Here is a 71,351-nt window from a genome sequence, read left to right as displayed (position 1 = left end):
GGTGAAGAGAAGCAGCTCAATAACGACACAATTACAGATGAACCAATATATTTTGTGGTCCCATCTTCCTGGGGTAATGGTGATATTTAGAGTTATGGGCTAATGGGGACTTTAGCAAACTGATTTAACTTCACTAGTCTTTAACAGTAAAACATTCGTTTTTGTAAATACGACTGTTAAAGTAATACACCTTTAAAACTCTGTTAAGATGATGAATCATAATTGAACAATGCAGGAACTGAATAATAGTAATACTAAACACCTACCATATACCCATCCAATACAAATAGTATGAAATATGGCAATAAACAAAATGCAGGTCCCATTGCAAGCATAGTAATCAACCAACTGGAAGATGTATATTCCACCCTGGAAAGACAGAGACAATATTATTATATACGGTAAATGTGAGGTGACAACTGTGATTTTTACATACAGAGGAGCAGCTTTGCATATCTTTTTCTTGGCATGATGCAGTGGAACAACTTACTGAAGCTCTTGTTTCTAAATTCTGCTCAGGAGTTTTGTTAACCCTGTGAGCTGTTAAGGTGAATCTGCTGATCACTTAATTCAAACCAGCCAATTCAGGTTGACTATCAGGCCCCTCAGCCCTTCAGTTCTCACCTCAGTGACCATGACAAGTCCGAGCAGGAAGCAGACCACACAGAAGAGGAGCAGGAAGAGCTCTCGCCGGTATCCTCTCAGGAACACCGCAGGGAACAAATCCATAATGGCCGTCATCACGGTTTCAATGCCCACAAACTGCAGAGAGCAAGACAACAGAGAGCACAGACACCTGGATCACTGAGTCAACTCACTCCCAGAACACACAGTCCACAAAGGATGCAAACACAGGTTACCCCTTTGGATATAAATTATTGTATCGACTCACAAGACCGTCTCACCTCTGTGTCCATTCCCAGCAGGAGGACCATGATGAAGAAACAGACAGCCCAGAGCTGGGGTAGAGGCATCATGGCCACTGCCCTCGGGTACGTGATGAACGCCAGGCCAGGACCTGTACAACCAGATACAGGCGGAGTCAGAAGGTGACACCAAACACTGGAAATAATTTCAATTATCTAAATCTAAGGCTTCAGAATAGATAACTACAATCATTATGATCTGGTTATGTATCATTTACAGTCTTAAGCCTGGATGAATCTCATCCTTGGGGTAAATGAAATTATTTTCACTGGACAGCCCTCTAAGATTTGCTTTTACAAAGCACACTCCAGTCAGAGAACAGCCAGGAGTGACAGATAGCAGATGTGGACAGACTACAGCTCACCAGACTCAGCCACCAGCGAGATGTCCACTCCCTGCTCGTACGCCATGAAGCCCAACACAGAGAAGACGGCAAATCCAGCCACAAAGCTGGTAGCGCTGTTGAGGAGGCACAAGCAGAAGGTGTCCCTGTATGAAGAGAGACCATGGTTTCAATTATTTCATCACAATCATCACCCACCCTAGTGTGGAAACAGAGAGACACTTGCAGTACAGACTATACCTGTAGGTTCTGCTGTTAGCAAGTACAGCTCTCTGATTCTGCTCATTAGGGATAAGAGGTTCTACACAAAAATTGCAAAAATAAACACTATGAGAATAAACTTCTTGTTAAATGACAGGCAACAGTATGGATTAGAAATGGCTTTCAATTTGTTTCTCCTTGAATTCTACAGGACTTTTATGTATTTTCCTCTTACCTGTAGCAGTTATTGTTGTATTTGTTGTAACTGCTGAGTGCTATTAGCATTCCTTCACAAATACTATAAGAGAAGAAAATCTGTGTGGCTGCATCCATCCATACCTAGGATAGACAGGAGCACAGGTATACAAAACTGTATGGTAACTTATTAGAATACTATGATTACATGAGTGTGGAGGATGCACAACTTCATTGTAATAAAATGATGTTATTGAAATTATCACAATGGTGCAATCATTGGTGCTTGATTTTTATCATCAAGCTACAGGTAAACAGTACAAGACTTTGTTTCAGCCTCTGAGCCTTTACTTTTACAAGCAAAGAAAGAGGAGATATTACAGCTTTGAGCTGAATAAAATCAATTTAAAATAAAAGAAAAACATTACATCTCACTCGCTAGGAAAAGACTTCATAGTAGTCTTATTTCAGGTTAATCTCATGGTATACATACAGTATTATTAAGTGTTGAAGTCCTATGTGTCACCTGTGGGTCAGTGAGCCGTGTTACATCAGGGTAGAGGTAGAAGACCAGTCCATGAGCAGCTCCAGGCAGGGTGAGTCCTCGGACCAGCAGCACCACCAGCATCACATAGGGGAAAGTGGCTGTGAAGTACACCACCTGAGGGGGCAGGGAAACCATTGATATATGGATGGTTAATTTCAAATCTGCAACTAATTCATTGTAATACCATAGAGAAAATCAACAATGCGTTTTACACCTCAAACAACAATGTTGAGAAAGTATCTGATGAAACTAAGAATTTTTGCAGCTCAAAGGCACAAGCCTCACCTTCCCTGTGGACCTCACTCCCTTCCAGACAGAGAAGTAACAGATGATCCAGGCCAGCAGGAGACACAGTGCCAGTTCCCATCTCAGACTGCCCACCTCATCGATCCCACCAGAGATACCCAGCACCCTCCTGCTGCAGGGATGACAATGCACATTCAATATTATCGTAAAAAAGTGCCTATAATATAACGTTAGTGATGGGTATGCCTAACATACTTCCAGAACTCCATTACAGCTGAGGTGGTCTTTTCTGCCTCTGTCCAGTTGGAAGTGAGATTCTGCTTGTCAAACTCAACACAGGCATCTGTCAGAAGACCAACAGAATGGAAGAAGTGTGTGATCTTGTGTGAAAGACAGCAAGTACTGGTGAAAGAGCAGAGACAATAAAAGATTCTGCTCTATGGGAACTTCTAACTTTCAGCTTCAACACTTGGTGACAGTTTCACTAATACCAGGCCACTCTGCGTATCTCAGGAGTCTTCATTTTCAATGCACTGTTTCATTTGGGCTGCTAGTGAACTCCTGTGCTCCAGTACCTGTGTTCCAGGTGTTTCTGCAGCTGGTCCAGGGCAACTCAGAGCTGAAGGAGGAGAACAGGTAGAAGAAGGCCCAGGCCTGGATGATGATGTAAACGATACTGCTGTAAGTCATTAGCACCACAGTACAACAGCCAATACCTGCAAGGAATCATGAGTGGAGATGCACTCTTAAAAGTCTGCAATTAAGCATTCAACTGTTTATAATGTTATTCTGTCTGATGTTAGCTAATAATGCTGTTGAGCACATCATTTGGACAATTGGTCTGTTGAAGGAAGGTTTATAATTTCCTGTTTGCTTATAGTGCTGCTCAACACATTTTATATGTACATTTGATAAAACGCTGCAAAAATTCCATATTAAAATAGTATGTCACAGTGCTATAGGGTACATGGCTTTTTTTCCTGGACTCTTGCTTGTATTTTTGTATTTTACTAATATGTCAGTAAAGGAGTAAGCTGTCTTCAAGAGGTCTTTTTGTGGTAACAAAGAAAAGGGGGATGCCCAGGCCAGATTTGTTCTCTTGCAGAGCTCTGAGGAGATGGATGGGCTGTTACTCTTGCATTGTCTCTTTCCTGGGAGCTTAGACTAGTGCTGAGTTTGAAGTGACTTCAGGTTTCTTGCTGTCACAAAACCCTACTCAAAAGGAATTGCTGAGACAACCATCTGGCTCAGTAATAAAACTGCTCCTGACTTCCAAAAGAAGACCTATGCCCTCTGGTATTTTTTATACCAGGCCCAGTAACTCCACTTGTGAGAAGGAACACACTTGGTGCAATGTGAAAATGACATACTACCTGAGACGCTGTTCTCAGCACAAAAGTCTGATTTACCACAGTTAGTTTAAATGTTAAAAAGGTTTAAATCTTATTTCAAATGTGTTCTGTGCATGAACATTGCAATTATATAAAAATCTGGACTGGATATTTCCAAGCTCAGGACTCAGACAGACTGTTGTTGATCTGGATTCTCTGTGAATGGCTTCCTTTCTTCTGGATAGAGTACTCTGTTTTATACTTTAATTGAGTCAGTTAATAATTGTTTCCTTTGTCATTCTGGGGAGGAATGACTTTCTTGTTTAGGCTTTCAGAATCCTGATGAAATTCAGATTAAGTAACTTCTTACAAATTAACTCTAATGATTGTGCAGGAGAGTGATATGGAAAAGTGATTCAATGTATGAACACAATTAGTTCACCTTCAAACAGGGGGCAGATCTTCCTCCAGCAGGTGATGCCCCCCTGGCTGGTGTACTGCCCCAGAGCCGTCTCCAGCAGGAACAGGGGGAGCCCACAGGTCAATAGGAACAGGACGTAGGGGATGAGGAAGACACCTTTTACAAAGAAGAAGTATTGCAACAAAAAAATCTCAAACCATATTAAGTTTGATTTTTCCACTGTTAAATTCCTATCAGTCATGGTCACATTGGTGTATTGTAAGAGCTAGGATACGGTTATTTGTTCACTGAGGCAAATATATACAGTGCTGTTAAGGATTTAAGATGAAAAGATATGTTTTCTACCAGCTACTGACAAAAATAATAATTTGATTTAAATGTAAACTTTGATTGAAATACACTTGTTGACTTACTATTTATGATTTTATCTATGACAGTCAGTTTTACTCTGTGATAGTACAGTATGTCACCCATATAACATCAAGATCAAAGCCCCCAATCCCTATAGTTCAACTGCCTCACTCACCTCCCCCGTTTTTGTAGCACAGGTAGGGGAACCTCCACATGTTGCCCAAACCAACAATCTGTCCAGCAACAGCCAAGATGAACTCCCTCTTGTTTGCCCACTGGCCCCTCTCCTGGATCTTCTGTCCTTTCTGCTCCAGCCTGCTCCCCTGGACTGGGGGCTCACACTGGGCACCTGTCTGCAGATTCCCAGCCATCCCAACTGTAGCCCAGTACAATGATTCTTTCAAGAGGGATCTGTCCGGATTGGAAAGGGAATAAAAGGAAAGTCAAGGAAGAATCTTTATCCTCCAACACAAACATACAAGAACCAAAAATAATTGCAAAATTAACCACAAAAGGTGCTACTTTCCTAATTTATGTGAAGTCCAGTAAAGAGACTTTAATCTCTTTAATGCGCTTTTGTATACTGAGCATACATGACATTCAAATTCAGCGGGATTTGAATAAAACCACTTTTAGCTTGTTCTGTGAATTAGTGGTCATGACCGCATTACCTTTCACAAGAGTGGGAATCTTATTTATGTAAATTGTAACTGCAGTGCTGCCTGCTGAGCTCTAGAAACTCCCTGAACTGAGGCAGGTATGAAGCTTATATATAGCTCTGACACACATGTGGCATTCAAGCAAACCAATGTTAGAACAACACTGGGTTTTATGGGTGTCACGATCGTAAACCCCTCCTCTTAAGGACGCTCCAGCCCTTCCTAGTTTACTCTTGATATCCTGCACCTGCCTTCAGTTCCTGCCCCAATCCTATAAAAGCCAGATGTTCCTGCCAATCTGGGCTAAGCTTTGGAACATGGACGCCCGGAAGCCTACCAGTCCTGGAACGACTCGACGGCAAAGGCTTCACAACGGCATCCTGACCATCTGGGTCCGGGACTGGGAGTGCCTGGCCCCATAACCCCCTTTTATTCCCCCGACCCTTTGCCGGATCCCGCTCCGGCTTTTTAACTTCGTTTGTCTGTGTCAGGATGGATCACCCAGCTTTGGACATTGGCTTTCTCTGGACACTCTCACGGACTCCCTTGGACCAGTTTGCCTAGGACAACTCCCCCCCGAACACCAGTGCACCTTGGACACGCCCCCTGTTCTTCTTCCAGCCCCTATCCTAGTCTTTTTCCCTGTGTTTTCTCACTCCTCTCCAGATTGTGCTGTCTGCATAGGGTCCTGAAAGACGCTTCGTGACAATGGACAGAGAAACCTTTCAAGGAGAAAAGAGACAGGTAATATGAGAGGCGCCAGGAGATAATGTGTGCTCGGCTCAGAATAAAAACTTTACAGCAACAATAATACAGAAGGACAAGACCATATAGCCGCAAAGCAGAAAATACAAATTAAAACAAACACACCACTGGCCTTTTTCCCAACATAAGCTTCCATTTTTTATCAATACAGTAATTTCATCACTTATACTCATTCTTGGAAATGTTGTTAAGGGTGTAGTGTTTGAATAGGACACCTGTTGGCGTATTTTAGTACACCAGGCTCAATCACCTAATAATCCTCCTGCATTGCTGCCAGCTCATGAGAGAGCCAGGTCTGCTCAAACTTTTAATATAAGCAAAGATCTCCCCACAGGTTCTGAATAGTATTATCACACTGTTCTGATAATATAAAACTCATCTTAAAAAGCAAATTTGTATCTTGTGAATTAGGAACTAAATGTATTGCCATTGAGCTTTCAGAAATGGGGAAGCCTAGATATATTTCTATGTGTCAGACGAATCAGCAGTTTCAAGGAGTCTTCGAGAAAATGTTAGGTCCAGCCAGTGAAGAGCCTCCTATTCCAGATAAACATACCAGAGTCAATTTTCCAATTAATCGTGCTGACAGCACCCTGGGAAGCAGAAAACTGGCTCAATGTGGTTTCATTTAACGTGACAGGTATTGTAGGAATCTGAAATTGCTACAGTACATGTCTTCAAAGGTGCAAGCAGTCAAATGCAATTTGGTCAAATGTATGTTTAATTTCCTTATCTTGTGAATGAGATTGAAAACAGTAGGGCATTAAACTGAACAGTAAACTGGCTGAAATGACCATGCATAGATGGAATGAGGCAGAACCAGCAGTATCTGATCAGACCTAAGGGCAATAGCCACCCCCCACCCCGGTCTTTCACATGACCAAAGGAATGGTCAGCTCTTAAAGATCCAGCACATACATGACCGACTAGAGCAAGATATTGTTACAGGTTAAGTGACTGAGAAGTGTTTCTTAGATTTTAGATAAAGTTTGTGACACTTGGAAAACAATTGTAAAATTTACCTTAGTATACCTAGGTAAGTTGTGCGTTAATTATTGTCAAGGGGCAGTACAGACACACACACAATACAAGATCACTTTAAGAGCGCAGAGGGGACAAGGAGGGAAAGAGAAACAAGAAGCAGGGAAGAGGGAGAAGAGAGAAGATAGCTCCAGAGGAGCTAGGGCTTGAAGCTTGTGCCATGCAAGAGCCCCTACTTCATGATCATCCAAACCAAACACGACTGGAGCTAAGTATTTGAACCCTGTTAGAGAGAATGTGCTATTCTGTGCCTTAAGAAACTTGGGTTTCATGGGTAAAAGATACCACAGAAATGTCTTTCCCACTTAAGGTGCATTTATATGGATAGGGATATAGGCTCTCATTTATTTTGTGGCACAGAGATAGATTTAACTGCAGGTTGCATTGTATTTAGTTAGAAGGCATCTTATCTCTTATGTGGCCCCTGTAGGCACTAAGAGTTTAATGCTTAGTAGCAGTCTGGGGTTCTCTGGGTGACCAGAAGGTTAGGTCTCTGAAACACCTTGTTTGTAAATACTGTACATAGAGTAACTTGTGTGTTGTTGTACGTTTTGTTGTGTGCAGTGTAGTTTGTTTCTCGTCATTGTAATAAATATTTGTATAACCAAGTGTGCCTGGATTTTTGCTCTTCTCAACAAAGCTGTGCCAGGGAATAAAGAATTCATGTGCCTCTAGCTATACCAGCCGCTCAGGTATATGGTTAGAAAGTTGGAGGCTATGAATAATTATTTCACTGATTGACTAAACCCCTCGGTCAAATCCTTATTTTCACCATTTTTGTAACCCCCATTTGTAACAATATGAACAATTTTTACTGTTAATTTCTTCATGACTGCAAAGATTTGAAGAAGAGAAAGTTGATGAGAACTGTTGCTGAGAGCAGGCAGCCATGGGCGACTCAATGCAAGCAGTCATAATTGGCTAGTGACATGCTCTAGGCTGTCACTATATTTCCACACATCCTGCCTTTCACTCTTCATGCTTTCTAATCTGACATAGGAACAAAGGAAATCACAGTCCCCTGAAAAACATAGAATAGCTAGCTCTCTTAATCAGGTTGAAATAATTAGCTCCAGTCTGGTCTTTTTGGGTAATCAGAACAAGGAGCTCTTGGCTTCAATATCTTCTTGTGGTCTTGTCTGTTGTCCCCCCACTCTTGTCCCTTGTTTTCCTCTTATATACTGTTGATTTACAGTTAATCTTTCACCCAGCACTTAATTAACCAAGGTAAATGTTCTGGACTTATACTGTATTTTTATGTCTCTCTCTAGTGGCAGTTTCTTGTTATTATCCCTAGTTCTGGAGATGAATTCTAATATTAGGCTTTATTACAGTATTGTAGAGTTCTCGTAGGAAGTTTGTTTAACATTAAGCTAGTGTAAAGTGTGGTATTCCAAATAAGTATTCATTCTACGTAAGACATTATTTTGGTATTGTTTTAGAAGAAGAAAGTACATTATTTTACGGCATTTATTAATATTGCGGAGAAAAGTGACTAGCAAATTGCCTAGCAATACAGGACTAGCGTCTTAGTTATTATTATTATTGTTGTTAGGTATTGTCTGTATTGATCACAATATTCATAAATATTCATGTTGTTTACATTAAACTTTCTATTCAAATCAATTATTTGAACAAGGGTTCAGCCTACTTTCTCCAAGAGTTATTTGGATGAGTGTTTAGCAGAATAGAAGTTACATTCAGTGAGGCCAGTACAATAAATGTTATGATTCCTTTGATCACTTTTCCGGACCCCCTACATCTCAGCCAAACATCACTTTTTTTTAAAAGTGATTCTTGTTTGAAGTTTCTTGTTTGAAGCTGGAAATGTTGACATAAGCCAGGTGTTAACCTTTGTATCTAGATTCTTGAGATACTTCTGTAGTCACCTATAGCTGTTACAATATGATACGATTTCACACTGATGGCGATGTGGTCATCTTTCTGTCTTCTTTGAACACTTGTTCTCAGCATGGATATTACTGTATGTTCAAGCTCAGAAATGTTTTACTGTAAATCATTTTTAACAAAAGACAGTGTGAGTTTGTTGAACTTTCCACTTGGCCTTAGTAGGCCTTTAGATAAGCAAATCTGAAAAATATTCAGTTTTCTAACAACATGAATAAAATAAAATAACTTTAGCAATTATAACTGTGAGCTCTTTCTTGTAAGTTACAATGCGTAGATTATCAAGTCAAGGTGTGTGAAGTGTCACAGGAGCAGAAGGCACAAGAGCAGGGGATCATACCTGGGACTGAAACCTGATTGCTGGACACCGATGTCAGGCAGCCCTGCCAGTGACACCCCTCACCCTGCAGCAATAAGTACATCTTACCCTACACTGCACCCCATACAACCTGAGCTCCTGAGCTTAGGAACAAGCAACACATTAATACATCCTGTCCTTATTTTATTAATCAATTTGATTAATTTTAGGTCATTAATTGTAAATTTATTTAAAAATAATTGTATTATTAGCCTTTAAAAATCAGTCTGCTTTAATAGAATCACAATTAGGATTGACCATGTTAGCAGAAGCAGTAAAGAAGTGTCCAGTGTTGTGATTAAATGTGTGTTGAGTTATTTTTTTCAAGGTGTTCTCTTGGCAGGAACATTACACTCAGGTGTCTAGTAGTTCTGTGAGAAAAAAAAATGACTGATTTGCAAACCAAATGGCAATTTGAAAATAAAATACCTTGTCTTCTCCTGCCAGATGTGTATTACGCTAAATTGAAGGGGAAAAACTTTGACTCTCAGGGAAAGCTTCTGATGAGCTTGAAAATGTCTTTCTCAACAGGTGGCTCTGAAGAGATACCATATGCTGACATATATAAGAAAAGAATTACATGGTTTTGCTGTAAAAAACAAATATCAGATCAGGAGCATATTCCTGGAATAGTTTGATTAATTTGTTCAAGATATGAAAACTGCATTCACTACACTTCACCTTTATTACCATGAATGAACTTGTCTTGCCCAGACACCACAGGCATCCATATTGAATTACTTTCTACAGAGGCTGCTGGGGTTGGGTTTCCTTCAATCTTTAGCTGTCTCTCTTCACAGCTCAACAGAGTGCTGGAGGCCACATTGAGAGGATCATAGATCTGTTTCTGCTTCTGTTTGAGAGGCAGGTCTTGGGCATGGTGACACAGCTGGGGCAAATACTGAAGAGACACCAAGAACAGGTGAATTTGTTACAGACCGTGGCTCAGGAGGAGGAACAAACTGACACAGGTCTGGATAGAACTCTCTAGTCACTAAAGAGGGGTATATACATTTTATTTGACTAAATTAAACAGCAAGATTACAATGTGACTTAAAAAATCAGTTATACTCATCTAAAAGTAATAATCATTTTACTTTAATTTTATGTCCACTAAAGAAAATGTTTGACTAAAATGTGACTATTTCATAGATATTTTAGTCGACTTGACTAAGGATAAGACTAAATCAAAAACTGGTGACTAAATGAACACTGCAGAAATGTCATGGAGTCTGTTAGAAATCCTGCCATCTTGCATGATATTAGTCTCCCCAGTGAAGAGCCTCCTATTCCATATATCATACCAGGGTCCATTTTCTAATTAATCATGCATGTTTGCAGGACCCTGGCAAACAAGAAACTGGCTCAATGTGGTTTCTTGACAGGTATCCCTGGAATGTCACATTTCTAAATGCCTTCAAATGAACAAGGACACAACCATAAATTGGTCATTTTTATCTTCACATTTCCAGACATGTGAATGGGTGAAGTGACCATGCACAAGTGAGATGAGCCAGAACTAGCAGTATCTGATCAGAGCCCAAGGACAGTGACCACCCGTTTTTCACATGGCCAAAGATATGGTCAGTCCTTGAAGATCAAGAACATATATCCATAAAGATGGATAGACTGGAGCATGACATGAATAATTTTACTTTTCATTTTCCCTGACAGCCAAGCAAAGATGCTGAAAACAGATAAAAAACAGTCTAGAGTCATCCATAATGTCAATTGAGACAAGGTCAATCCAGACAGGTTTATTTAAAGTGATTAGAACTGCTCTTTCTTTTTTCTACTGGAATGTTCTGTTACTGTATTTTAACACATCCTGTCAGTCTTAGTGTTTTCTAATTTGTCACAAACCTTTGTGAGGCTGAAAAACACTCTGACACTATTCCATGCTATTAGAAGTGGATATACCTACATGTACTGTATTTAAACTGCAGTTACACTGTCATACCTCACCTCACTTGCTTTTATAGCACAGCCACAAGAAACCTTGGAGAACTTTCAACGATGGATTCAACCATAGCCAAGATGAATACCACATGTTTGTCCACTGGCCGCTCTTCTGGATCTTCCGCCCCTTCTGCACCAGCCTGCTCCCCTGGACTGGGGGCTCATGCTGGGCTCCTGCCTGCAGGTCCCTGCCTGTACCAACCTCAGCTCCATGGAAAGACACATATAACTCCTGTAAAGGACAAGGGCTTTGGTAGGAGAAAACAGGAAATATAAAGGAGGACTATCTGTAGACAGGAAAGTGAGAAACTTTGGGTTCTCCAGCTCTCTGTGAAGCCCTTTGAGTAGAATTCTTAATAGACACCTATTTTGCTTTCCTGGAGGCTCTTTCTGTTTTGTACTGAGAACAAGATGCAAATAAAAACAACATTTGATTAATACAGTGACCCCCAAAAATGTGGTGTTTGTGTCATTTCCAAATGCTCTATAATTTTATAAAACTCATTCCTGAATTATTTCTTTCTCCAATATATGTCTGAATCACACTGAGGTAAAGAGAAACATGAAAATAGTTATCATTAGTGCAGAAGAAGGGTCTATGAGACAATAATCATCACAGGAGACCTAATAGAGAAATGTATGTTGAAAGATACATTTTTAAATTGACTGTTTAACAACCAGAAATTTGATATTAAGATCAGATTTCTGCAACAAAAGCACAATAAGACTTTGACCACATCAGCAGTGAGGAAAGGGTGTTCTTCTGCTATTTTATTACGTTTTCTGTTGGCAGGCATATTACGTGTCTGTTAGTCAAGGGAGAATAAAGGACTAATTTACAAACCAAATAAAGTAAAAAGTTTTAATTCTTGCAAACAAGGAAAGCTTCAACTCAATGTGTAATATTATAATATTTTGCAATATATACAGTATATATAGCAAAACAAACTCCAGTCAGAGAAGAACCAGGGTGACCGATTGCAGATATGGACAGACTGTGGCTCACCAGACTCGGCCACCAGCAAGATGTCCACTCCTTGCTCGAACGCCATGAAGCCCAACACAGAGAAGATGGCAAATCCAGCTGGTAGCGCTGTTGAGGAGGCACAAGTAGAAGAAGTCCCTGCATGAAGAGACACCATGGTGTCAATCATTTCAACATAATCTTCATCCACACTAGTGTGGAGACAGAGAGACACTAGCCGACAGCAGGGCCTGTGGGGGCAGGTGGTATTGTACATACTGCTCACCATTTCTGATCATAGGATAGATAACATATTTAGTTTTTAACTTTAAAGTCTACTGTTATTTTACATTTAATATTATTTTCTAGGGCTACCTTTCCTCTTACCCGTAGAAGTTATTGTTGTATTTGTTGTAACTGCTGAGTGCTATTAGCAGTCCTATGCAAACACTGTAAGAGAAGAAAATCCGTGTGGCTGCATCCATCCATACCTATGACACACAGAAAAACATGCTGAACAAAACTACTGTATATGGTAACTTTTTAATTTAGTGGGAAGAGATTACACTGTCAGTATATCAGTCTGTGATTTTATTAAAATATTCAAAGTGTTTCTAATTTTCATTAAGCTACAGGTTAACAGTATGAGGCTCTGCTACAGCATGCTGAACCTGTACATTTACAGAGAACAACAGAGCTGAGTATAATATAAGTAATGTAAAATAAAATAAAAAACTAAACTACACTAGATTATAGATGTTTTGTTCCACAAGGATCTCATGGTAGAGATACATATTAATGTTGAAGGCCTGTAAATCACCTGTGGGTCAGTGCGCCGTGTTACATCAGGGTAGAGGTAGAAGACCAGTCCATCAGCAGCTCCAGGAAGGGTGAGTCCTCCACCAGCAACACATAGGGGAAAGTGGCCGTGAAGTACACCACCTGAGGAGGCAGGAAACCATTGATATATGGAGGGTTGATTTCAGATCTGCATCTAATTCATTGTAATACCATAGGAGGATATCATCATTTTTTTGCTGTAGAGATGACAATTACATTCAATTTTATTCTAAAAACGTTTGTACTGTATGTTCCTTTAATGTAATTTTAGTGATGGTATGCCTAACGTACTACCAGAACTCCATTACAGCAGATGTGGCCCTTTCTGCATCTGTCCATCTGGAAGTGAGATTCTGCTTGTCAAACTCCACACAGGCATCTGTCAGTAGACCAACAGAATGGAAGATGTGTGTGACCTTGTGTGGAAGACAGCAAGTACTGTTGAGAGTGCAGAGAGAACAGGATCACAATTCTGCTAATACACAAACTTCTGAATGATCAACTTCATGACTGGATGACTGCTTCACTAACACCAGGGCACCTAGCCAGGGAAAGACTGTCTGGAGTCTTCATTTTCAATGCATTGAGATTTCAGTGGGTCTCGTAATGACCTTCCGTGCTCAAGTACCTGTGTTCCAGGTGTTTCCACAGCTCGCCCAGGGCAGCTCAAGGAGGAGAACAAGTAGAAAAAGGCCAGGATGATGATGTAAACAGTGCTGCTGTAGGTCACGATTACCACAGAACAATAGCCAATACCTGCACAGACAGAATCAGAACCAGATATGCACTTTTGAAAGTTGGCAGTTTAACTTTGAACAGTCTGTTGAGGTGTAACATTATATCTGCTCAACACATTTTTAGTTACAAAATTTAAAAATAGAATATAACAGGGTGTTTTTTATATGTTGTTATTCTACTAATATGTCTCTTTAAAACACTGTAAAAACACCATGTCTTTCGGATGTCTTTGTGTGCTAAAAAGAGAGGAGCGTCCACAATAAAAGGGTGATGTCCAGGTCAGGTTTGTTCTGTTACAGAGCTCTGAGGAGATGGATGGTCTGCTACTCCTGCATTGTCTGTTTTGTGGGAACTTGGACTAGTGCTGAGTTTGGTTTAGTGTTTCTGCTGTCACAAAATTCTGTTCAAAATAAATTGTTGAGACAACCCTGTGGCTCAGTCATAAAGCTGCTCCTGATTTCCAAAGATGACCTGTGTCTTCTGGTATTTATTTTATAGTGGATGCAGTAACTCCAATTCTCAGAGGACACACTTATTGAAGAATGTTACTTTGTGAATTGTATGCTACAGATGCAGCCACTTAGAATGCTCGAGGTGCCATATGGCATACTGCAAGAGCACGCTGAAAGGTACTGCCCAATAACTTTTTAATTTTTTCAGATAATTTGATGCAGGGCCACACTACTCTGTAAAACCGCCAGGTGGCGTAATGGATCCTTGATGTACCATGTGTCTGTTATGTACAAAATTAGCTATTATGTATAAATAGTAATTAGAAAACAATTTTTGTTTAATGTTTAGCGTTTTTGATTGTAAAATATGTTATACATAATGGCTTTGAAAAAAAATATTTAAAAGCAAATATGTAAAAAAATAAGGGTCAGTAGTTTCAAATGAATCAAAGAATTACTTATGGTTAGGTAGTGTATTGTAACCACTTTGGTGTGATGCTTTAGTACCAATGTAATTAGTGTACTATATTGATATTATTATTATTTATATATCATGGTATGTTAAATATTAAATTAATATTAAAAATAGAAGTAGGGTTGTTTCACAAATAAAAATTATTCAGATAGATATATAAAACATAGTTCATCACTATGTATGTATTTTTCCAGCTTACATATGCATTTCACGAGGGATGACAGCAGCCGAAAGCTTGGCAGAAATTAGAATAGTTTATTGGGATGTGGAGATTTCGCGTAACCCGCTTGGCTGAGGGCCAACCTCCCGGTGTGGAGGAGGGATGCAGAAAACGAACGAGGAAGAGGAGAGGGTGATGTTTGATATATATGGAGACCGGTTGCTTACATCACGATTAGTGAGAATTCCAGCAGCTGTGTCGAATGAGCGCAGCTGCCTTCATTCCTCCCGAACTTTCATTAAAACTCCATTAAAATATTATACAAATCTATATTTGTCTTAATTCTAATTCAAGCTAACAAGTAATTAGGAAATTGATTATTATATTTTATATGTTGAAAATAAAAATATACACCAGCTTTCAAAATGCACACCAAAATTCAAGCCATAAAATATCATACTGTATTTAAGAGCAAATAAGCAAACAGATTTTGTTTCTCAATTGCTGCTGTCATGGAGCTGAATGAGGTCACGATCTCCCTAAAATAAAGTTGCTTTATCTTGGGAACAAAAGCAGCACAAATGCTACTCTTTGAAGCACAAAAGGAGCACATTATTAATACTGCTTATCATACTGTAACTCAGCGTTAAAAGAATTTCAAACTCTTCATAGATAGGGCTGTGATTTCCTGTGACTAGTGCAGTTTTTTAAAGATGACTTAGAGGGGCACTTCAGTGAATTCTTGCAATTAGGAAAATGGCTTATGTGAATTGTTACATTCACCAACCGGTGACATGTCTGTAAAAAAATTACTTAAACCAAACATTTACTATAGCTGCGTGTCATTCCCTACATCTGTTTTGAATAATTTTAGCCAATTCTTCTTTACATAACTGCTTTAACATGGTGACATTTAAGGCCTATTGATTAGGGTTTTGTGCTGGAGTTCCTACTCTTGCAATGCCTGGGTCTCATCTCTGATAAATTAGCCCGTTTTAGTAAGGGTCTCCAGAAAAAATCATTCAGCATAATAAATTAAATAAGAAAAACCTGTTGATAAACTCTGGGAATCAACTATTAGTCTAGTAATATTGACTCACCTAATCCACATGTGAGTTTGACAGATTACTGAAAAAATATTTAGATTAATGCTTTGTTCGGTTTACCAATTGTTTTCTGTAGTGGCTTCGTCAAAGCCTACTAAGTTAGCAACAGTATCTAAGGAGGGGGCAGGGTTATGGGTAGGTCAATTGCAATTTTATTCACTTTCGTGGTTTATATTGCATTTAAAACAGAGAGCGCTAAATCTTTCAGGTTCAACTTCTTGTAAGAGTGTAAAAAATGTGAATACTGCTATAGGGGGATTAAAACTATACCAGTCATATACCATCAAAGGAATTTAAAGATAAACAGAAATCAAAACTGAGATGTTTATGTGTATATTTATTTTTAATACTATTCTTAAAGCCACTATGAATAATATATTTTCTTCATTACAATATTAAATATGTTCATAAATTTTGTTTTGTTTTTTCTGTAGCTGCACTTTTTCATTACCATTCATTTGAATGAAATTGTCCCATACTGTAAGGTGTATTTGTAACCAGGTAATAAGGTGCTGAAGCTGGAATAGTGTAGGCTGGTAATATTATAATTTTAATTCATATTTAATTTACCACCAGATTCCACTGTTTTTACTGTTTTATTTATTGAACTACTTGTAGTTAATCCTGCTCTTGTAGCGGAGCTAGTGTGGTGACGTCAGCGCCCTCACTGCGCATAGCAGGGTCCTCAGCTGCCTGGGCTGAGGGAGGTCTCCTTTAGCTCACGCGGTTGGTGCCCTGTTGCGTTACGCCGGAGACCCGGGTTTGCGCCCCAGGTGTGAGGGACGAAACGGGCGGCAGGGGGCACGACCCGCGCGGAACTGCGACGAGCACACTCTTCAAGTTGTATATCTGCAAATGTATATTCATGCTTAAGAACATGATGGTCAGGTAAAATATAACTCCTACTACAGTGTGACCTGTCTCACTAAGTTCCTCATGTTGCATTCCTCCTCCACTTTTTGCATTTCTCACTCTGCAGGGAGTTTCAGCTTCCTCATCCTTAAAGGGAGAAAGGGGGAGGATGAAGATGCAAACACCTTGTTTAATGACGTCACTAATCCTAAATGTTTGTTGTTTATTGTGTTTTAATTCCACTTTATTTTAGATTAGAATTATAAATAATAAATTATATTTAGTGTATTTAAAAAATAGTATTTAAAACCAAATATACACATAAAAACAGATGTGATTTCTGTTTAAGGGCATCTTTAAATTCCCTTACTCTCTCTGAGCATACTGGAGATTGTTAGTTTGATTGGTAAAACCGTTGTTTACTCCCACCATTGGCAGTAGTCACATTTGCAAACTCATTTGCATTTATTCGTATAATTCATTTATTATTAATGTTACTTCAATATTTAATATAACATAATAAAAATGTCAATATACTATAGAATACAACCATTAATTATATTTTATCATTAGTAAAAGAGTCTTTATTTTTTTAAAGTACAACTTGGGCTACAAGCATTACTTTTTCCATTTTCTACAAGCATTGAAAAGTCATTCAAATAAATTCAAATAAAAAGCTCACCTTCAAACAAGGGGCAGATCTTCCTCCAGCAGGTGATGCCCCCCTGGCTGGTGTACTGCCCCAGAGACGTCTCCAGCAGGAACAGGGGGAGCCCACAGGTCAACAGGAACAGGACATAGGGGATGAGGAAGGCACCTTTAACAAAGTAATGGTTAAATAATGCAAAAGATACTGTTGCACCTGGCTATTGTCAACATTTCCAGATTCAAAGCAAAGAGATGTTTGCTGAGATGACATGGTCCCAAGTTAAGTGACCAAAGCAATTGCAAACTTTAACTTTACTTACCTTAGTTAATTAAGTTCTGGGTAAAAGATTAAGTGTCAACAGTCCAAAGAGACACTAGAAAACAGGCAGGTACAAGAGAAGATGGAGGTGAGGGTACAGCAAGGGAGAGAGGAAGACAAGAAAGAAGAGAGAGGGTATAACAAGAGGAAAAGGAAGTGGACGATATTGAAGCCAAGAGCTCCTTGTTCCAGATCTCATGTAAAGCCCAGGCTGCAGCTAAGTGTTTGAAACTTAAGAGAACTTATTAGTCTGTTGTTTTTAGGGTTTCTTATTTCCTATGTAAAGAATCTCAATTAAAAATGGCCTATCCTGGTTGGTTTGTAGGTGCATGTTTGAAATAGGGAGTAGGTTCCCATTCATTTGGTGGTATCAAGGTTTACTGAGAAAGATATTTTAACAGCGGGGTTGTATTATATTTCATTTAGAAGGCAGCTTATCTCCTTTTAAATGAATAAGGCCTTTTAGGCATTATTTAATAGTTTAATACTTGGTAGCACCCTGGGGTTTTTCATGTTGGTTAGGATGTTGGTTGGGATGCCTTTTTTGAAAAATTGTACTTGGGGTGACTTGTGTTCTTTATGTTAATGTATGTTGTTTTGTGTGTGTATTGTCACTGTTAATAAATATTATTATCCTTGGCAAAATATCTTTTCAAGTTGGAGATTATGATTATTTTACTTATTGATTTATCTGCTTAGCTTATTTCTGATTTTCTCAATTTTTGTGACAATATTACAATATCCCAAACTATATTAAGTCTTTGATTTCTCCACTGTTAATTAACTATTAGATCAAGTAAATAGTGACAAGTAAGAGCTAGGATGTGGCTAATTCACTAAAGCAGATGGTTATATGATTAGGGATTTACAATTAAATTAAATGTTTTCTACACATCCAGTGATTACAATATTAATTTCCTTTCATTTAAACTTAAATATATTCCCTTGTAACTCCTGCACTTCAACTGCCTCACTCACCTACCCCGTTTTTGTAGCACAGGTGGGGGAACCTCCACACGTTGCCCAAACCAACAATCTCTCCAGCAACAGCAAAGATGAACTCCCACTTGTTTGCCCACTGGCCCCTCTCCTGGATCTTCTGCCCCTTCTGCTCCAGCCTGTTCCCTGGACTGGGGGCTCATGCTGGGCTCCTGTCTGCAGATCCCAGGCCATCCCAGCTGCAGCACAGTGAAATGATTCTGTCCAGAGGGATATGTCAAATTGGTGGTTGAGAAAATAGAAAACAGACCAGGATAAACAATAATCAAAATAAATAAATATAACCTCCAAATGTCAAAGATATACAGAAGTGCTTGGTATAGTTTGAGATACCCGAGCATAATAAATGAGAGGCAAACAGGATAAGCAAATAATTATGAACAATAACCCAACTAGTTGGCTCCCAACATACAAGATATGCCAGTTACAAAACAGGACATCTCAAAGACCCTGGAGGCTCCAAACTGAATAGGAAGCAGAGACTAAAATGAACTCAAGAAATGAAGTTCAAGATATTCAAATTAGATGAGATTTGATTTAAATCCTATCAGACTAAAATACTTGATATATCTTGTTTGATTTTTATCCTAGAATCTCAGGTGACAAGGTGGGCTTACAACCTAGAAGGGATGCCAGATGCCAGGCTCACAGACACTGGATGTGGAGACAGCTAACCCAGCCAGCAGGACGTCAGGTGGTGTGAGGAAGCCACTGTGTGAGAGCAAGTGTAGGACCTCAGGCTCATCTTTATCACTGTGGCACCACTGTGTTATCTTTACTTAGCAGGTTAGTGTGTGGTGTGGAATCAACTTATATACCAAGATATACAGGAAAAATTAAAATTTAAACTTATTTTTTCTTTCTAAATAGTTTTTCAATCATGTTTATCAAAATGACAAGAATAAATAAAAACGAATGTGAAATGTTTTGGTGGATTTAAATACATTTTCCCCAGATTTTGTAAGAATATTTGATTAATCATAGACTATCCTTGGAAAAACTAAACAAAGACACAGGGAAGAAAGCACCTCTGTACCCCATTCTGGGAACTTGAAAGTAATAAAAAAGGACGTCAACAAACTGTTTTTCATTTTAGTCAATAATGACAATCACTCACAAAAACAATCCACAATGATGATGAAGAAAACTCAATTGCTTTGCAATGTTGAGTAAATTAAGACAAGACAAAATCACCTGTTTGACTAAAAGTTAGAAAATTAATTTTGTCACATGAGGTTCACCATTCGTACATTTACCTTCTGTCTTTGGAAGAAAATCCAAAGAGACCTTATTTACATTCTTGAAGAGCTTCAGCAAACGAGCTGGAAGTGATCACTTTTGTTCATCTTTTCCTGGTACAAACCAGTTGTGTTAAATGGACTTCATTTAAGGGGTAATAGGATCCAGGAGAGTAAAATCTTTTTGTTTATTGGTATTGGCTTTATGAGGCTTTAACGATCAAGTTTGTGATCTATATCAACACTATTTTTAGCTTTAAATTCGGTCAGTGATTTTATTCTCTAGTAGTAAGCTACAGTACCTTGTTACAGAGGATCTGTTGATAAAACAATCAAATGGATAAGATAGTGAAATCTTTTGTAGAACAAGGCTCTGACAGTCAACCATGCTTTCAGCTGGAAGAAATAGATCTGGAGTCTAGCACTGGCAATACTTCATATATGATTAACATATACTGTATATATAAGATATTGAACAAATTCAGTGACTACATTTAAGTGACTAAAAGTAAGAGTGATTTTAATATAATTTTAGCCAGCTCATACAAACACAAATATGTGATTCTATAATAGATACTTTAGTCAACCTGACATAACATATTACTAAAACAATGACTAAATCAGAACTGATGACTACAGTAAATGAACTCTGCAGAACTGTCATGGAGCCTGTCAGACATCCTACTACAACATGCAACAATACAACATGCGAGGGCTCTGATCTATCCAGCAAAGAGCGTCCTATTTCACATAGTCATTTCAGGGTCCATTTTCACATTAATCATACATATTCACAGCACCCTGGGAAACAAAGAACTGGCTCAATGTGATTTTATAGAAGGTATCATTGGAATGTGAAATACAAAAAATGTCTTTAAAGGAACCAGAAGACAACTCTAAAGAACAGCAAACAAGTGAATTGAGACAACTGGACTGATCAGAGCCCAAGACAGTGGTAAACCCTATCTTTCATATTGCCAAAGCAATGGTCAGTTCTTACAGATTCAAGACATGCAATGGATAGCAGACTAGAGCAAAACATAAACACTTTTTGCTGTTAATTGTTCCCGACAGCCAAGCAACATTGACTGAAACATACTGCTGAAAACAAAGCAGACAGTGTAGATTCAGCCTTAAAATATGTTGCCTGGTTCATTAAGGTTGCCTAAAATGATCAGATTAGATGTGAATATTCCTATTTAAACTCCAGATCTACTGTCATAACTCACCTCACTTGTTTTTATAGCACAGCTCGGAGAACCTCCACCCAGCAATGCATCCACTGACAGCCAAGATGAACTTGTTTGCCCACTGGCCCCTCTCCTGGACCTTCTGCCCCTTCTGAACCAGCCTGCTGCCCTGGACTGGGGCCTCACACTGGACTCCTGCCTGCAGATTCCAAACTGTTAAACCTTTACACCTTGGAAAAGCTCGGATCTTTCTTCTGTAAAGGGCAAGGGGCTGGGAAAGAGACAACAGGACAAGCAAAGGATACCCGTCTTATCTAAAGACAGGAAAGTGAGTAACCTCCTGTTCTCCAGCTCTCTGTTAAATCATTTGTATACAATTCTTAATATCTGCCTGTTTTGCTTTCCTGGATGCTCTTTTGAAGTATTGACAGAAAGATATGCAAATAAACAATCGTAACTCATAACTGTCTCATTTCCAAATTTTAATAATCTACAAATTTCTGAAACTCATCCCCAAATTATTTCTTTGTCCAAAACAAGTCTGAAGAAAACTTGTAAACAGTAAGCATTAGTGCAGAAGGAAGGGTCAGTGAAACAACGGTCATCATAGGTGACTTAATAGAGAAATGTATCTTGAAAGATACATTTTCAGAGTATTTAGACTGACTAAGACCCAAGTGTTTGACATGATCTCCAATGATCTCATGTGGTTGTTTTTTGTTCTTCTTTAACCACTGTTGTTATTGATACTATACTTTGTTGAATGTTTTATTGCAAATTATTGTTTTAACCAAACACGTCAGTCTGTTTAATTTATCAGCTAGATCTAACAGCCCTTTAGAATAGTACATTTGAAATCACTTCAGATTGCTCAGAACATTAATGTATTAAAAGCTCTTTTTCAACTATAATGGTAGGATCTTCCTTGTAAGATTCCATTAATAATCTCAGACAATATCAGAGTGACTGGTAGACAATGGACACTGTAGCTTGTAACTCCATGCCTTCCTCCCATTGCTACTAAACTGGACTCTGTGTGTGAATGGACAACGGATACAATCAAAACAATGATAAAACATTTCATTATTACTCTCTCAAAATATTAAGATCAGACTGCTGCAACAGAGACATAATAATATTTTGAGCACAACAACAGCAGCAACATAGTAAGTGTTGCATAGTGAAGCAGAAATAGAGTTTGAAACTCTGTGTGTGTTAAGACAAAGCAACAAGAAAATTGACCTTTTTCAACACTGTAGTCATCACCTTATTAAGCTTAATTTGAAATCTTGGGACAAAGATATTCCTGATGAAAAATATAATTTAAAAATATTCTAGGGTGACCAATATGTTGGCATAATTATTATTATTGTTGTTGTTATTATTTCTTACACTTATATAGCATTTTCAGGACACTCCACTCAAAGCTCTTTACAGGTAATGGGGATCCCCTCCACCACCACCAATGTGCAGCCCCACCTGGATGATGCGACGGCAGCCATAGTGCGCCATAACGCTCACCACACATCAGCTAACATTGGGGAGGAGAACAGAGTGATGAAGCCAGTTCATAGATGGGGATGATTAGGAGGCCAAGATTGGTAAAGGCCAATGGGAAATTTGTCCAGGACCTTGGGGTAACACCTCAACCATTTTCAAGAAGCTCCCTGGATTTTTAATGATCACAGAGAGTCAGATCGTTGGTTTTATGTCTCATCCAAACTATGGTGCCTTTTTGGTTATAGTGACAGGGACAGGGGCATTAGGACCCACATAGACCATAGGATGAGTGTCCCCTACTGGTCCCTCTAATACCTCTTCCAGCAGGAACCTTAGTTTTTTCCAGGAGGTCTCCCATCCAGGTACTGACCAGGCTCACGCTTGTTTAGCTTCAGTGGGTTGTCAGTTGTTAATTGCAGAGTGATATGTGCTGCAACTGTATGCTAATTGCAAGTGAATCATAGGGCTACTTCTGTGTTATAATTGGAAAGTATCGGAGTTTGATGATCCCATGTGACCCTGAATTGGAGACGGCAGTTAGGAAATTAATGGATTTAGTTCAATGGATTTAATTTAATTTAATTCTTTGCTATCAGAGTGAATATTCATACTTCAATTAAAGTTCTACTGTCCAAATTCACCTCCACCCATCGGCCGATCCAGCAACAGCCTGCTTCCCTGGACTGGGGCCTCACACTGGACACATGCCTGCACATCCCTGGCTGTTCCAACTTCAGCCCCTGTAAATAAGAGGTAGGAACGGAGAAAATAGGAAAGGTAAAAGAGAGCTATCTTATCAGAAGACAGGAAAGTGAGAAACGTCTTGTTCTCTGTGTGACAAAGTTTAAGTTAGTGAAGGCCTAAAAATTGTAGCACAATCATTTCCAAATGTTTATGATCCATTATTTTCGAAAATTCATCCCTGAATGATTTCCTTCTTCAAAACATGACTGAAGAGAAACATCAGAATAGTGAGCATTACTGCAGAAGGGAGTTTCTCTGAAACAGTGGTTGTGCATGAAGCATGAAGAAATAATGGTCACCACATCATAATAGAGAAAAGAGAAACTTAATACTTAAAGAAACTTAAAACTTAATAAAACTTAACTTAAAGTGAATAAGACCCAAGAGTCTGACACAATTTCACACCAATGACCAGAAAAGAAACTGATTTACAGAATAAGAATAAGAACACAGTCTACCTTAGGCAGCCCTACCAGTGATACACCTCACCCTTCAGCTACTCATACATCTCACCACACACTTCACCACTGACGGAGGTAATGCATCAACATGTTTCCTTTCAATTCATTATTGTCCTCTCAAAAAAGAAGGTCAGACTGCACTAACAGAAGCACAATAACACTTTGATCATCATCAGCAGCAACACAGGAATATCCAGTTTTGCATAGTGAGGAACAGCTGTTCTTCTGTAATTTAAATATGTGTTCTCTTGACAAGGACATTATTTGACTATGAGTCATGAAAGAAGAAATGACTGATTTTTAAACCAAATAGAAATTAGAGAGTAAAATGCAGACAAGAATCACCATTGTACTCCCATGAGAATCTTCTAAAAATATGTTAAAGGAAACAAGTCTGTTTTTTTTAATCAAAAAAAGTTCAGATCATTGTGATTTGAGAGCAGACCAGAGGAGGAATTTGAAAACTTGTTTTTCAACAAACAACATTTCAGAAATATGACAGCGGCACAGTGGTTAGTATGTGTGTCTAGCAGTGCTGTTACCCTCTGGCTACTCTGGTTTCCTCCCACAGTCCACAGTCCAATTAGAAGAAGTGGTTAGAAATGGATTGAAATATTCTTAGCAGATCAGGAGCATATTGCTGCAGTAATTTGATTGATTCATCAAAAATTTTAAAACACTGTATTCATTTAAACTTTATTATCCTGAATGAAATTAGATAACCCAAAAACCATTGCCATATTGAACCACTTCTGAATGCAGAGAAAGGAGGAGAGCACATTGCTGAATATGATCTAACAACATCTTCACCAAGCAAAGACAGTTATAAAAATTGCATTCTTTTATTTGACTTTCCCAATGCCAATAGAGTGTGACTTCCACACCTTTCTCCTTCTCGTCCCTTTCAGTTAGTAGCAGTGGAATCTCCCTCGACTCGTTCATTCCCACTTGGACAGGCTCCCTCTTTCGCCTTCTGTATCTTACCGGAGTGCCAACACAGCTGCTAGTTATTAAGAAAAAGCTTTAGAGTTAATTAGTTGATTGATAGAGTTAATCCAATGTGAAAAATGCCGAAGGGATGAATACGTTTTATAACCACTGTATGTGGAGGCTCGAGCAAAGCTGGAGCAGAGGCTTGTGTGCCGGGTGATACAAGAGCAGAAACTGCCACACAGCCCGTGGGTCAGAAGAAATAAAGGGAGAATCACATATCGAGAAACCAAATAGCGAGCCTACTGAAAAAAAAATAAAATAAAGGGAGGCTCGGGTATGGAGAAAACCCAAATAGCGAGCTTCCTGAAAAAACAGAAACTGGATATTGAGCCTCGTGAAAAAAGGAGAAACTGGGATTCAGAGCAGTCTGAGGCTGCAATCTACTGTATGTGCACAATAAAGACTGTCTAGGTCAGCAAAGAGTGCAAATAGCAGTGCTAGTGAAAATCTGGGTGCAGTGAAAAACCATCAATGTGACGCCTCGCCTTCAAATAGAAAAGTGGGAACTGGTTAATAAGCTAATTAGCACGGATCATGAAAAGGTGATTCAGTCAGTGCAGCAAAACCCTGAAAAAACGTGAGCCCTCGTGAGAATGCGACAGTTTAAGATTTTTCCTTTCTGATATTTTAGTATGATTTACCATCATCATGAAAGACACTGTACATAGAAAAATGTCTCTTTCAACACTTCGATACCAAAGATAATCCAGGAGGAGAAGGCAGACAAATCCAAAACGCTAGGCGAGATCGAGGTCAGAGGTTCGAGTATCCAAAAGCAAGAACAAGTAGTTATAAATGCGAGTGTTCAGTGAAACGGAGAAGGCTTAAGTGTGTTTGGAAGTGGAGGGTGTGTTAACAAGTGAGGCGCTCTGATTGGATGAAGGGATAGATCGGCGGCGTTTGCAGGGATTGCCTCCGGCTGGTGCTTGACTGGGGCGAGACGTTTGTGTGGAGGACTCCGATTAGCAGCCGGTGTGACAGTAACCTCGTGCTTTCCTCCCATTACTACTAAACTGGAGTCTAGCTGTGTCAATGGACAACAGACATAAGCAATTGTGGACTGTCACAGGGACAGAAGGCAGAAGAGCAGGGGATCACACCTGGGACTGAAACCTGATTGCTGGTCCCCGATGTCAGGCAGCCCTGCCAGTGATACCCCTCACCCTGCAGCAATAAATACTTCTTAGCCCACATTGCACCCCATACACCCTGAGCTCCTGAGTGTAAGAACAGGCAAAGCATTAATATGTCATTTTCTGATTTTATCAATCAACTTTATTAATTTCTTATTAATTTCAGTTTGTTGAAAAACACATTTTATTATTACCCTCCCCCAAAAAATAAAAGCAGACCACTTTAAGAGAAGCACCACAAGGATTGTTGACATCAACAGAAGCAATATAGAAATGTCCAGTGTTATGATAAAACGGGTGAACATTATGAAAAATTATGGAATTGACTTGCAAATCAAATGGAAAGATAATAAATATACCTAGGTTGCTTCCACTAGATCTGTATTACATTATATTAAAGGGGGAAATCCTCTGCTCAATGTGATACAAAAGCTATCTAGAGAATGAGTTTGAAAATATCTTTCTCAAAAGGTGGCTTTTTAAAGATATAATGACATCAAAAATGTAATTATTCAACTGAAAAAAGCAAGTACCAGATCATGATCATATTACTTCAGTAATTTGATTAATTCGTTCAAGAAACTGAAACACAGTATTTATTTAATCACATTTCACCTTTTATTACCATGAATGAGCATGTCTACCCCAAACACCACAGGCACCCATATTGAAGCACTTTCTACACTGCTGCTGGGATTGGAGCTTCAAGGCTTCCTTCACTCTTTAGCTGTCTCTCTCTACAATTTAACAGAGCTCTGGAGTCTGAGTTCTGAGGATCACAGCTCTGTTTCTGCTTTTGGCTGAGAGGCAGGTCCTGAGCATGGCGACACAACTGCTGCAGACGCTGGAGAGACAACAGGAACAGATGAATTTGTTACAGACATCGGCTCAGGAGGAAGAACAAACTCACATAGTTCAGGATAGAGCTCTCCAGTCACTAAAGGGGGAGGAGCAGTACCTGGCGTAGTGTCCCTGCAGTCCTGGTGAGTTTATACAGCATGACCAGAGGCACACAGGTGACAGAGGAGAGGACAAAGAGCCAGCCCAGGACATACGCCCAGTCTGGATACACATAGGTGTTGTTGAACTTCACGGGGGTGTGCTTGACCAGGGAGAAGATGAAGATGCCCTGAAGTAGAGAGATCAGACATCTGACTCAGCTTCACCGAAACAGCAAATAAGTATAACAATAGAAACTGCTTTATACAGGTGATGTTTAAGAAGAAGACTAAAAAAATACAATAGTAAAAGTAAAAGTAAAAGAAATTAACAAGAGCATACAGTTTTAAGCATGTTTTAAGCAGAATGTAGGGCAATCAGACATGAGTGTTGAGCTGGGATTTGAAGACAGTCAATATTTGTCTGCCTAACAGTGAATCTGAAGACCATGTTTGTCTCCTAGAGGATACACATAAGAAAGAACTGGGCCCAATTCTGTGGCATATCATAATTGACTGGAGCCATCGGGGAATCATGAGGACCAAGAAAAAGAAAATGCTGCTTGCCAGTCAGATAAGAGCATAATATCCAGTTAAAGCCAAGATAGACAAGAATGTTTGCAAGTGTTTGAGCAACACTGAATGATTTACTGTATTAAAAGCAGCACTAAGATCAAGGAACATAAGGATACTTATATCGTCTGAGTCAGACACAGTAAGTAACTCACTCACAACCCTGACAAGAGCAGTCTCAATGCTATGATTAAAGCAAACACTGGACTGAAATGGTTCAAACAAATCAGGAAATAGGAATGGTGAATTAGAAATCAGGCTGTAGTTCATCATTTTATCAGAACACAAGTCTGTTATTTTTTAATCTAGGAGTTTTGATTGAAGCAATCTTTAAGACAGTAGGTACCACACCCATGGGAAATGAACTGTTGATGACGTTGACAATTAACTGGCAGATGTCTGAGAGGCAAGCTTTCAGTAAAGTAGTAGGCATGGCATCCAGGCAACTAGTTTTTTTTGGTAGCTGTTAATAATTATTGTATGCGAGATATAGGAGGATCTGGTGGAAACTAAAGCAGCTCTGTACACTTGCAGGTGTTCATTGTAAGCCTGATTGTGAAACACTAGGCCAGAGCTTTTGCTTAAGTTCTGGAGGTGCCATTGAGTTAGTTTCAAATTGTGAAGTTCAGGTTTACATAATGGAGAGAAGCTCTTGAAAGAAACAGAGCAAGTTTAAAGGGAGGAATATTACAGTTTGTGTAAAAAGTTCAAGAAGAAGTTAAAGACACGCTCTTACAGTGCACACAGCTGGAGTGATGTAGCGCCAACAGTACCAAAACACAGCCAAAGGCCGATAGCCAATCATGTCCTCAATGTTGGCACAGAAGAGATCAGCTCCTGTATGAAATCCACAGGTGAAGATCACAGGCTCAGTAATGACACAACTACAGATGAGCAAATGTATTTTGTGGTGCAGTCTGAATACATTGAGAGTTTTGTGTATTTTATCAGCATGTGATTTATCTGTACTAAGCTATAGGAGTGAATGCTTGTAAAAGCAGTACTCAAATAAAACTCTGTTAGAATGATGGCAAAAATTGGAAGAACACAGATACTGACCAATGAAAACCCCCCACCATTAATTAGAATAAATAGAATAATAGTAATAAAGATTAACATTAACACCTACCATATACCCATCCAATACAAATAGTCTGAAATATGGCAACAAACAAGAGGCAGGCCCCATTGCAAGCATAGTAATCAACCAACTGGAAGATGTATATTCCACCCTGGAGAGACAGAGAAAATGTTGTTATTTAAATACATGTGAGGTGACAACTGTGATTTTATATTATGTACAGAGGTAGAACTCTGAATGTCTTCTCCCTGGCATGGTGCAGTGCCAACACTTACTGAAGCTTTTGTTTCTAAGTTTCTAAGTTTGCTATTCAGGCGAATCTGCTGATCCTCAATTCAAACCAGACCATTGCAGGTCTTGCTGATTGATTATCAGGCCCATCAGCCCTTCATTCCTCACCTCAGTGACCATGAGGAGCCCAAGCAGGAAGCAGACCACACAGAAGAGGAGCAGAAGGAGCTCCCGCCGGTATCCTCTCTGGAACACTGCAGGAAACAAATCCATGATGGCCGTCATCACGGTTTCAATGCCCACAAACTGCAGAGAGCAAGATAACAGAGAGCACAGACACCTGGATCACTGAGTCAACTCACTCCCAGAACACACAGTCCACAGAGCATGCAAACACAGGTTACCGCTTTAGATATAAAGTATTGTATCGACTAAGTCTCAGAGTATGGTCTCACCTCTGTGTCAATTCCCAACAGGAGGACCATGATGAAGAAACAGACAGCCCAGAGCTGAGGCAGGGGCATCATGGCCACTGCCCTCGGGTACGAGATGAACGCCAACCCAGGACCTGAACATCCAGACATGGGGAAGTCAGGGAGTGAAATCATTTCAATTATAGAAATCACAAACTAAATCTGAGAATGCACAGTTGAGTACAATTAAAATTAAGTCTTGGTCAGTGAGCAGCTATATGAATGGTTAAACCAATTGTTCCTAAGGGTAAAAGTAAAGGTTTTCACAGAACAGTCCTGTAAGATTTACATTTACAAAGCACACTCCAGTCAGAGGAGAACCAAGGAGACAGTAGATGTGGACAGACTGTGGCTCACCAGACTCAGCAACCAGCGAGATGTCCACTCCCTGCTCGTACGCCATGAAGCCCAGCACAGAGAAGATGGCAAATCCAGCCACAAAGCTGGTAGCGCTGTTCAGGAGGCACAGATAGAAGGAGTCCCTGCATGAAGAGAGACCATGGTTACAATCATTTCATCACAACCACCACCCACCCTAGTGTGGAGCCTGAGAGACACTTGCTAACAGCAGGACCTATTGGTCTAGGCTGTACTGCATGTACTGATCACAGTTTGTACTCATAGGATACCAGGTTCAGCACAAAAATCCCATGTTGTGTGAACTGTACTGCAGTAAAATGTTGGCAGCACCTACAGAATTTGTCAGTATGGAATGCTTTTTTAATGGAAGAATTAACTCAACTCCCATAGAAAATAATAAATTACAAAGGAAAGGAGTGCTTAAACAATGATTATGAAAAACGTCAGTTCATGATACTTTGCTGTCTACAGGAATTTCACTTTGATATCATTTTCCAGAGATACCTTTCCTCTTACCTGTAGAAGTTATTGTTGTATTTGTTGTAACTGCTGAGTGCTATTAGCAGTCCTACACAAACACTATAAGAGAAGAAAATCTGTGTCCCTGCATCCATCCATACCTAGGATAGACAGGAGCACAGGTTTACAAAACTGTCTGGCAACCACTTGACAGGTTAAAAGGTTAATGCAATATACTAACTACTGCTGTGTGTTAGGCACTGGTATCAAATGTTGAGAATCTGGCCAAACTGGATCAGTTGGTTACATCTTCTTGGGAACATGGTTAAACACCATGTGAAGACTGGGAAGGCTGAGAACCTGGGATTTCATCTGGTCTCATCCCTGTTCTATACATCCTTGCAGTTATTTTGTGGATTTGTGTATAAATCCTCTGGACCACAGCAGTATGACATGGGGAACCGTCATAGAGATGCATATACTGTCAGTCTTTGAGATAATGATGTTATTGGCATAATCATGGTTCCTACTTAGCATTAAACTACAGACTATGCAGACTAACAGTACAAGGCTCTGCTGTAGCCTCTGGAAATGTACTGTCAGAGGCATAGAACCAAAAATATCACAGTCTTAGTTTAATGTAGATTTTTTAAAATGAAAAACAATACATATTCACATGCTTAGAGAAGAGATTTTTGCAGTTTTGTTCCACGTTTCTCATGCTAGAGATATGCATTACACGTCGAAGGACCACCTGTGGGTCAGTGAGCCGTGTTACATCAGGGTAGAGGTAGAAGACCAGTCCATCAGCAGCTCCAGGCAGGGTGAGTCCTCTAACCAGCAGCACCACCAGCATCACATAGGGGAATGTGGCTGTGAAGTACACCACCTGAGGAGGCAGGGAAACCATTGATATATGGACGGTTAATTTCAGATCTGCAACTAATTCATAAAAATACCATATTAGGAAGTCAACCCTGTTTTTTTATACTTCAAATTGCAATCTTGAGAAAGTATCTTACAAACCTAAGATGTTATGCAGCTCAGATACACAACCCTCACCTTCCCTGAGGACCTCACTCCCTTCCAGACAGAAAAGTAACAGATGATCCAGGCCAGCAGGAGACACAGGGCCAGTTCCCATCTCAGACTGCCCACCTCATCGATTCCACCGGAGATACCCAGCACCCTCCTGCTGCAGAGATGACAATGCACATTCAATATTATTGTAAACAAAACTTGCAAGTGCCTGTAATATAACGTTAGTGATGGGTTTGCCTAACGTACTTCCAGAACTCCATTACAGCAGAGGTAGCCATTTCTGCCTCTGTCCAGTTGGAAGTGAGATTCTGCTTGTCAAACTCCACACAGGCATCTGTCAGAAGACCAACAGAATGGAAGAAGTGTGTGATCTTGTGTGGAAGAAAGCAAGTACTTGTGAGAGTGCAAAGAGAACAGGATCATAACTCTGCTAATGCACAAACATCTGAACTTTCGACTCCATTACCGGATGCCAGCTTCACTAACTCAAGTGCACTCACCCAAGGAAAAAGAGCATCTGTGAAGGCTTCATTTTCAATACACTGAGATTTGAATGGGCTGCTAGTGAACACTTATTCTCAGTACCTGTGTTCCAGGTGTTTCTGCAGCTGTCCCAGGGCAGCTCAGAACTGAAGGAGGAGAACAGGTAGAATAAGGTCCAAGCCTGGATGATGATGTAAACAGTGTTGCTGTAGATTATGATCACCACAGAACAACAGCCAATGCCTGTTGAGACAGAATCAGGATTAGACATACAATTAAAAGTTCTCAACTCAGAACTGAATTTCTATAGTAATTCCTGTCTCCTGATAGCTGATACCATTATCAGCTTAAGACATCGGTGGGCAATTTATAAAATTCTTGTTATTATCTCATATCTATTGTAATAAATTCACATATTGAAGAACATTACTTTTGGCAATGTGTGAATAATATGGTATTTGAGTATGGTATTAAATTATCTCTTTCCACACTTTATTTTTGCATTCGAAAAAATGTTGTTTGTAATTATAAACAGCTTTCTAATATAGTTTGTATAAACATTTGTAGTCTAAACATTAAAATGCACTGTTATTGTATTTGAACTAGATATGATGTTGAAACAGATTTCCCAGGAATCCTTTAAGAAATGGCTTGACATGACTGTCTGAACTGTCAGCTTCTAGCAGTCAGATGGCCTCCTGTTGTTTTAAAATATACTTATGTTCTGAGTTGCATTAGTAAGTAATTCCTTTCACTGTCTTAAAATATAGTTGTGTATGTTTTTCACAATTCTGTTGTGATGAATTTTAATCATGATTATGCAGGATAGTGTAATGCAGAGAACCCATAAAAATGAATGAAAACAAGAAGCTCACCTTCAAACAGGGGGCAGATCTTCCTCCAGCAGGTGACGCCCCCCTGGCTGGTGTACTGCCCCAGAGCCGTCTCCAGCAGGAACAGGGGGATTCCGCAGGTAAACAGTAACAGGACATAGGGGATGAGGAAGGCACCTTTTATAAAAGAGAAGTTAAATATCACAAAAGATATCATCCCAAACTGTATTAACTTTTTGCACAGTGAAACTCTTCTTTAGTCCCATGTCACCATGTAAAAAGGTTGTGGAGCTAGATAGGTCTAAATGTTTGGTGATTTATGATTACTGCCCTCACTCACCTCCCCCGTTTTTGTAGCACAGGTAGGGGAACTTCCACACATTGCCCAAACCAACAATATTTCCAGCTACAGCCAAGATGAACTCCCTCTTGTTTGCCCATTGGCCCCTCTCCTGGATCTTCTGCCCCTTCTGCTTCATCCTGCTCCCCTGGACTGGGGGCTCACACTGGGCTCCTGTCTGCAGATCCCCGGCCATCCCAGTTGCAGCCCAGTGAAATATGACTGCTTTAGAGAACAATGGATTGGGACTGAGAAAACAGGAAAGTTTCAGATACTGAGGCTCTAGCTCTAAACTGAGCAGGCTTGAAGCATATTTATAATTATTTTAGAAAAATTGATCCATGTTAGGCTTTAATGAGCCAAGAAGATTTTTACAACCAAAGGAAAAAACAGGTGTGTTTGGATCAGAAAAAATGTTTTTTACAACTCACAAGTGGCAAAACACTGAAGCGAAGCAGGTGTGAGCCTGGTCAGTACCTGCATGGGAGACCTCCTGGGAAAAACTGCTGGAAGAGGTGTTAGTGGGGCCAACAGGGGTCGCTCACCCTGCAGCTCATGTGGGTCTTAATGCCCCAGTATAGTGACGGGGACACTATACTGTAAACAAGCACCATCCTTCGGATGAGATGTAAAACTGAGGTCCTGACTCTCTGTGGTCATTAAAAATCCCAGGGCGTTTCTCGAAAAGAGTAGGGGTGTTACCCCGGTGTCCTGGCCAAATTTCCCATTGGCTTTACCAATCATTGCCTCTTAATAATCCCCATCTATGAATTGGCTTCATTACTTTGTTCAACTCCCCGCTGATAGTGTGGTGAGCGTTCTGGCGCACTATAGCTGCCATCGCATCATCCAGGTGGGGCTGCACATTGGTGGTGGTGGTGGAGGGGAGTCCCCATTACTTGTAAAGCGCTTTGAGTGGAGTGTTCAGAAAAGCGCTATACAAGTGTAAGCAATTATTATTATTACAGCTTGAGATACCCGAGTTCTTTATTCACTGGCTGAGCTTTAGTAAAAGAATAATAAATGAGAGGCAAACAGGAAAAGCAAATAATTATGAACAATAACCCAACTAGTTGGCTCCCAGAATACAAGATATGCCAGTTACAAAACAGGACATCTCAAAGGACCTGAAGGCCCCAAACTGAATGGGAAGCAGAGACTAAGATGAACTCAAGAAATGAAGTTCAAGATATTCAAATTAGATGAGATTTGATTTAAATCCTATAAGACTAAAATAATTGATATATCTGTCACGATCGCTAACCCCTCCTCTTAAGGGCGCTCCTGCCCTTCCTCGTTAGCCTCATTCCCCGCACCTGTTCCTTGTTTCTTTCCCATTTCAGTTTGCCTTTAAAAGCCAGGCGCTCACTTCACTCAAGGCTCTGCATCTGATCTCCACATTGTGCGAGCCTGGTCCTGGTTGCGCCTGTCTCCGTTATGTTTTTAGCTTCCGGCGCCTGTTCCTGTTCCCCCAGCTGGTCCCGACCCGGCACCTGTTTTTAATCTCTGGTTTTAGGATGAATTACTCGGCCATGGACCTTTGCTCTCGTTTTTTATTCTCCCTTTGGATTTCTTTGGATTGTCAGCGTCGGCCACACCTCCCCGGATCACCAGCACTGCATAGACACACTCCCCTGTTTTCATCCCCGTATTCCTGCATGACTTTTTCCCTAGTGTTTCCTCACAGTTCTGGATTGTGTCGTCCGCATATGGTCCCTAAAGAACTGATTCATTACAATATCTTGTTTGATTTTTATCCTAGAATCTCAGGTGACAAGGTGGGCTTACACCCTAGAAGGGATGCCAGATGCCAGGCTCACAGACACTGGATGTGGAGACAGCTAACCAAGCCAGCAGGACGTCAGGTGGTGTGAGGAAGCCACTGTGTGAGAGCAAGTGTAGGACCTCAGGCTCATCTTTATCACTGTGGCACCACTGTGTTTTCACACAGATCTTTACTTAGCAGGTTAGTGTGTGGTGTGGAATCAACTTATATACCAAGATATACAGGAAAAATTAAAATTTAAACTTTTTTTTTCTTTCTAACTTGTTTTTAAATCATGTTTATGAAAATGACAAGGATAAATAAAAACGAATGTGAAATGTGCAGGTCAATAAAAGCAAATGGATTTAGATACATTTTCCCCAGATTTTGTAAGAATATTTGATTAATCATAGACTATCCTAGGAAAAAATAAACAAAGACACAGGGAAGAAAGCACCTCTGTACCCCATTCTGGGAACTTGAAATTAATGATGAAAAAAGGACGTCAACAAACTGTTTTTCATTTTAGTCAGTAATGACAATCACTCACAAAAATAATCCACAATGATGATGAAGAAAACTCAATTGCTTTGCTATGTTGAGTAAATTAAGACAAGACAAAATCACCTGTTTGACTAAAAGTTAGAAAATTAATTTTGTCACATAAGGTTCACCATTCGTACTGTACATTTACCTTCTGTCTGGAAAATAGCAGTAATGGGTATCTTGGGGCTGCAAGGTGACTCTTAAGTGTGGTAATTGGGAAGTACCGTGATGAGCTGTTTGTTTTCCTTTTCTCTTTGTTTTCTATTGATCCTCACTTCCTGCCAGTCTTATCCGCACTCCAGAATCATAAACCCTTTTTGTGTGTTCATTGATGGGCACCTAGATAAACAATGAAATTCAACGCTGTACTGATTAGATTAAAAAAGCAAGAGTACCTTATGATAAAAAGAAAAACCAAAGAGACCCTGAATTTACATTCTTGAAGAGCTTCAGCAAATGTGCTGGAAGTGATCACCTTTGTTCATCTTTTCCGGGTTCAAACCAGTTGTGTTAAATGGATTTCATTTAAGGGACACTAGGATCCAGGAGAGTAAAATCTTTTTGTTTACTGGGATTGCTTTAAGGGGCTTTAAAGATCAAGTCTGTGATCTATATCAACACTATCTTTAGCTTTATATTCAATTCAATTATTGTGATTTAATTCTCTTGCAGTAAGCTATAGTACCTTGCTACTAATGGTCTGTTGATAAAATAATCAAACGGATAAGATAGCGAAATCTTTCGTAGAACTAGTCTCTGACAGTAAACCATGCTTTCAGCTGGAAGAAAGAGATCTGGAGTCTAGGACTGGCAATACTTCATATATGATGAATATAAAGTATACTGTATATATAAGATATTGGACAAATTCAGTGACTAAATTTAAGTGACTAAATGTAAGGGTGATTTTAGTATAATTTTAGTCAGCTCATACAAATACAAATATGTGATTCTATATTAGATACTTTAGTCAACATGACATAAAATATTACTAAAACAATGACTAAAACTAAACTGATGACTAAATGAACTCTGCAGAACTGTCATGGAGCCTGTCAGACATCCTACTACAACATGCAACAATACAACATGCGAGGGCTCTGATCTATCCAGCGAAGAGCGTCCTATTTCACATAGTCATTTCAGGGTCCATTTTCACATTAATCATACATATTCACAGCACCCTGGGAAACAAAGAACTGGCTCAATGTGATTTTATAGAAGGTATCATTGGAATGTGAAATACAAAAAATGTCTTTAAAGGAACCAGAAGACAACTGTAAAGAACAGCAAACAAGTAAATTGAGACAACTGGACTGATCAGAGCCCAAGACAGTGGTAAACCCTATCTTTCATATTGCCAAAGCAATGGTCAGTCCTTACAGATTCAAGACATGCAATGGATAGCAGACTAGAGCAAGACATAAACACTTTTTGCTGTTAATTGTTCCTGACAGCCAAGCAACATTGACTGAAACATACTGCTGAAAACAAAGCAGACACAGTGTAGATTCAACCTTAAAATATGTTGCCTGGTTCATTAAGGTTGCCTAAAATGATCAGATTAGATGTGAATATTCCTATTTAAACTCCAGATCTACTGTCATAACTCACCTCACTTGTTTTTATAGCACAGCTCAGAGAACCTCCACCCAGCAATGCATCCACCGACAGCCAAGATGAACCTGTTTGCCCACTGGCCCCTCTCCTGGATCTTCTGCCCCTTCTGAACCAGCCTGCTGCCCTGGACTGGGGCCTCACGCTGGACTCCTGCCTGCAGATTCCAAACTGTTCAACCTTTACACCTTGGAAAAGCTCGGATCTTTCTTCTGTAAAAGGCAAGGGGCTGGGAAAGAGACAACAGGACAAGCAAAGAATACCTGTCTTATCTAAAGACAGGAAAGTGAGTAGCCTCCTGTTCTCCAGCTCTCTGTTAAATCATTTGTATGGAATTCTTAATATCTGCCTGTTTTGCTTTCCTGGATGCTCTTTTGAAGTATTGACAGAAAGATATGCAAATAAACAATCGTAACTCGTAACTGTCTCATTTCCAAATTTTTATAATCTACAAATTTCTGAAACTCATCCCCAAATTATTTCTTTGTCCAAAACAAGTCTGAAGAAAACTTGTAAACAGTAAGCATTAGTGCAGAAGGAAGGGTCACTGAAACAACGGTCATCATAGGTGACTTAATAGAGAAATGTATCTTGAAAGATATATTTTCAGAGTATTTAGACTGATTAAGACCCAAGTGTTTGACATGATCTCAAATGATCTCATGTGGTTATTTTTCGTTCTTCTTTAACCACTGTTGTTATTGATACCATACTTTGTTGAATGTTTTATTGCAAATTATTGTTTTAACCAAACACGTCAGTCTGTTTAATTTATCAGCTAGATCTAACAGCCCTTTAGAATAGTACATTTGAAATCACTTCAGATTTCTCAGAACATTAATGTATTAAAAGCTCTTTTTCAACTATAATGGTCGGATCTTCCTTGTAAGATTCCATTATTGATCTCAGACAATATCAGAGTGACTGGTAAACAATGGACACTGTAGCTTGTAACTCCATGCCTTCCTCACATTGCTACTAAACTGGACTCTTTGTGTGTGAATGGACAACGGATACAATCAAAACAATGATAAAACATTTCATCATTACTCTCTCAAAATATTAAGATCAGACTGCTGCAACAGAGACATAATAATATTTGAGCACATCAACAGCAGCAACATAGTAAGTGTTGCATAGTGAAGCAGATATAGAGTTTGAAACTCCGTGTGTGTTAAGACAAAGCAACAAGAAAATTGACCTTTTTCAACACTGTAGTCATCACCTTATTAAGCTTAATTTGAAATCTTGGCACAAAGATATTCCTGATGAATAATATAATTTAAAAATATTCTGGGGTGACCAATATGTTGGTATCATTATTATTATTGTTGTTGTTATTATTTCTTACACTTATATAGCATTTTCAGGACACTCCACTCAAAGCTCTTTACAGGTAATGGGGATCCCCTCCACCACCACCAATGTGCAGCCCCACCTGGATGATGCGACGGCAGCCATAGTGCGCCATAACGCTCACCACACATCAGCTAACATTGGGGAGGAGATCAGAGTGATGAAGCCAGTTCATAGATGGGGATTACTAGGAGGCCAAGATTGGTAAAGGCCAACGGGAAATTTGTCCAGGACCTTGGGGTAACACCCCAACCATTTTAAAGAAGCTCCCTGGATTTTTAATGATCACAGAGAGTCAGATCGTTGGTTTTATGTCTCATCCAAAGGATGGTGCCTTTTTGGTTATAGTGACAGGGACAGGGGCATTAGGGCCCACATAGACCATAGGATGAGTGTCCCCTACTGGCCCCTCTAATACCTCTTCCAGCAGGAACCTTAGTGTTTTCCAGGAGGTCTCCCATCCAGGTACTGACCAGGCTCACGCTTGTTTAGGTTCACTGGGTTGTCAGTTGTGAATTATAGGGTGATATGTGCTGCAACTGTATGCTAATTGCAAGTGAATCATAGGGCTACTTCTGTGTTATAATTGGAAAGTATCGGAGTTTGATGATCCCATGTGACCCTGAATTGGAGACGGCAGTTAGGAAATTAATGGATTTAGTTCAATGGATTTAATTTAATTTAATTCTTTGCTATCAGAGTGAATATTCGTACTTCAATTAAAGTTCTACTGTCCAAATTCACCTCCACCCATCGGCCGATCCAGCAACAGCCTGCTTCCCTGGATTGGGGCCTCACACTGGACACATGCCTGCACCTCCCTGGCTGTTCCAACTTTAGCTCCTGTAAACAAGAGGTAGGAAAGGAGAAAGTAGGAAAAGTAAAAGAGAGCTATCTTATCAGAAGACAGGAAAGTGAGAAACGTCTTGTTCTCTGTGTGACAAAGTTTTATTAAGTTAGTGAAGGCCTAAAAATTGTAGCACAATCATTTCCAAATGTTTATGATGTATTATTTTCGAAAACTGATCCCTGAATGATTTCCTTTTCAAAACATTACTGAAGAGAAACATCAATATAGTGAGCATTACTGCAGAAGGGAGTTTTTCTGAAACAGTGGTTGTGCATGAAGCATGAAGAAATAATGGTCACCACATCATAATAGAGAAAAGAGAAACTTAATACTTAAAGAAACTTAAAACTTAATAAAACTTAACTTAAAGTGAATAAGACTCAAGAGTTTGACACAATTTCACACCGATGACCAGAAAAGAAACTGATTTACAGAATAAGAATAAGAACACAGTCTACCTCAGGCAGCCCTACCAGTGATACACTTCACCCTTCAGCTACTCATACATCTCACCACACACTTCACCACTGACGGAGGTAATGCATCAACATGTTTCCTTTCAATTCATTATTGTCCTCTCAAAAAAGAAGGTCAGACTGCACTAACAGAAGCACAATAACACTTTGATCATCATCAGCAGCAACACAGGAATATTCAGTTTTGCATAGTGAGGAACAGCTGTTCTTCTGTAATTTTAATATGTGTTCTCTTGACAAGGACATTATTTGACTATGAGTCATGAAAGAAGAAATGACTGATTTTTAAACCAAATAGAAATTAGAGAGTAAAATGCAGACAAGAATCACCATTGTACTCCCATGAGAATTTTCTAAAAATATGTTAAAGGAAACAAGTCTGTTTTTTTAAATCAAAAAAAGTTCAGATCATTGTGATTTGAGAGCAGACCAGAGGAGGAATTTGAAAACTTGTTTTTCAACAAACAACATTTCAGAAATATGACAGTGGCACAGTGGTTAGTATGTGTGTCTAGCAGTGCTGTTACCCTCTGGCTACTCTGGTTTCCTCCCACAGTCCACAGTCCAATTAGAAGAAGTGGTTAGAAATGGATTGAAATATTCTTAGCAGATCAGGAGCATATTGCTGCAGTAATTTGATTGATTCATCAAAAATTTTAAAACACTGTATTCATTTAAACTTTATTATCCTGAATGAAATTAGATAACCCAAAAACCATTGCCATATTGAACCACTTCTGAATGCAGAGAAAGGAGGAGAGCACATTGCTGAATATGATCTAACAACATCTTCACCAAGCAAAGACAGTTATAAAAATTGCATTCTTTTATTTGACTTTCCCAATGCCAATAGAGTGTTACTTCCACACCTTTCTCCTTCTCGTCCCTTTCAGTTAGTAGCAGTGGAATCTCCCTCGACTCGTTCATTCCCACTTGGACAGGCTCCCTCTTTCGCCTTCTGTATCTTACCGGAGTGCCAACACAGCTGCTAGTTATTAAGAAAAAGCTTTAGAGTTAATTAGTTGATTGATAGAGTTAATCAAATGTGAAAAATGCCGAAGGGATGAATACGTTTTATAACCACTGTATGTGGAGGCTCGAGCAAAGCTGGAGCAGAGGCTTGTGTGCCGGGTGATACAAGAGCAGAAACTGCCACACAGCCCGTGGGTCAGAAGAAATAAAGGGAGAATCACATATCGAGAAACCAAATAGCGAGCCTACTGAAAAAAAAATAAAATAAAGGGAGGCTCGGGTATGGAGAAAACCCAAATAGCGAGCTTCCTGAAAAAACAGAAACTGGATATTGAGCCTCGTGAAAAAAGGAGAAACTGGGATTCAGAGCAGTCTGAGGCTGCAATCTACTGTATGTGTACAATAAAGACTGTCTAGCTCAGCAAAGAGTGCAAATAGCAGTGCTAGTGAAAATCTGGGTGCAGTGAAAAACCATCAATGTGACACCTCGCCTTCAAATAGAAAAGTGGGAACTGGTTAATAAGCTAATTAACACGGATCATGAAAAGGTGATTCAGTCAGAGCAGCAAAACCCTGAAAAAACGTGAGCCCTCGTGAGAATGTGACAGTTTAAGATTTTTCCTTTCTGATATTTTAGTATGATTTACCATCATCATGAAAGACACTGTACATAGAAAAATGTCTCTTTCAACACTTCGATACCAAAGATAATCCAGGAGGAGAAGGCACACAAATCCAAAACGCTAGGCGAGATCGAGGTCAGAGGTTCGAGGTTCGAGTATCCAAAAGCAAGAACAAGTAGTTATAAATGCGAGTGTTCAGTGAAACGGAGAAGGCTTAAGTGTATTTGGAAGTGGAGGGTGTGTTAACAAGTGAGGCGCTCTGATTGGATGAAGGGATAGATTGGCGGCGTTTGCAGGGATTGCCTCCGGCTGGTGCTTGATTGGGGCGAGACGTTTGTGTGGAGGACTCGGATTAGCAGCCGGTGTGACAGTAACCTCGTGCTTTCCTCCCATTACTACTAAACTGGAGTCTAGCTGTGTCAATGGACAACAGACATAAGCAATTGCGGACTGCAACAGGGACAGAAGGCAGAAGAGCAGGGGATCACACCTGGGACTGAAACCTGATTGCTGTACCCCGATGTCAGGCAGCCCTGCCAGTGATACTCCTCACCCTGCAGCAATAAATACTTCTTAGCCCACATTGCACCCCATACACCCTGAGCTCCTGAGTGTAAGAACAGGCAAAGCATTAATATGTCATTTTCTGATTTTATCAATCAACTTTATTAATTTCTTATTAATTTCAGTTTGTTGAAAAACACATTTTATTATTACCCTCCCCCAAAAAATAAAAGCAGACCACTTTAAGAGAAGCACCACAAGGATTGTTGACATCAACAGAAGCAATATAGAAATGTCCAGTGTTATGATAAAATGGGTGAACATTATGAAAAACTATGAAATTAACTTGCAAATCAAATGGAAAGATAATACATATACCTAGGTTGCTTCCACTAGATCTGTATTACATTATATTAAAGGGGGAAATCCTCTGCTCAATGTGATACAAAAGCTATCTAGAGAATGAGTTTGAAAATATCTTTCTCAAAAGGTGGCTTTTTAAAGATATAATGACATCAAAAATGTAATTATTCAACTGAAAAAAGCAAGTACCAGATCAAGATCATATTACTTCAGTAATTTGATTAATTCGTTCAAGAAACTGAAACACAGTATTTATTTCATCACATTTCACCTTTTATTACCATGAATGAGCATGTCTACCCCAAACACCACAGGCACCCATATTGAAGCACTTTCTACACTGCTGCTGGGATTGGAGCTTCAAGGCTTCCTTCACTCTTTAGCTGTCTCTCTCTACAATTTAACAGAGCTCTGGAGTCTGAGTTCTGAGGATCACAGCTCTGTTTCTGCTTTTGGCTGAGAGGCAGGTCCTGAGCATGGCGACACAACTGCTGCAGACGCTGGAGAGACAACAAGAACAGATGAGTTTGTTACAGACATCGGCTCAGGAGGAAGAACAAACTCACATAGTTCAGGATAGAGCTCTCCAGTCACTAAAGAGGGAGGAGCAGTACCTGGCGTAGTGTCCCTGCAGTCCTGGTGAGTTTATACAGCATGACCAGAGGCACACAGGTGACAGAGGAGAGGGCAAAGAGCCAGCCCAAAACATACGCCCAGTCTGGATACACATAGGTGTTGTTGAACTTCAGGGGGGTGTACTTGACCAGGGAAAAGATGAAGATGCCCTGAAATAGAGAGAACAGACATCTGACTCAGCTTCACCGAAACAGCACAGGAGGACTAGAGAGGATGCATTAAAATACAGAATATAGTATATCAATAGAAACTGCTTGATACAGATGATGTTTAAGAAGAAGAAGACTAAAAAAATACAATAAAAAGTAAAAGTAAAAAAAAATAACAAGAGCATACAGTTTTAAGCATGTTTTAAGCAGAATGTATGGAAATCAGACATGAGTTTTGAGTTGGGATTTGAAGACAGTCAAAATTTGTCTGCCTAACGGTGAATCTGAAGACCATGTTTGTCTCCTAGAAGATACAAATAATAAAGAACTGGGCCCAAGACTGAATTCTGTGGCATATCATAATTGACTGGAGCCATCGCGGAATTATGAGGACCAAGGAAAAGAAAATGCTGCTTGCCAGTCAGATAAGAGCATAACCAGTTAAAAAGGAACAAGTAATAGGTTTATTCCATGCTGAAAAAAAGAAGAGAGAGAACACAACGTTTCGGCCGTAGAGCCTTCTTCAGGTGTGAGAGAGACAGGGCAGTAGGCAAAGGTAAAGTAGCGGGAGAGCAAAGGCTGGGAGGGAGGAGGAGTGAGAGGCGGGAGCAGGGGACAGACAGAGAGGCCAATCAAGAGGTGTGAAGTCAGAATGGGTGCAGAGAGGTGTGAAATGAAACTTCCAATGAATGGAGAAAATTTAAAAGAACAGTAGTCTGTCGTTAAGGGAAGGGAGAAGGTGTGATCCTAGCTGCAGAATTATTTTAGTTTCGGTGGTCTTTCTGATGTATGAGTTCGGAAAACCGTCTTTGAGAACACAGATGGAGAGATTAGAGTGGTTGTGGCCGTCAGAGGTGAAATGAGAAACAATGGGCTTGGAGAGATCTTTAATCTTTACAGCCCTGACGTGTTCTCTGAAACGGTCTCCGAGTCTCCTTCCTGTTTCTCCAATGTAGATGGCTGGGCATTTACTGCAAGAGATACAGTAAATAAGGTTGCTGGAGGTACAAGATGCTGTCTGGGTGATCCGGAATTGTCCTGAGGGGCCTAGAATGAGTGTGGTGGTGGCTGTGTATTTGCAGGTGATACAGCGAGCTCTGTTGCAAGGGACAACCAGTTTAACCAGTTAAAGCCAAGATAGACAAGAATGTTTGCAAGTGTTTGAGCAACACTGAATGAGTTACTGTATTAAAAGCAGCACTAAGATCAAGGAACATAAGGATACTTATATCTTCTGAGTCAGACACAGTAAGTAACTCACTCACAACCCTGACAAGTGCAATCTCAATGCTATGATTACAGCAAACACTGGACTGAAATGGTTCAAACAAATCAGGAAATAGGAATGGTGAATTAGAAATCAGTCTGTAGTTCATCATTTTATCAGAACACAAGTCTGTTATTTTTTAATATACAGTAGAAGTTTTGATTGATGCAGTCTTTAAGACAGTAGTTACCACACCTATGGGAAATGAACTGTTGATGATGTTGACAATTAACTGGCAGATGTCTGAGAGCCAAGCTTTCAGTAAAGTGGTAGGGACTAGGCAACTAGTGTTTTTTTTTTTTAGTTGTTAATAATTTTTCTAAGTTGAACTAAATTAACTGAGATAAAATCAGAAAAATCTGGTACAGAGGAAAAGCAAACTGAAAAACTATAGCTCAAATAATTTCCAAATTTAGTACAAAGCTAAGGCTTGATTCAGATAATTGTAGATTTGTGATTTGAACTGCAAAAAATATGACAGAGGTCAGGGGTTTAAGAAACAGCAGAGCTGCAAGGGGGTTTAATAAGCTTGTTACTAACACAGATGAGCACTTTATGATTTCCAAGTACAGTGCCTATTGTATGCGAGATATAGGAGGATCTGGTGGATACTAGAGCAGCTCTGTACACTTGCAGGTGTTCATTGTAAGCCTGATTGTGAATGTAGCGGCGAGGCTTAATAATAAGGCAGAATTAAGTGTTTCTGAGCTTCCCAAATGAGGCCCCATTTCTCTGTTCATCTCTGTGGTGCAGCCACAGAGAGACCATTAGGGTGATTTAAGGTTTCCTAGGACAGCTCCCAAAGGGGGGTGCACTTAGCTAAGCCTGGCTATCATGATCAATGGTCGTCCATTGGCGCCTTTATGTCTAGGGAGTGCCAGTTGGACATCTGGACTGCATTACTAAGTGTCAGGACTAAGTGACTCATATCTCACCTTAATCAACCAATCAGGGACTGGTAGGGCCGAGTAACCCACGTGGGACTCTGATGCCCATGGAACTTTCAGCCAATCAACAAGCTGAAGTTCCTCCAGGTAAAAACAGGCAACACAGAGAGCCTGAGAGATTCAACAAGATTCAGATTCAACAAGATTCAGATTCAACAAGATTCAGATTCGGGAGATTCAGTAAGATTCTGGAGAGGATTCTGTGGACTGTTCTAAAGGGAATTCAAAGGAGAATTCCAGGGCAGGACGGCCCAGGAGCAGAAGGCTCCCAAGGGCAGGACATTCTCGCAGCGCGCCTCCTGACCATCCCGAGACTCAGCCCGGACAACCACGGAACGGCCAGTGTGTCCGAGTGCCAGAACTTTCCTTTGTTCTAAGAGTCTAGAGTGGAGGTTGCCAGAGAGTAACCAGCAGCAGGCCTCATGAACAGGTCGGAACTGTGGACAGCTGAATCACTATTCAGAACTAGCTCTTCATCAGGAACGAACCGGTCCTCTTCCTGACTTGCTGGGATCCACAGTCATCTTTTCTCCTGTGCACAAACTTTGCTAGTTAAAGCCAACACTAACTAGCCGGTCAGTGAGCATCTGCAGCGCACCGTCGCAAGCCGCACAGCACAGCCTGGCACGGAGCCAGAGAGCGCGGATTGGACAGCAACAAGCCTGCAGCTGATTGTTTGTGCCTGCAGGAGATCTGAATCCCCAGAAATTGGATGAGTATTCAACTTCAATGCATTACAGCTCGAGAATTCAATTGTTATCCCAACCAGTTGATATCAATTTAATTCCTAAGAGTTATGTACTTGTTTTGAGTATCTAATGTAGAAGTTGTAACCAAGTTCACTTTACGAAACGGTCTTAATGAATGATATACTGAACGTATGTCCTCTTGATGTGTAACACTTCGTAACTGATTGAATATATACCTTTTGTATTCTGATAACCCTCACGATAAGATCTGTTAGGTTTATATGCATATTCTATGTATTAATAAATTTATCCTCGTGTATTAGTACCTGTGTGTGCGCGTTGTTTGAGTTATGTCGCGTGGTTGGATTCTAAAGCCATCAAAAGAATCAACTTTGTGATTTACTGCTACAATTAATAATTGTCTCAGTAAATGCCCAAACCCTACAGAACTGGTGCCTTCAGAGAGCCACTATGATTACATATTTGGCGTCCCTGAACGGCTATGAAACACTACATTTATGGCGTCCCTGGACCGGCGTGGCAAGACTGAAATGAATCAACCAAGCGGAATAATTCATATAAAACGCCGCGGGTTTCATACACGACAATACAGTGTGCTGAAAGCCGAAAGGAAAAAAGTTCCCCTTGCTCTTTAAGCAGTGCTTGATTGTTTTGTGATCTTTTGCAATCTACCGGGTTGATTGCATACTTGATCTTGTGGTTTTCTGTGGTAAAACTGTGATTTCGTACTTAAAAGTAATACTCTTTAAGTTTAACGATGGTTGCTAAAAGGTCTGAATTCGAGTCGCTATTAAGCACTCTCTCTAGCAGCGACAAGTCTGACCACGATCTCTTCCATATCTCCGTCAGCGGAGAAGCTAGAAGAATAAATCTCCATTCTCTGAGAGAGCTAGCGAAGGACATAGAGAGATTTGACCCCGCAGTGTCAGAGAATAATATCGAGAGTTATATTCAAGACCTCAGGTATAACCTGCAGTTCCTGCCAAACGCCACAGAACAGGAGAAAGTGTTTCTGGTCAGGAAAACTACCAGCAGAGCTGTACATGAGTGGATGGCTAGGCAGATGAAAGAAGTCTGTAATGACTTTGAGCAGCTATGTCAAGCACTTATCGAAGAATACAGTGCGCTTATTGACCCGACTGCCGCGATAGCCGCCGCTCTTAACATTAAGCACGAGAGAGCAGAGTCCCCTCGCGAATATTACGAGAGACTTAGACGAACTTATTTTGCAGGGCGAAATTATGAGGGTTGCGAAGAGAACACACATTTCAAGGGTTTATTCATTGCGAATCTCCACCCGTCAGTCAGAAAGATGATCTTAATGCATACAGATGCACAGACCATGAAAATGACTGATATTAAGAGATTCGCGCAGAAAGCCTGGGAGTATGATGTCCAAAGTCGCTCTGAGCAAAAAGCTGCTAAAGCGACTGTGTTCGCCGTCAGAGCCAGCAGGGTTAATTCCCCCCTGCTCGAAGGAGCACAGGCTCCTGAGCTGGCTAAGCCCCGTTCCAAAGCACTCACACAGGACCGCACCCAGCGTCCTAAGTGCCATGAGAACACCGGGGAAGGGAAAGGGCTAGAAAAGGCTGAACAAAAGGATTCAGTAGCCGCCCGCCTGGCCAGGCTTGAACAAGCTTTATTAGGACAGGGACAACCGCTCCCCAAGGCTGCCGGAAGCGTGAATGAGCTGATACTCTCCACTGGAGGAGGCGGAGACCCGCCCCCTCTCCCTCCCTCAGTCTATCTGATTGAGCGGAAGGGTTCCTGCCTGGATGAGGTCAGCCACTCCCAAGCGAGTGCTGACTCCACCCCTGAAGTCACAGAGCAGGCAGTAAAACACAGAGGAAAAGCACGAAGCTTTTACCTCAAGGCTGCCATGGGAGATGTCTTACCCAGTGAGACACTGATTGACACTGAGGTTGAAAGGTGTTTGATGTCACACGGCAAGCTCAAACAGGTAGAAAAAGAAAAGGGTATGCGACTCAGAGTGGAACCTTTGGTGGATCACCAGAAAGGCAAAGTGTGGAAACAGGTCAAGGCTCCTAAGCCTTCTGTACAGAAGGAAAGGGGGGCCAAGAGGCAGACTGTGCTTACACAGTGCCCACCGAACACAGAAGCCTATGCGGAGATTCCTTCTGTTCCCTCTGGACAAGAAATAAAAATATTTTCTTGTTCCCCGGATATACAGGGAAGTCGTGCCCTGGCCAAGGTCCCAACAGCCTCCATGCCACAGGAGCGGTGCTCCGAGCAGCCGCCTGATCCACCAGGTAAAGCACACACCTTTTACATCCCTAAAGAGGAGCAGATCTCCCCACCTGGCGATGAAAAGGAGCTTTCCCTGTGCACCCTGGCACCCAAGAGGGGTCAGGACCACCACCCTGCAGTGGTGGAAGGGATCCAGATGGCAGGAGAGCAGGTTGGTGATGTAGCCCTCGCCCTTAGCCCTGAGAGGTCCTCTATTAGTGAGGATCTGCTTGAGCAGCTGTCACAGGGCCACCGCCAGGTGCCCCTGGTGCAACATTCACAGGTTAGACAGGAGGTCCAGCTGGACGCTGAGACTACTGCGCTGTGGACACACCTGATCCCAGATGCCGATTCCCTCTGCTGTGACCCAGGGAACCTGCAGTCAGGTAACATTATTTCTCACAACTACCAGGTAGTGAGTGAGACTGACCTGATTGTTCCTGCCTCAACGGCAGGGTTGCCAACACACCCAGTCCCCCAGAAGGGACAGGGAATGAAAGCCGAGCCGGTTTTCTTACAGCCACCAGCTCAGTCTGTCAGTCTGAGTCTGACCAACAGTGGTTCAGCCAGACTGGAGCTGGATGGTCAAGTCACCCGCCTGCCAGTGCAGGACATCGCAAAGAGGGGTGTCAGAATCCCCGCCTGCACTGACATGGGCCTGGTGGGTGATAGTAAGTTCAAAGACAATGAACTAGCTATCCCAGTGCTGGGGCAGCTCCCTGAACCCCTAGCGAGGGAAGGGGGGAGCGAGCAGGTGTCCTACACCCACGCCCAGCGAACGATTGTAAACATGCCGATAGAGGGATTCCTCAATCAGGAAGTGTGCAGGGTGGACCTGAACAGTGAGAATGGGGTAACAATCTCAGATCACTCAGGTGCTCCAGATGACCACTCAGCCGAGGGTCAGGCATGCTCCACCGCTGCACCGCCCCCTGCAGGGTTCCTAGAGCACCGGCATGAACAAATCGAAAAAGCAGATGCCCTGGAAATGGAGGAGCAGCATCAGCAGCTGTGTCAGATCTCCCCAGATTTCCAGGATGTTGGTGCCCAAGATGCCACATGGCATACTGAGAAAGACACCATGTACACGCTGCGCCAGCTTAGAAAGGCAACAGTCACTCAGAAGGAGATGACTGGGATCAGCCACCCTAAAAGACTTTTGGGAGGACTGATTGCTGCCACCACTGTTGTGCATTTGCTCTTTTTGGTAGGTTTGTGTGCTACTGGCACTCTCACCCTGACTGCCCCAAGAAGGCAGGTGTCAGAGAGGCCAGAGGGTAGTGACAGACTGTATCGACAGCAGCAAAAGTTGGAAAGCTTAGGGAAAATCCTACAGGCAACCTCCTATGCAACAGGGTTAAACCTTATTCCCCAACCAGTAGACATGATTGTTGGTGTTATACAGTGGGTTTATGCTTGTGTGCAACAGGCCAGAATGTTGACACAAGACCTGTTAAGGGAGTTTAGTGCCACTGTAGCCAGTCTAGCCACGGCACAAATCCCAACCCACTTGATTCCACTCTTCTCAGTAGAGGAGTATGTGACATTAACCCCATCGCTCATAGCTCACCCAGAAGGCAATCCAAGATTGAATTCGGTTCCAAATCTTGAGATGGGTATGGCTACCAAAGCTATCCATTGGCTGTGTCTAAACGATTCACCAATGAAGGGTGTAAAGCTACTAATGAGCAGAGGAAGGTTAATGAACCCCATGAAGAGCAGGTGGGAAGTAAATGGCTGGTCAGCACACCACGTTTAACTGACACTGTGACTTGTGACAGGCATGATGCAGCTACCTAATAAAACAGTTCCTTTAAGTTCCTGAGGAGGCCATAGTACAGCATGGTAACTTAACACTGTACGGTCTAGAACCAGACAACATAAGACCAAACTTGAGGTCATGGATGCCTTCAGGTGCCACACTAAGGAATTGGATAGAAATCCAAGAAACAGTAAGCCCTGAAGAGGTACAGGTAGTTAGTTTGCTTTAATGGAACAAACCTCCAAACCACCCTAGCAGATACCCAACACAGGTGTTGTGGTTTATCGGGGGGCTGGGAACAGGAACTGGTGTTATTGTAACACTGCTGCCGGGTAGCTGGATCATGACTGACAGTGTACTCTGAATGATGTACTCTTACATCAAGATGTACTCCGGGTAGCATGAATGAGTCAAAGGTAGCATGCCAAAGAAAGGAAGTGACTTCTCCCCAAATATCTACCACAGAGGTATCAGATATTGACAGTGAACTTCCTGATGTGTAATTCCTAGACTTAGATAATGTCTCCTACCGTGTTTATACATACTCCAGATGTTATTCATCCTGTTTGTATCCAATGCTGGTTCTGGTATGAATTCTCGAGGAGTAATGTGGACATTTAAGATTAATGTTCTAATGGCAAGGGACATCACTTAACTCTGTTTTTGTTTTGAAGGCAACAACGCCTCAGGACCTCGTGACCTTCAAAAAGGGGGGATATGTAGCGGCGAGGCTTAATAATAAGGCAGAATTAAGTGTTTCTGAGCTTCCCAAATGAGGCCCCATTTCTCTGTTCATCTCTGTGGTGCAGCCACAGAGAGACCATTAGGGTGATTTAAGGTTTCCTAGGACAGCTCCCAAAGGGGGGTGCACTTAGCTAAGCCTGGCTATCATGATCAATGGTCGTCCATTGGCGCCTTTATGTCTAGGGAGTGCCAGTTGGACATCTGGACTGCATTACTAAGTGTCAGGACTAAGTGACTCATATCTCACCTTAATCAACCAATCAGGGACTGGTAGGGCCGAGTAACCCACGTGGGACTCTGATGCCCATGGAACTTTCAGCCAATCAACAAGCTGAAGTTCCTCCAGGTAAAAACAGGCAACACAGAGAGCCTGAGAGATTCAACAAGATTCAGATTCAACAAGATTCAGATTCAACAAGATTCAGATTCGGGAGATTCAGTAAGATTCTGGAGAGGATTCTGTGGACTGTTCTAAAGGGAATTCAAAGGAGAATTCCAGGGCAGGACGGCCCAGGAGCAGAAGGCTCCCAAGGGCAGGACATTCTCGCAGCGCGCCTCCTGACCATCCCGAGACTCAGCCCGGACAACCACGGAACGGCCAGTGTGTCCGAGTGCCAGAACTTTCCTTTGTTCTAAGAGTCTAGAGTGGAGGTTGCCAGAGAGTAACCAGCAGCAGGCCTCATGAACAGGTCGGAACTGTGGACAGCTGAATCACTATTCAGAACTAGCTCTTCATCAGGAACGAACCGGTCCTCTTCCTGACTTGCTGGGATCCACAGTCATCTTTTCTCCTGTGCACAAACTTTGCTAGTTAAAGCCAACACTAACTAGCCGGTCAGTGAGCATCTGCAGCGCACCGTCGCAAGCCACACAGCACAGCCTGGCACGGAGCCAGAGAGCGCGGATTGGACAGCAACAAGCCTGCAGCTGATTGTTTGTGCCTGCAGGAGATCTGAATCCCCAGAAATTGGATGAGTATTCAACTTCAATGCATTACAGCTCGAGAATTCAATTGTTATCCCAACCAGTTGATATCAATTTAATTCCTAAGAGTTATGTACTTGTTTTGAGTATCTAATGTAGAAGTTGTAACCAAGTTCACTTTACGAAACGGTCTTAATGAATGATATACTGAACGTATGTCCTCTTGATGTGTAACACTTCGTAACTGATTGAATATATACCTTTTGTATTCTGATAACCCTCACGATAAGATCTGTTAGGTTTATATGCATATTCTATGTATTAATAAATTTATCCTCGTGTATTAGTACCTGTGTGTGCGCGTTGTTTGAGTTATGTCGCGTGGTTGGATTCTAAAGCCATCAAAAGAATCAACTTTGTGATTTACTGCTACAATTAATAATTGTCTCAGTAAATGCCCAAACCCTACAGAACTGGTGCCTTCAGAGAGCCACTATGATTACATATTTGGCGTCCCTGAACGGCTATGAAACACTACATGAAACACTAGGCCAGAGCGTTTGCTTAAGTTCTGGAGGTGCCATTGAGTTAGTTTCAAATTGTGAAGTTCAGGTTTACATAATGGAGAGAAGCTCTTGAAGGAAACAAAGCAAGTTTTAAGGGAAGCATATTTATCCAAAATACTAGTCAAAATACTGATGTTAAAGTTACTTTCAGTTTGTGAAGGAAAGTAAGGTCAGTTAGTGTAAAAAGTTCAGGAAGAAGTTAAAAACATGCTCTTACAGTGCACACAGCTGGAGTGATGTAGCGCCAACAGTACCAAAACACAGCCAAAGGTCGATAGCCAATCATGTCTTCAATGTTGGCACAGAAGAGATCAGATCCTGTATGAAACCAAGAGGTGAAAATCATTAACTCAGTAATGACACAATCACATGTGAGCAAATGTATTTTGTGGTGCAGTCTGAATACATTGAGAGTTTTGGGTATTTTATCAGCACGTAATTTATCTGTACTAAGCTGCCGGAGTGAATGCTTGTAAAAGCAGTATCAAATAAAACTCTGTTAGAATGATGGCAAATATTGGAAGGACACTGATACCGACCAATGAAAACTCACCATATACCCATCCAATACAAATAGTCTGAAATATGGCAACAAACAAGAGGCAGGCCCCATTGCAAGCATAGTAATCAACCAACTGGAAGATGTATATTCCACCCTGGAGAGACAGAGAAAATGTTGTTATTTAAATACATGTGAGGTGACAACTGTGATTTTACATTATGTACCGAGTTACAACTCTGAATGTCTTCTCCTTGGCATGGTGCAGTGCCAACACCTACTGAAACTGTTGTTTCTAAGTTTCTTCATTCCCATGAGCTTCTTAGGCAAATCTGCTGACCCTCAATTCAAACCAGACCATTGCAGGTCTTGCTGATTGATTATCAGGCCCTTCAGCCCTTCAGTCCTCACCTCAGTGACCATGAGGAGCCCAAGCAGGAAGCAGACCACACAGAAGAGGAGCAGAAGGAGCTCCCGCCGGTATCCTCTCCGGAACACTGCAGGAAACATATCCACGATGGCCGTCATCACGGTTTCAATGCCCACAAACTGCAGAGAGCAAGATAACAGAGAGCACAGACACCTGGATCACTGAGTCAACTCACTCCCAGAACACACAATCCACAGAGAATGCAAACACAGGTTACCCCTTTGGATATAAAGTATTGTACTGATTCACAAGACGGTCTCACCTCTGTGTCTATTCCCAGCAGGAGGACCATGATGAAGAAACAGACAGCCCAGAGCTGAGGCAGGGGCATCATGGCCACTGCCCTCGGGTATGTGATGAATGCCAGGCCAGGACCTGAACAACCAGACATGGGGAAGTCAGGGAGTGAAATCATTTCAATTATAGAAATCAGATACTGAATCTGAGAATGCACAGTTGAGTACAATTAAAATTAAGTCTTGGTCAGTAAGCAGCTATATGAACAGTTAAACCAATTGTTCCTAAGGATAAAAGTAAAGGTTTTCACAGAAGAGTCCTGTAAGATTTAAATTTACAAAGCACACTCCAGTCAGAGGAGAACCAATGGACAGTAGATGTGGATAGACTGTGGCTCACCAGACTCAGCAACCAGCGAGATGTCCACTCCCTGCTCGTACGCCATGAAGCCCAGCACAGAGAAGATGGCAAATCCAGCCACAAAGCTGGTAGCGCTGTTCAGGAGGCACAGGTAGAAGGAGTCCCTGCATGAAGAGAGACCATGGTTACAATCATTTCATCACAACCACCACCCACACTAGTGTGGAGCCTGAGAGACACTTGCTAACAGCAGGACCTATTGGTCTAGGCTGTACTGCATGTACTGATCACAGTTTGTACTCATAGGATACCAGGTTCAGCACAAAAATCCCACGAAGTGTTAACTGTACTGCAGTAAAATGTTGACAGCACCTACAGAATTTGTCGGTTTGGATTGCTTTATTAATTTAGGAATTAACTGAACTCCCATAGAAAATGATAAATTACAAAGGAAAGGAGTGCTAAAACAATAATTATGAAAAATGTCAGTTCATGATACTTTGCTGTCTACAGGAATTTCACTTTGATATCATTTTCAAGAGTTACCTTTCCTCCTACCTGTAGAAGTTATTGTTGTATTTGTTGTAACTGCTGAGTGCTATTAGCAGTCCTACACAAACACTATAAGAGAAGAAAATCTGTGTCCCTGCATCCATCCATACCTAGGATAGACAGGAGCACAAGTTTACAAAACTGTATGGCAGCCACTTGACAGGTTAAAGGGTTAGTGTAATATACAGTACCAACTACACTGTGTGTAAGGCACTGGTACTGTATCATGTTTTGAGAATCTGGCCAAACTGGTTTAGTTGGTTAGATCTTCTTGGGAACATGGTTAAACACCATGTGAAGACTGGGATGGCTGAGAACCTGGGATTTCATCTACTCTCATCCCTGTTCTATACATCCTTGCAGTAATTTTGTGGATTTGTGTATAAATCCTCTGGACCACAGCAGTAGGTCTGGGGGAACTGTCATAGAGATGCATATACTGTCAGTCTTTGAGTTAATGATGTTATTGACATAATCATGGTTCCTACTTAGCATTAAACTACAGACTATGCAGACTAACAGTATAAAGCTCTGCTGTAGCCATTGGAAATGAACTGTCAGAGGCACAGAACCAAAAATATCACAGTTTTAGTTTAATGTAGATTTTATTAAATGAAAAATAATACACATTCACATGCTTAGAGAAGAGATTTTTGCAGTTTTGTTCCACATGTTTCTCATGCTAGAGATATGTATTGCATGTCGAAGGCCTGTGTAGCCACCTGTGGGTCAGTGAGCCGTGTTACATCAGGGTAGAGGTAGAAGACCAGTCCATCAGCAGCTCCAGGCAGGGTGAGTCCTCTAACCAGCAGCACCACCAGCATCACATAGGGAAATGTGGCTGTGAAGTACACCACCTGAGGAGGCAGAGAAACCATTGATATACGGACGGTTAATTTCAGATCTACATGTAATTCATTAAAATACCATATTAGGAAGTCAACCCTGTTTTTTATACTTCAAATTGCAATCTTGAGAAAGTATCTTACAAAACTCAGATGTAATGCAGCTCAAATACGCAACTCTCACCTTCCCTGTGGACCTCACTCCCTTCCAGACAGAAAAGTAACAGATGATCCAGGCCAGCAGGAGACACAGGGCCAGTTCCCATCTCAGACTGCCCACCTCATCGATCCCACCAGAGATACCCAGCACCCTCCTGCTGCAGAGATGACAATGCACATTCAATATTATTGTAAAAACAACTTGCAAGTGCCTGTAATATAACGTTAGTGATGAGTTTGCCTAACGTACTTCCAGAACTCCATTACAGCAGAGGTGGCCATTTCTGCCTCTGTCCAGTTGGAAGTGAGATTCTGCTTGTGAAACTCCACACAGGCATCTGAGATAACCAACGGAATGGAAGAAGTGTGTGACCTTGTGTGAAAGACAGCAAGTACTTGTGAGAGTGCAGAGAGAACAGGATCATAACTCTGCTAATACACAAACATCTGAACTTTCGACTCCATTACTGAATGCCAGCTTCACTAACTCCAGTGCACTCACCCTGGGAAAAAAAGCATCTATGAAGGCTTCATTTTCAATGCACTGAGATTTGAGTGGGCTGCTAGTGAACACTTATTCTCAGTACCTGTGTTCCAGGTGTTTCTGCAGCTGTCCCAGGGCAGCTCATAACTGAAGGAGGAGAACAGGTAGAATAAGGCCCAAGCCTGGATGATGATGTAAACAGTGCTGCTGTAGATCATGATCACCACAGTACAACAGCCAATGCCTGTAGAGACAGAGTCAGGATTAGACATACACTTAAAAGTTCTCAACTCAGCACTGAATTTCTATGGTTATTCCTGTCTCCTGATTGCTGATAATGGTGCTTAACACGTCAGTGGGCAATTTATAAAATGCTTGTTATTATCTCATATGTATTGTAATAAATTCACATATTTTGGCAATGTGTGAATAATATGGTATTTGAGAAATTCGCTCGCTGATATTTTAGTTTGATTTACTATCATGAAACACATCATACAGTAAAAAGATCAGGTGGGTAGCTACGTCAGCATGTGTAGGCTGCAAAGGTACAAGTAATACTTTTATTCCATGCTGAAAAAAAAAGAAGAAAGTAAACACAATGTTTTGGCCGTGGAGCCTTCTCACACCTCAAGAAGGCTCCACAGCCGAAACATACAGTGAACACACTTTCCACACTTCATTTTTCCACATGAAAAAAAGTTATTTGTAATTATTAACAGCTTTCTAATATAGTTTGTTCAAACATTTGTAGTCTAAACATTAAAATGCACTGTTATTGTATTTGAACTAGATATGATGTTGAAACAGATTTCCCAGGAATCCTTTAAGAAATGGCTTGACATGACTGTCTGATCTGTCAGCTTCTAGCAGTCAGATGGCCTCCTGTTGTTTTAAAATATACTTATGTTCTCAGTTGCAGTAGTAAGTAATTCCTTTCATTGTCTTAAAATATTGTTGTGTATGTTTTTCAAAATTCTGTTGTGATGAATTTTAATAATGATATGTGCAGGACAGTGTAATGCAGAGAAGCCGTAAAAATGAATGAAAACATGAAGCTCACCTTCAAACAGGGGGCAGATCTTCCTCCAGCAGGTGATGCCCCCCTGGCTGGTGTACTGCCCCAGAGCCGTCTCCAGTAGGAACAGGGGGAGTCCGCAGGTAAACAGGAACAGTATATAGGGGATGAGAAATGCACCTTTTAAAAAAGAGAGGTTAAATATCATAAAAGATATCATCCCAAACTGTATTAGCTTTTTAATAATAATGATAACATCACTTTATTAACCCTTTACAATTTTCTTGCATTAGGAATTATATTTTCGCATACCCCAGCTTGCTCTCCATGAGACACACAAAAAGGGAGAGAGCACCCCTGGAGCAGTTGGGGTTAAGGGCCTTGTCCAGGGGCCCTAACAGAGTAGGACTCCTATGCCAGCTGCAGGATTTGAACCAGGACTCTTCCAGCCACAAGCACAGATCCTTAGCCACAGAGCCACCACTCCACCCCACAGTGAACCTCTTTTTTAGTTCCACGTCACCATGTAAAAAGCTGGTGGAGCTAGATAGGACTAAATGCTTAGTGATTTATGATTACTGCCCTCACTCACCTCCCCCATTTTTGTAGCACAGGTAGGGGAACCTCCACACGTTGCCCAAACCAACAATTTGTCCAGCAACGGCCAAGATGAACTCCCTCTTGTTTGCCCACTGGCCCCTCTCCTGGATCTTCTGCCCCTTCTGCTTCATCCTGCTCCCCTGGACTGGGGGCTCACACTGGGCTCCTGTCTGCAGATCCCCGGCCATCCCAGCTGCAGCCCAGTGAAATGATTCTGTCTAGAGGGATTTGTCTGCTTTAGAGAACAATGGATTGAGAATGAGAAAAAAGGAAAGTTTCAGAGACTCTAGCTCTAAACTGAGCAGGCTTGAAGCATATTTATAATTATTTTAGAAAAAGTGACCCATTTTAGGGTGTAATGAGCAAAGAAGATTTTTACAACCAAAGGAAAAAACAGGTACTGTATGCTTTGATCAGAACATAACTTGTATCAATCATTTTGTAACAAATTGGTGACTGAGAAAACAGAAAACAGAGCAGGATAAACAATAATCCAAATAAATAAATATATCCTCCAAATGTCAAAGATATACAGAAGTGCTTGGTATAGTTTGAGATACCCGAGCATAATAAATGAGAGGCAAACAGGATAAGCAAATAATTATGAACAATAACCCAACTAGTTAGTTCCCAGCATACAAGATATGCCAGTTACAAAACAGGACATCTCAAAGGCCCTGGAGGCCCCAAACTGAATGGGAAGCAGAGACTAAAATGAACTCAAGAAATAAAGTTCAAAATATTCAAATTAGATGAGATTTGATTTAAATCCTATCAGACTGAAATACTTGATATATCTTGTATGATTTTTATCCTAGAATCTCAGGTGACAAGGTGGGCTTACACCCTAGAAGGGATGCCAGATGCCAGGCTCACAGACACTGGATGTGGAGACAGCTAACCAAGCCAGCAGGACGTCAGGTGGTGTGAGGAAGCCACTGTGTGAGAGCAAGTGTAGGACCTCAGGCTCATCTTTATCACTGTGGCACCACTGAGTTTTCACACAGATCTTTACTTAGCAGGTTAGTGTGTGGTGTGGAATCAACTTACTGTATATACCAAGATATACAGGAAAAATTAAAATTTAAACTTCTTTCTAACTTGTTTTTAAATCATGTTTATCAAAACGACAAGGATAAATAAAAACGAATGTGAAATGTGCAGGTCAATAAAAGCAAATGGATTTAGATACATTTTCCCCAGAATATTTTGTAAGAATATTTGATTAATCATAGACTGTCCTTGGAAAAGCTAAACAAAGACACAGGGAAGAAAAGCACCTCTGTACCCCATTCTGGGAACTTGAAATTAATGATGAAAAAAGGACGTCAACAAACTGTTTTTCATTTTAGTCAGTAATGACAATCACTCACAAAAATAATCCACAATGATGATGAAGAAAACTCAATTGCTTTGCTATGTTGAGTAAATTAAGACAAGACAAAATCACCTGTTTGACTAAAAGTCAGAAAATTAATTTTGTCACATGAGGTTCACCATTCGTACATTTACCTTCTGTCTGGCAAATAGCAGTAATGGGTATCTTGGGGCTGCAAGGTGACTCTTAAGTGTGGTAATTGGGAAGTACCGTGATGAGCTGTTTGTTTTCCTTTTCTCTTTGTTTTCTATTGATCCTCACTTCCTGCCAGTCTTATCCGCACTCCAGAATCATAAACCCTTTTTGTGTGTTCATTGATGGGCACCTAGATAAACAATGAAATTCAACGCTGTACTGATTAGATTAAAAAAGCAAGAGTACCTTATGATAAAAAGAAAAACCAAAGAGACCCTGAATTTACATTCTTGAAGAGCTTCAGCAAATGTGCTGGAAGTGATCACCTTTGTTCATCTTTTCCGGGTTCAAACCAGTTGTGTTAAATGGATTTCATTTAAGGGACACTAGGATCCAGGAGAGTAAAATCTTTTTGTTTACTGGGATTGCTTTAAGGGGCTTTAAAGATCAAGTCTGTGATCTATATCAACACTATCTTTAGCTTTATATTCAATCAAATTATTGTGATTTAATTCTCTTGTAGTAAGCTACAGTACCTTGCTTCTAATGATCTGTTGATAAAACAATCAAACGGATAAGATAGTGAAATCTTTCGTTGAACAAGGCTCTGACAGTCAATCACGCTTTAGGCTGGAAGAAATAGAATCTAGAGTCTAGCAATACTTCATATATGATGAATTTATATATATTTAAGATATTGAACAAATTCAGTGACTAAATTTAAGTGATTAAATGTAAGGGTGATTTTAGTATAATTTGAGTCAGCTCATACAAATAAAAATATGTGATTCTAAAATAGATACTTCAGTCAACCTTACTTAACATATTACTAAAACAATGACAAAAAAACTGATGACTAAATGAACTCTGCAGAACTGTCATGGAGCCTGTCAGACATCCTACTACAACATTCAACAATACAACATGCGGGGGCTCTGATCTATCCAGTGAAGAGCGTCCTATTTCACATAGTCATTTCAGGGTCCATTTTCACATTAATCATACATATTCACAGCACCCTGGGAAACAAAGAACTGGCTCAATGTGATTTTATAGAAGGTATCATTGGAATGTAAAATACAAAAAATGTCTTTAAAGGAACCAGAAGACAACTCTAAAGAACAGCAAACAAGTGAATTGAGACAACAGGACTGATCAGAGCCCAAGACAGTGGTAAGCCCTATCTTTCACAAAGCCAAAGCAATGGTCAGTCCTTACAGATTCAGGACAAACGATGGATAGCAGACTAGAGCAAAACATAAACACTTTTAGCTGTTAATTGTTCCTGACTGCCAAGCAAAACTGACTGAAACATACTGCTGAAAACAAAGCAGACACAGTGTAGATTCAGCCTTAAAACATGTTGCCTGGTTCATTTAGGTTGCCTAAAAATCAGATGAGATGTGAATATTCCTATTTTAACTCCAGATCTACTGTCATAACTCACCTCACTTGTTTTTATAGCACAGCTCAGAGAACCTCCACCCAGCAATGCATCCACCGACAGCCAAGATGAACCTGTTTGCCCACTGGCCCCTCTCCTGGATCTTCTGCCCCTTCTGGACCAGCCTGCTGCCCTGGACTGGGGCCTCACACTGGACTCCTGCCTGCAGATTCCTTTCTGTTTACACCATGGAAAAACTTGGATATATCCTCTGTAAAGGGCAAGGGGCTGGGAAAGAGACAACAGGACAAGCAAAGGATACTTGTCTTATCTAAAGACAGGAAAGTGAGTAACCTCTTGTTCTCCAGCTCTCTGTTAAATCATTTGTATAGAATTCTTAATATCTGCCTGTTTTGCTTTCCTAGATGCTCTTTTGAAGATTGACAAAAAGATATGCAAATAAAAAATCGTAACTCGGAACTGTCTCATTTCCAAATGTTTATAATCTACAAATTTCTGAAACTCATCCCCAAATTATTTCTTTGTCCAAAACAAGTCTGAAGAAAACTTGAAAACAGTAAGCATTAGTGCAGAAGGAAGGGTCAGTGAAACAACGGTCATCATAGGTGACTTAATAGAGAAATGTATCTTGAAAGATACATGTATCTTGAAAGATACATTTTCAGAGTATTTAGACTGATTAAGACCCAAGTGTTTGACATGATCTCAAAAGATCTCATGTGGTTGTTTTTTGTTCTTCTTTAACCACTGGTGTTATTGATACTATACTTTGTTGAATGTTTTATTGCAAATTATTGTTTTAACCAAACATGTCAGTCTGTTTAATTCATCAGCTACTGTAGATCTAACAGCCTTTTAGAATAGTACATTTGAAATGACTTCAGATTTCTCAGAACATTAATGTATTAAAATCTCTTTTTCAACTATAATGGTGGGATCTTCCTTGTAAGATTCCATTAATGATCTCAGACAAAGAATATCAGAGTGACTGGTAAACAATGGATGCTGTAGCTTGTAACTCCATGCCTTCCTCACATTGCTACTAAACTAGAGTCTTTGTGTGTGAATGGACAACAGATACAATCATAAAACAATGATAAAACATTTCATCATTACTCTCTCAAAATATTAAGATCAGACCGCTGCAACAGAGGCATAATTATACTTTGACCACATCAACAGCAGCAACATAGTAAGTGCTGCATACTGAAGCAGAAATTGAGTTTGAAACTCCCTGTGTGTTAAGGCAGATCAATCAACAAGAAAATTGACCTTTTTCAACACTGTAGTCATCACCTTATTAAGCTTAATTTGAAATCTTGGCACAAAGATATTCCTGATGAATAATATAATTAAAAATTTATTCTGGGGTGACCAATATGTAGTTATTATTATTATTATTGTTGTTGTTATTATTATTTCTTACATTTATATAGTGCTTTTCTGGACACTCCACTCAAAGCTCTTTACAGGTAATGGGGATCCCCTCCACCACCACCAATGTGCAGCCCCACCTGGATGGCCTGCGACGGCAGGCATAGTGCGCCATAACGCTCACCACACTTCAGCTGACACTGGGGAGGAGAAAAGAGTGATAAAGCCAATTCATAGATGGGGATTATTAGGAGGCCAAGAGTGGTAAAGGCCAATGGGAAATTTGTCCAGGATGCCGGGATAACACCCCAACTGTTTTCAAGAAGCCCTGGGATTTTGAATGACCACAGAGAGTCAGGACCTCGGTTTTATGTCTCATCCGAAGGATTGTGCCTTTTTACAGTATAGTGTCCCTGTCACTATATACTGGGGCATTAGGACCCACATAGACCACAGGATGAGTGTCCCCTACTGGTCCCTCTAATACCTCTTCCAGCAGGAACCTTAGGTTTTTTCTAGGAGGTTTCCCATCCAGGTACTGACCAGGCTCACGCTTGTTTAGCTTCAGTGGGTTGTCAGTTGTGAATTGCAGGGTGATATGTGCTGCAACTGTATGTTAATTGCAATGAATCATAGGGCTACTTCTGTGTTATAATTGGAAAGTATCGGAGTTTGATGATCCCCTGTGGCTCTGAATTAGAGAAAGCAGTTAGGAAATGAATGGATTTAGTTCAATGGATTTAATTTAATTTAATTCTTTGCTATCAGAGTGGATATTCGAACTCCAATTAAAGTTCTACTGTCCAAATTCACCTCCACCCATCGGCCGATCCAGCAACAGCCTGCTTCCCTGGACTGGGGCCTCACACTGGACACATGCCTGCACCTCCCTGGCTGTTCCAACTTTAGCTCCTGTAAACAAGAGGTAGGAAAGGAGAAAGTAGGAAAAGTAAAAGAGAGCTATCTTATCAGAAGACAGGAAAGTGAGAAACGTCTTGTTCTCTGTGTGACAAAGTTTAATTAAGTTAGTGAAGGCCTAAAAATTGTAGCACAATCATTTCCAAATGTTTATGATGTATTATTTTCGAAAACTCATCCCTGAATGATTTCCTTCTTCAAAACATGACTGAAGAGAAACATCAATATAGTGAGCATTACTGCAGAAGGGAGTTTCTCTGAAACAATGGTTGTGCATGAAGCATGAAGAAACAGTGGTTATCACATCATTTACAGAATAAGAATAAGAATACAGTCTACCTCAGGGAGCCCTACCATTGATACACCTCACCCACCAGCTACTCATGCATCTAACCACACACTTCACCACTGACGTAGGTGATTTCCTTTCAATTCATTATTGTCCTCTCAAAAAAGAAGGTCAGACTGCACTAACAGAAGCACAATAACACTTTGACCACATCAGCAGCAGCAACACAGGAATGTCCAGTTTCGCAAAGTGAGGAACAGGTGTTCTTCTGTAATTTTAATATGTGTTCTCTTGACAAGGACATTATTTGACTACGAGTCATGAAAGAAGAAATGACTGATTTTTAAACCAAATAGAAATTAGAGAATAAAATGCAGACAAGAATCACCATTGTACTCCAATGAGAATTTTCTAAAAACATGTTAAAGGAAACAAGTCTGATTTTTTTAATCAAAAAAAGTTCAGATCATTGTGATTTGAGAGCAGACCAGAGGAGGAATTTGAAAACTTGTTTTTCAACAAACAACATTTCAGAAATATGACAGTGGCACAGTGGTTAGTATTTCTGTCTAGCAGTGCTGTTATTCTCTGGGTACTCTGGTTTCCTCCCACAGTCCACAGTCCAATTAGAATAAGTGGTTAGAAATTAATTGAAATATTCTTAGCAGATCAGGAGCATATTGCTGCAGTAATTTAATCTATTCATCAACAATTTTAAAACGCTGTATTCATTCTATTTAAACTTTATTATCATGAATAAAATTGGATAACCCAAAAACCATTCCCATATTGAACCACTTTTGCATGCAGAGAAAGGAGGAGAGCACATTGTTGAATATGGTCTAACAGACTCTTGACCAAGCAAAGACCTATACTGTATAAAGTTAAAATTGTATTCTTCATTTTTTTTCATATTTAGTTTTCAATTAAATACATCCAGTCTTGATCACACAGTGTGACAGATCCCCCTGGTTTGGCAGTGCAGTGTGAAGGATCTGTGCACACAAATCCACTTTCATTACAGGAAGTGGACAGAGGCCAGACCAGCCCTGACATAATTAATCTTCCCAATGCCAATAGAGTGTTACTTCCACACCTTTCTCCTTCTCGTCCCTTACAGTTAGTAGCAGTGGAATCTCCCTTGACTCGTTCATTCCCACTTGGACAGACTCCCTCTTTCGCCTTCTGTATCTTACCGGAGTGCCAACACAGCTGCTAGTTATTAAGAAAAAGCTTTAGAGTTAATTAGTTGATTGATAGACAATCCAATGTGAAAAATGCCAAAGGGATGAATATGTTTTATTACCACTGTATGTGTAGGCTGCACTGCAAGTACTACTCAGTGCACAAAACTTGCACGTGGTATTACCTTTAAATATGACATTTTTCATTATAAGTGAAAGCAGAGAATAAACAATTTTGAAAAACACCTGTTACCTTGTTACAGTACCTTGCTGTTGTAGTGTCAAACAAATGACAAAGCTCATGTGTCTGTGAAGCAGAAGTCCCTTTATTCATATGCATATGGAAGTCCGGCTTGCAACCACCAGACTTAAAAAATAAGTAGCTGAAGATGGTCCTTTATATCTTAAAACACAAAGAGTTACTATGACATATTCTAAACAAATGATAAAACAGCAACACTTGCCAATTAATTATATCTAAGTTGCAGACTAGACAACAGTTAGTTCTTTTCATATTCTGGAGGTACAGCCAGCTTACCAAATACATGCCACTTATCTTACTGACCAAGGACAGGCAGCATCTTTATATACATTTGAGCACAAAGCCTGCGTCAAGCCAGTAGACTGCATAGTTTGCAAAAACATACAAAAACAAGAAAATGATATTATTATCTCACGTCCCGGGCGTCTCTCTTATCTCTTCATTCTTCACTGTCTACAGGAATTTCACCTTCGATACAGTATCACCTCCCAGAGCTATCTTTAGTCTTACTGTACTTGTAGCAGTTCCATTCTATTGTTCTATTTCTTGTAGCTTCTGAGTGGTATTAGGCGGTCTGCACAAACACTGTAAGAGAAGAAAATCTGCTTTCCTTTATCCATCCATACCTAGGATGCACAAGGTATACAAAACTCTATGGTATTTTTTTATACTGTGATGATTTGCAGTTAGGAGATTGTAATGGATTAACTGGATCTAGAGCATTTAAACTATTTTGGCCAGTAGAGGGCAGTGTAGTGATGTTCCAGAGACACAAAGAGAGAGCTAAAGAAGGTTTCACATTTGCAAGAGTGATAACTTTTAGTTGTTTCTCCTCTGACTCCTCAGTAAATAGGGTCAAAACGCAACAAGGAATTTCAAGTCTGGTGTCAGGTTAGACCAGCAACTCTGCATTGAGTGAACATGGAAGTTCATAGCAAGGTTCAGTCACATGGGGAGAGAAAATGAGAAAAGTTCAGTATAATATACAAACTACTGCTGTATCACTGTTTGAGAACCTGGCCAAACTGGATCAGTCAGTTCTAGGGAAAACAGCTACAGACAAAGTCAAGATGGGGAAGGCTGAAAACCACACACTTGGAATGGCCTCAGCTTTGTTCTGTATATTTCTGAAGTAACAGAGAAGGTTCTGTGCATACAGTATATCCACCAGACCACACTACCAAGCCTGGGGGCCTATCGCAGAGCAAAAATGAGAAGCATAGAACAATAAATATAACAATTGTACTTCATTGCAGATTTTACCATATGAATTTTTTTTTTTAAATAATCCTTGAAGAAATGACTTGATAAGATTGTCTCAGTTAAATTTATCAGTTAAATTTAATATTTATACAATGTTAATGTAATGACACAGCTGGAGATTTTCAGGACCCAAGTGCAAGAGATGATATTTTAGTCTGATTTACTATCATCATGAAAGACACTGTACATAGAAAAATGTCTCTTTCAACACTTTATTTTTGTACATGAATGTACCATTTGTAATTCTAATGAACTTTGTCATGTCGTTTATTTACCACTGTATGTTCAGTAAGATGCACTGCTGTCGCATCTGAATTGGACTCTTGAAACAGATTTCCTGCGACAAGACTGTCTGATCAGTGAGCTTCTACAGTATCTCCTCTCTTATATTTAAACATTCTTATGTTCTTACTTGAACAGCACACAGGGGATGAGGAAAGCATCTTTTACAGAGGAGAGATTGAATATATTTTTTCCGCTCATTCATTGAGCAATAGCTTAATTTCATTTAATTTAAATGAAACTGCCCAAAAACTCTTATTCTGTGTTGTAACAATAGTCATAAAAGAAATCTGTTATTCATCGAGATCAAAACTCTTCTAAACCCTCAGCGGATACCTACCATCCAACTGTCCTCACTCAACTCCTCTGTTTTTGTAGCCCAGGTAGGGGAACATCCACGCATTGCACAAACCAAGGAGAACTATCTTCTCCAATGCACGGAAAGTGAGAGACCTCCTGTTCTCCACTTCTTCGTGGAGCCCTTAGTGTAGAGTTCTTAATACCCACCTAATTTGGGTACCTGGATGCTTTTTTGAAAAACTGACATAAAAGGACAGTATTCAAATTAAACTAAATTTGATAAAAACAATGAATCCAACAAAATTTCCAAAATTTGTATGATCTATTGTTGACTTACTGTTGTCCTTCAACCTATACAGTATGCGACAGTGAGCATTTAGGCAGGTAGAAAGAATGTCATTAGCAGTTATGTTAAAAAAGTAAAGAATCTTAAACCTTAGATTTTTTAACACCCAAGAAATTGCCATGATTTCACCTAGACAGCGATGTGGTCATCTTTTTGACTTCTTTAATCACTAGCAGACTGTAACACAGACTCTGCAGTTAGAATTACTTCTTCGTCCACACTGTACCACTGACACCCCAGAACAGTAAATTTGAAATTGTTTCAGTTTTCTCAGAACATAAATCTATTAAAACCTTTTTTGCAATTATTATTGTGGAATCTTTCTTGAAATTAGGATTCCATTAATGATCTCAAACGCAGAATATCAGTGACTTAACAATGGATATTGTTGATAAACAATGGCGACTGAAGCGTGTAACTGTAACGCTGTGCGGTGTAGATTGAATGATGGACCCTATGTGGAGCTGTGGAGGCGAGTCAGGAGAGATTAAAGGTAAATCCAAAATGTAAAGTGGAGACGTAGTCAAGGACGAGTCCCGGGTTCGATACCAAAGATAATCCAGGAGGAGAAGGCACACAAATCCAAAACGCTAGGCGAGATCGAGGTCAGAGGTTCGAGTATCCAAAAGCAAGAACAAGTAGTTATAAATGCGTGTTCAGTGAAACGGAGAAGGCTTAAGTGTGTTTGGAAGTGGAGGGTGTGTTAACAAGTGAGACGCTCTGATTGGATGAAGGGATAGATTGGCGGCGTTTGCAGGGATTGCCTCCGGCTGGTGCTTGACTGGGGCGAGACGTTTGTGTGGAGGACTCCGATTAGCAGCCGATGTGACAGTCGTGCTTTCCTCCCATTACTACTAAACTGGAGTCTAGTTGTGTCAATGGACAACAGACATAAGCAATTGCGGACTGTCACAGGGACAGAAGGCAGAAGAGCAGGGGATCACACCTGGGACTGAAACCTGATTGCTGTACCCCGATGTCAGGCAGCCCTGCCAGTGATACTCCTCACCCTGCAGCAATAAATACTTCTTAGCCCACATTGCACCCCATACACCCTGAGCTCCTGAGCGTAGGAACAGGCAAAGCATTAATATCTCATTTTCTGATTTTACCAATCAACTTTATTAATTTCTTATTAATTTTAGTTTGTTGAAAAACACATTTTATTATTACCTTCCCCCCCAAAATATAAGCAGACCACTTTAAGAGAAGCACCACAAGGATTAATGACATCAACAGAATCAATATAGAAATGTCCAGTGTTATGATAAAATAGGTGAACATTATGAAAAACGACTGAACTGTAAATCAAATGTAAAGATAATAAAAATGCCTAGTCTGCTTCCGCTAGATCTGTTACATTGCATTATATTAAAGAGGACAATCCTCTGCTCAATGTGATACAAAAGCGATCTAGAGATTGAGTTTGAAAATATCTTTCTCAAAAGGTGGCTTTTTATAGATATAATGACATAAAAAATGTAATTATTCAACTGAAAAAAGCAAGTACCAGATCAAAATCATATTACTTCAGTAATTTGATTAATTCGTTCAAGAAACTGAAACACTGCATTTATTTCTTTACACTTCACCTTTATTACTATGAATGAGCATGTCTACCCCAAACACCACAGGCACCCATATTGAAGCACTTTCTACACTGCTGCTGGGATTGGAGCTTCAAGGCTTCCTTCACTCTTTAGCTGTGTCTCTCTACAACTTAACAGAGCTTTGGAGTCTGAGTTCAGAGGATCACAGTTCTGTTTCTGCTTCTGATTGAGAGGCAAGTCCTGGGCATGGCGACACAACTGCTGCAGACGCTGGAGAGACAACAAGAACAGATGAGTTTGTTACAGACATCGGCTCAGGAGAAAAAACAAACTAACACAGTTCAGGATAGAGCTCTCCAGTCACTAAAGAGATTGGAACAGTACCTGGCGTAGTGTCCCTGCTGTCCTGGTGAGTTTATACAGCATGACCAGAGGCACACAGGTGACAGAGGAGAGGGCAAAGAGCCAGCCCAGGACATATGCCCAGTCTGGATACACATAGGTGTTGTTGAACTTCAGAGGGGTATGCTTGACCAGAGAGAAGATGAAGATACCCTGAAGTAGAGAACAGACATCTGACTCAGCTTCACTGAAACAGCACAGGAGGACTAGAGAATATGCATTAAAATAAAGAATATACACTAGTATAACAATAGAAACTGCTTTATACAGGTGATGTTTAAGAAGAAGACTAAAAAAATACAATAGTAAAAGTAAAAGTAAAAGAAATTAACAAGAGCATACAGTTTTAAGCATGTTTAAGCAGAATGTAGGGTAATTAGACATGAGTTTTGAGCTGGGATTTGAAGACAGTCAAAATGTGTCTGCCTAACAGTGAATCTGAAGACCATGTTTGTCTCCTAGAAGATAAAAATAATAAAGAACAGGGCCCAAGACTGAATTCTGTGGCATATCATAATTGACTGGAGCCATGGGAGGACCAAGGAAAAGAAAATGCTGCTTGCCAGTCAGATAAGAGCATAAATCCAGTTAAAGCCAAGATAGACAAGAATGTTTGCAAGTGAATGATTTACTGTATTAAAAGCAGCACTAAGATCAAGGAACATAAGGATACTTATATCTTCTGAGTCAGACACAGTAAGTAAATCACTCACAACCCTGACAAGAGCAGTCTCAATGCAATGATTAAAGCAAACACTGGACTGAAATGGTTCAAACAAATCAGGAAATAGGAATGGTGAATTAGAAATCAGTCTATAGTTTATCATTTATCAGAACACAAGCCTGTTTTTTTAATCTAGGAGTTTTGATTGATGCAGTCTTTAAGACAGTAGGTACCACACCCATGGGAAATGAACTGTTGATGACGTTGACAATTAACTGGCAGATGTCTGAGAGGCAAGCTTTCAGTAAAGTTGTAGGCATGGCATCTAGGCAACTAGTTTTTTTTGTAGCTGTTAATAATTATTGTATTCGAGATATAGGAGGATCTGGCAAAAAAGAGAACAGCTCTGTACACTTGCAGGTGTTCATTGTAAGCCTGAGTGTGAAACACTACGCCAGAGCTTTTGCTTAAGTGCTCCAGGTTCTCTTGTGAAGTTCAGGTTTACATAATGGAGAGAAGCTCTTGAAAGAAACAGAGCAAGTTTTAAGGGAGGCATATTTAACCAAAATACTAGTCAAAATACTGATATTAAAGTTACTTTCAAGGTTAGTTTGTGTAAAAAGTTCAAGAAGAAGTTGAAGACATGCTCTTACAGTGCACACAACTGGAGTGATGTAGCGCCAACAGTACCAAAACACAGCCAAAGGCCGATAGCCAATCATGTCCTCAATGTTGGCACAGAAGAGATCAGCTCCTGCATGAAACCCAGAGGTGAAGACCACCAGCTCAGTAATGACACAAATACAGATGAGCAAATGTATTTTGTAGTGCAGTCTGAATACATTGAGAGTTTTGTGTATTTTATCAGCATCTAATTTATCTCTACTAAGCTGCAGGAGTGAATCCTTGTAAAAGCAGTACTCAAATAAATCTCTGTTAGAATTATGGCAAAAATTGGAAGAAAACAGATACTGACCAATGAAAACCCCCCACCATTAATAAGAATAAATAGAATAATAGTAATAAAGATTAACATTAACACCTACCATATACCCATCCAATACAAATAGTCTGAAATATGGCAACAAACAAGAGGCAGGCCCCATTGCAAGCATAGTAATCAACCAACTGGAAGATGTATATTCCACCCTGGAAAGACAGAGCAAATTTTGCCATTTAAATACATGTGAGGTGACAACTGTGATTTTACATTACGTACAGAGGTACAACTATGAATGTCTTCTTTTCGGCATTGTGCAGTGCCAACACTTACTGAAACTGTTGTTTCTAAGTTTCTTCATTCCCATGAGCTTCTTAGGCAAATCTGTTGATCCTTAATTCAAACCAGACCATTGCAGGTCTTGCTGATTAATTATCAGGCCCCTCAGCCCTTCAGTCCTCACCTCAGTGACCATGAGGAGCCCAAGCAGGAAGCAGACCACACAGAAGAGGAGCAGAAAGAGCTCCTGCCGGTATCCTCTCCGGAACACTGCAGGAAACATATCCACGATGGCCGTCATCATGGTTTCAGTGCCCACAAACTACAGAGAGCAAGATAACAGAGAGCACAGACACCTGGATCACTGAGTCAACTCACTACCAGAACACACAGTCCACAGAGCATGCAAACACAGGTTACCCCTTTGGATATAAAGTATTGTACTGATTCACAAGACGGTCTCACCTCTGTGTCTATTCCCAGCAGGAGGACCATGATGAAGAAACAGACAGCCCACAGCTGGGGTAGAGGCATCATGGCCACTGCCCTCGGGTACGTGATGAACGCCAGGCCAGGACCTGAACAACCAGACATGGGGGAGGCAGGGAGTGAAATCATTTCAATTATAGAAATCACAAACTAAATCTGAGAATGCACAGTTGAGTACAATTAAAATTAAATCTTTGTTAGTGAGCAGCTATATGAATATTTAAACCAATTATTCCTAAGGGTAAAAGTAAAGGTTTTCACAGAACAGTCCTGTAAGATTTACAGTTACAAAGCACACTCCAGTCAAAGGAGAACCAATGAGACAGTAGATGTGGACAGACTGTGGCTCACCAGACTCAGCAACCAGCGAGATGTCCACTCCCTGCTCGTACGCCATGAAGCCCAGCACAGAGAAGATGACAAATCCAGCCACAAAGCTGGTAGCGCTGTTCAGGAGGCACAGGTAGAAGGAGTCCCTGCATGAAGAGAGACCATGGTTACAATCATTTCATCACAACCACCACCCACCCTAGTGTGGAGCCTGAGAGACACTTGCTAACAGCAGGACCTATTGGTCTAGGCTGTACTGCATGTACTGATCACAGTTTGTACTCATAGGATACCAGGTTCAGCACAAAAATCCCATGAAGTGTTAACTGTACTGCAGTAAAATGTTGACAGCACCTACAAAATTTGTCAGTATGGAATGCTTTATTAATGGAAGAATTAACTCAACTCCCATAGAAAATGATAAATTACAAAGGTAAGAGTCCTTAAACAATGATTATGAAAAATGTCAGTTCATGA

General features: G+C 40.5%; 4 protein-coding genes across 7 annotated transcripts in view; all 4 read right to left on the bottom strand.

Moving 5' to 3' along the window:
• LOC148831056 (sodium- and chloride-dependent GABA transporter 2-like) overlaps window positions 1-4,945 on the bottom strand; it is a 5,660-nt gene extending 715 nt beyond the window's left edge. Inside the window, exons 1-11 of the mRNA XM_088921236.1 lie at window positions 4,738-4,945; window positions 4,233-4,367; window positions 3,035-3,175; window positions 2,715-2,802; window positions 2,499-2,631; window positions 2,193-2,327; window positions 1,707-1,810; window positions 1,292-1,416; window positions 906-1,018; window positions 625-762; window positions 267-369 (exon numbers count right to left, since the gene is read on the bottom strand). Of these exons, the coding sequence (XP_088777362.1) occupies window positions 267-369; window positions 625-762; window positions 906-1,018; window positions 1,292-1,416; window positions 1,707-1,810; window positions 2,193-2,327; window positions 2,499-2,631; window positions 2,715-2,802; window positions 3,035-3,175; window positions 4,233-4,367; window positions 4,738-4,933 (1,411 nt within the window). The 5' untranslated portion in view covers window positions 4,934-4,945. The remainder of the gene's footprint in view (window positions 1-266; window positions 370-624; window positions 763-905; window positions 1,019-1,291; window positions 1,417-1,706; window positions 1,811-2,192; window positions 2,328-2,498; window positions 2,632-2,714; window positions 2,803-3,034; window positions 3,176-4,232; window positions 4,368-4,737) is intronic.
• A 24,373-nt stretch (window positions 4,946-29,318) lies between these two features.
• On the bottom strand, window positions 29,319-33,072 carry LOC148831055 (sodium- and chloride-dependent GABA transporter 2-like). The gene is made up of 9 exons (XM_088920003.1): window positions 32,877-33,072; window positions 32,579-32,713; window positions 31,806-31,946; window positions 31,467-31,554; window positions 31,242-31,374; window positions 30,934-31,068; window positions 30,237-30,340; window positions 29,718-29,842; window positions 29,319-29,455 (listed from the first exon to the last, which is right to left on the bottom strand). The coding sequence occupies exons 1-9, from the start codon at window positions 33,070-33,072 to the stop codon at window positions 29,319-29,321; spliced, it is 1,194 nt and encodes a 397-aa protein (XP_088776129.1).
• A 9,127-nt stretch (window positions 33,073-42,199) lies between these two features.
• On the bottom strand, window positions 42,200-60,194 carry LOC148831054 (sodium- and chloride-dependent GABA transporter 2-like). 4 transcript variants are annotated; one of them, XM_088921668.1, is made up of 16 exons: window positions 60,045-60,194; window positions 58,597-58,787; window positions 57,077-57,319; window positions 56,530-56,664; window positions 55,570-55,710; window positions 55,233-55,320; window positions 55,008-55,140; window positions 54,701-54,835; window positions 53,985-54,088; window positions 53,466-53,590; window positions 53,092-53,204; window positions 52,811-52,948; window positions 52,454-52,556; window positions 52,118-52,218; window positions 42,563-42,733; window positions 42,200-42,448 (listed from the first exon to the last, which is right to left on the bottom strand). In XM_088921668.1, the coding sequence occupies exons 3-16, from the start codon at window positions 57,270-57,272 to the stop codon at window positions 42,284-42,286; spliced, it is 1,848 nt and encodes a 615-aa protein (XP_088777794.1). In that variant the 5' UTR covers window positions 57,273-57,319; window positions 58,597-58,787; window positions 60,045-60,194; the 3' UTR covers window positions 42,200-42,283. The 4 variants fall into 4 exon arrangements, with proteins under 4 accessions (XP_088777794.1, XP_088777796.1, XP_088777797.1 ...); XM_088921670.1 differs by lacking the exon at window positions 58,597-58,787 and having other exon boundaries at window positions 60,045-60,159; XM_088921671.1 differs by lacking the exon at window positions 60,045-60,194 and having other exon boundaries at window positions 58,673-58,755.
• A 7,681-nt stretch (window positions 60,195-67,875) lies between these two features.
• The window catches only part of LOC148831053 (sodium- and chloride-dependent GABA transporter 2-like), a 6,404-nt gene continuing 2,928 nt past the window's right edge, over window positions 67,876-71,351 (bottom strand). Inside the window, exons 8-14 of the mRNA XM_088920695.1 lie at window positions 70,896-71,020; window positions 70,521-70,633; window positions 70,240-70,377; window positions 69,883-69,985; window positions 69,490-69,590; window positions 68,155-68,325; window positions 67,876-68,040 (exon numbers count right to left, since the gene is read on the bottom strand). Coding sequence (XP_088776821.1) covers window positions 67,876-68,040; window positions 68,155-68,325; window positions 69,490-69,590; window positions 69,883-69,985; window positions 70,240-70,377; window positions 70,521-70,633; window positions 70,896-71,020 — 916 coding nt within the window. The remainder of the gene's footprint in view (window positions 68,041-68,154; window positions 68,326-69,489; window positions 69,591-69,882; window positions 69,986-70,239; window positions 70,378-70,520; window positions 70,634-70,895; window positions 71,021-71,351) is intronic.

The sequence above is a fragment of the Atractosteus spatula genome, chromosome 7 (assembly GCF_055471065.1).
Source record: "Atractosteus spatula isolate fAtrSpa1 chromosome 7, fAtrSpa1.hap1, whole genome shotgun sequence".
In the NCBI taxonomy this organism is placed as follows: domain Eukaryota; kingdom Metazoa; phylum Chordata; class Actinopteri; order Semionotiformes; family Lepisosteidae; genus Atractosteus; species Atractosteus spatula.
Note: the sequence above shows the minus strand (reverse complement) of the source record. Positions and strands in the feature narration are given on the sequence as shown.

What these genes read in the sequence shown, in the direction of transcription:
- LOC148831054 (XM_088921668.1), bottom strand. Translation starts at nt 57,272, where the DNA reads ATGGCCGGGGATCTGCAGACAGGAGCCCAGTGTGAGCCCCCAGTCCAG. An exon ending in CTCGCTGGTTGCTGAGTCTG is followed by an intron (nt 53,205 to 53,465) that starts GTGAGCCACAGT and finishes CTGGTTGTTCAG; the next exon opens with GTCCTGGCCTGGCATTCATC. An exon ending in TTGTATTGGATGGGTATATG is followed by an intron (nt 52,219 to 52,453) that starts GTGAGTTTTCAT and finishes GGTTTCATACAG; the next exon opens with GATCTGATCTCTTCTGTGCC.
- LOC148831055 (XM_088920003.1), bottom strand. Translation starts at nt 33,072, where the DNA reads ATGGCCGGGGATCTGCAGACAGGAGCCCAGTGTGAGCCCCCAGTCCAG. An exon ending in GTGCTACAAAAACGGGGGAG is followed by an intron (nt 32,714 to 32,876) that starts GTGAGTGAGGGC and finishes CTTTTATAAAAG; the next exon opens with GTGCCTTCCTCATCCCCTAT. An exon ending in CTCGCTGGTTGCTGAGTCTG is followed by an intron (nt 29,456 to 29,717) that starts GTGAGCCACAGT and finishes CTGGATGTTCAG; the next exon opens with GTCCTGGGTTGGCGTTCATC.